The sequence below is a fragment of the Lithobates pipiens genome, unplaced genomic scaffold, assembly GCF_037356315.1.
Source record: "Lithobates pipiens isolate NorthernLeopardFrog02 unplaced genomic scaffold, aLitPip1_a1.2 Scaffold_138, whole genome shotgun sequence".
In the NCBI taxonomy this organism is placed as follows: domain Eukaryota; kingdom Metazoa; phylum Chordata; class Amphibia; order Anura; family Ranidae; genus Lithobates; species Lithobates pipiens.
In genome coordinates, this window is record NW_027507726.1 from 766,305 (window position 1) to 837,094 (window position 70,790).

Sequence of the window (70,790 nt, forward strand, 5' to 3'; positions counted from 1 at the left end):
GGTGATCCCGCCATTCACCTCCATGGCCGGCCATGTACAGACAGAGACGCTGAGAGAGATGGGCCGGTAAAGCCGCGGTTCTCAACCTCAGTCCTCAAGTACCCCCAGCAGGCCAGGTTTGCAGGTTTTCCTTCATCTCGCACAGGACTCAATGGTTTGGTATTTTTCAGAGAACATTTTTTTCTAAGAGAAATTCCCAAAACACGACCTGTTGGGGGTATTGAGGACTGAGGATGAGAACCTGTGATGTAAAGGACACGGGGGGTCCACATTGACTCCCCGAGGACTACAGGCTGGAGGAATCTGCTGGCACAGCTTTCTCCAGGTTTTGGTTTTCTCGGATGGGGCTCTGAGGTTTGGAGATTCCACAGAGCGTTGGGTGGGACAGAATCTCCAACCCAGAGTCCGGGTGTTGTGGAGGACCAGCCGGGCGTCTGGGTGTGCGTCCAGGTGTGCGTCTAGGTGTGCACAGTCCTTATAATGGAGGTTTATGAAGATCTCAGGGAGGTCACAAGGAGTCTCTGAAGAACCTGTGACCTGACCAGAGGTACTGCTAAACATAGTAGCCAGGTGGGCTAGCATTTTTATGTGTATTTTTACTGGCAAAAAACCTGTGTGCAGGGGGGGGGATGGGGGTGAGTGTGTGGGGGATGTGCATGGGGGTGTGTATGGGGGGGTGGGGGTGTGTGTGTGTGGGGGGAGGGGGATGTGGATGGCGGTGTGGGAGGGATGGGGGTGAAAGTGTGTGTGGGGGGGATGTGGATTGCGGTTTGTGAGGGGAATGTGGATGGCGGTGTGTATGTGGGGGGATGGGGGTGTGTATGGGAGGGTGGAAGTGTATGGACAGGGGAGGGGTTGTGGAATGGATGGGGGTGTGTGGAGGGGGTGTATGGATGGGGGAGGGGTTGTGGAATGGATGGGGGGGTTGTAGAGGGGGGTGTATGGATGGGGGAGGGGTTGTGGAATGGATGGGGGGATGTGGAGGGGGGTGTATGGATGGGGGAGGGGTTGTGGAATGGATGGGGGGTGTGGAGGGGGGTGTATGGACGGGGGAGGGGTTGTGGAATGGATGGGGGGATGTGGAGGGGGTGTATGGATGGGGGAGGGGTTGTGGAATGGATGGGGGGATGTGGAGGGGGTGTATGGATGGGGGAGGGGTTGTGGAATGGATGGGGGGATGTGGAGGGGGTATATGGACGGGGGAGGGGTTGTGGAATGGATGGGGGGAGTGTGGAGGGGGGTATATGGATGGGGGAGGGGTTGTGGAATGGATGGGGGGATGTGGAGGGGGGTGTATGGATGGGGAGGGGTTGTGGAATGGATGGGGGGATGTGGAGGGGGGGTGTATGGATGGGGGAGGGGTTGTGGAATGGATGGGGGGGTGTATGGACGGGGGAGGGGTTGTGGAATGGATGGGGGGATGTGGAGGGGGTATATGGACGGGGGAGGGGTTGTGGAATGGATGGGGGGGATGTGGAGGGGGGTATATGGATGGGGGAGGGGTTGTGGAATGGATGGGGGGGATGTGGAGGGGGGTATATGGATGGGGGAGGGGTTGTGGAATGGATGGGGGGATGTGGAGGGGGGTGTATGGATGGGGGAGGGGTTGTGGAATGGATGGGGGGATGTGGAGGGGGGTGTATGGATGGGGGAGGGGTTGTGGAATGGATGGGGGGGTGTGGAGGGGGGTGTATGGATGGGGGAGGGGTTGTGGAATGGATGGGGGGGTATATGGACGGGGGAGGGGTTGTGGAATGGATTGGGGGTGTGGAGGGGGTGTATGGATGGGGAGGGGTTGTGGAATGGATGGGGGGGTGTGAAGGGGGGTGTATGGATGGGGGAGGGGTTGTGGAATGGATGGGGGGATGTGGAGGGGGGTGTATGGACGGGGGAGGGGTTGTGGAATGGATGGGGGGATGTGGAGGGGGTGTATGGATGGGGGAGGGGTTGTGGAATGGATGGGGGGATGTGGAGGGGGTGTATGGATGGGGGAGGGGTTGTGGAATGGATGGGGGGATGTGGAGGGGGTATATGGACGGGGGAGGGGTTGTGGAATGGATGGGGGGAGTGTGGAGGGGGGTATATGGATGGGGGAGGGGTTGTGGAATGGATGGGGGGATGTGGAGGGGGGTGTATGGATGGGGAGGGGTTGTGGAATGGATGGGGGGATGTGGAGGGGGGGTGTATGGATGGGGGAGGGGTTGTGGAATGGATGGGGGGGTGTATGGACGGGGGAGGGGTTGTGGAATGGATGGGGGGATGTGGAGAGGGTATATGGACGGGGGAGGGGTTGTGGAATGGATGGGGGGGATGTGGAGGGGGGTATATGGATGGGGGAGGGGTTGTGGAATGGATGGGGGGGATGTGGAGGGGGGTATATGGATGGGGGAGGGGTTGTGGAATGGATGGGGGGATGTGGAGGGGGGTGTATGGATGGGGGAGGGGTTGTGGAATGGATGGGGGGATGTGGAGGGGGGTGTATGGATGGGGGAGGGGTTGTGGAATGGATGGGGGGGTGTGGAGGGGGGTGTATGGATGGGGGAGGGGTTGTGGAATGGATGGGGGGGTATATGGACGGGGGAGGGGTTGTGGAATGGATTGGGGGTGTGGAGGGGGTGTATGGATGGGGAGGGGTTGTGGAATGGATGGGGGGGTGTGAAGGGGGGTGTATGGATGGGGAGGGGTTGTGGAATGGATGGGGGGGTGTGAAGGGGGGTGTATGGATGGGGAGGGGTTGTGGAATGGATGGGGGGGTGTGGAGGGGGGTGTATGGATGGGGGAGGGGTTGTGGAATGGATGGGGGGATGTGGAGGGGGTGTATGGATGGGGGAGGGGTTGTGGAATGGATGGGCGGGTGTGAAGGGGGGTGTATGGATGGGGAGGGGTTGTGGAATGGATGGGGGGGTGTGAAGGGGGGTGTATGGATGGGGGAGGGGTTGTGGAATGGATGGGGGTGTATGGATGGGGGGGAGGTGGAGGGGGGTGTATGGATGGGGGGGAATGTGGAGGGGTGTGTATGGATGGGGAGTGGAATGGATGGGGGGGTTGTGGAGGGGGGTGTATGGATGGGGGAGGGGTTGTGGATAGGGGGTGTGGAGGGGGGTGTATGGATGGGGGAGTGGAATGGATGGGGGGCATGTGGAGGGGGTGTATGGATGGGGGAGGGGTTGTTGAATGGATGGGGGGGTGTATGGATGGGGGAGGGGAATGGATGGGGGGATGGGGGAAATCCCTCCTGCAGAACTCCTATATTCTGGCAGTGAGGAGGTCGGTGGAGTTGGTGAAGATTTTCCAGCATGCTGGTTGTACAGAAGTCGATGGATGTGGATGAAGTTGGTCGGTTGTTGCTGAGTTGTGATCCATGTATGGGGGAGGGGCTTCCATTATTTGTCACGTCTCTCATTCTCCTCCAATGTCGGCTTCATCCTCTTAGTATTTGATCCGGACTAACAATGGAGGTCGTATCTCCCCTCCCCCCATGTACAGATGGACTGAGCACTTTCTCTGCCCCCCCCACCCCCAGTCTCTCGGTGATCTCCGGCTGCTGGCAGTTGATGTAATATGTGCAGCGCAGGAACTACAACCCGATCATCCAATATAGAGGAGATGATTGTGTGTCCACAGGAGGGTCCGAAATCCCCCCCAACCTCCCAGAAGAGCCGATCTCCTCACTATGACCTTCATCCGCCACCTTCCCTAATAATCATTTCATTGTATACATTCATTTAAAATTTGAATTCATACTATTCGAAATTCACATTTATTCTATTCAAATTCGAATTTCAGAAGATGGTTGTATATTCTTTCTATTTTATTCTATTAAATTATATTTTTTTTCTATTCTGTTCTAATCTTTTCTATTTGAATTAGAAATTTTACAGGATCCTCATAATCCGTTCCAGGAGAATCCTTGTAAACCAAATCACTCACATTTTAGAGCCGGTTTCCCCATAAGAATCAATGAATACGAAGATAATTTATTCTGCATTGACTTCTATTGCATGCAATACCGCATGTGGCCAGAGGTGGGGGGAGGTGATGGAGAGCCTCGGAAATACTCGGACAGCTCGGCTGAACTCGGAAACGGAGTATTTCTGCCTGCTCTGGGGCCGCCTTTATCTATACTGTGTCTGCAGCGCTCCCCAATCTCCTTCTCACAGAGGAAGACCGCTGGGTCACGGAGCCCCTTCTTCCTTCTTACAGATGGAGACCGCTGGGTCACGGAGCCCCTCCCTCCTTCTCACAGATGGAGACCGCTGGGTCACGGAGCCCTTCCCTCCTTCTCACAGAGGGAGACCGCTGGGTCACGGAGCCCCTCCCTCCTTCCTTCTCACAGAGGAAGACCGCTGGGTCACGGAGCCCCTCCCTCCTCACAGAGGGAGACCACTGGGGCACAGAGCCCCTCCTTCCTTCTCACAGAGGGAGACCGCTGGGTCACAGAGCCCCTCCCTCCATCACACAGTTGGAGACCGCTGGGTCACAGAGCCCCTCCCTCCTTCTCACACAGGAAGACCGCTGGGTAACAGAGCCCCTCCCTCGTTCTCACAGAGGGAGACCACTGGGGCACGGAGCCCCTCCCTCCTTCTCACAGATGGAGACCGCTGGGTCACGGAGCCCCTCCCTCCTTCTCACAGAGGGAGACCACTGGGGCACGGAGCCCCTCCCTCCTTCTCACAGATGGAGACCGCTGGGTCATGGAGCCCCTCCCTCCTTCTCACACAGGAAGACCGCTGGGTCACGGAGCCCCTCCTTCCTTCTCACAGATGGAGACCGCTGGGGCACGGAGCCCCTCCCTCCTTCTCACACAGGAAGACTGCTGGGTCACGGAGCCCCTCCTTCCATCTCACAGAGGGAGACCGCTGGGTCACGGAGCCCCTTCCACCTTCTCACAGAGGGAGACCGCTGGGTCACGGAGCCCCTTCCACCTTCTCACAGAGGGAGACCGCTGGGTCACGGAGCCCCTCCCTCCTTCTCACAGATGGAGACCGCTGGTTCACGGAGCCCCTCCCTCCTTCTCACACAGGGAGATGGCTGGGTCACGGAGCCCCTTCCTCCTTCTCACAGAGGGAGAACGCTGGGTCACGGAGCCCCTCCCTCCTTCTCACAGATGGAGACCGCTGAGTCACGGAGCCCCTCCCTCCTTCTCATACAGGGGGACCGCTGGGTCATGGAGCCCCTCCCTCCTTCTCACAGATGGAGACCGCTGGGTCACGGAGCCCCTCCTTCCTTCTCACAGAGGGAGACCGCTGGGGCACGGAGCCCCTCCCTCCTTCTCACAGAGGGAGACCGTTGGGTCATGGAACCCCTCCCTCCTTCACACAGGGAGACCGCTGGGTCATGGAGCCCCTTCCTCCTTCTCACACAGGGAGACCACTGGGTCACAGAGCCCCTCCCTCCTTCACACAGATGGAGACCGCTGGGTCACGGAGCCCCTCCTTCTTTCTCACAGATGGAGACCGCTGGGTCACGGATCCCCTCCCTCCTTCTCACAGAGGGAGACAGCTGGGTCATGGAGCCCCTCCCTCCTTCTCACAGATGGAGACCGCTGGGTCAAGGAGCCCCTCCCTCCTTCTCACACAGGGAGACTGCTGGGTCACGAAACCCCTCCCTCCTTCACACAGTTAGAGACTGCTGGGTCATGGAGCCCCTCCCTCCTTCTCACAGAGGGAGACCACTGGGTCATGGAACCCCTCCCTCCTTCACACAGGGAGACTGCTGGGTCATGGAACCCCTCCCTCCTTCACACAGGGAGACCGCTGGGTCACGGAGCCCCTCCCTCCTTCTCACAGATGGAGACCGCTGGGTCACGGAGCCCCTCCCTCCTTCTCACAGAGGGAGACCGCTGGGTCACGGAGCCCCTCCCTCCTTCACACAGTTGGAGATCGCTGGGTCACGGAGCCCCTCCCTCCTTCTCACAGAGGGAGACCGCTGGGTCACGTAGCCCCTCCCTCCTTCTCACAGTGAGACCACTGGGTCATGGAGCCCCTCCCTCCTTCTCACACAGTTGGAGACCGCTGGGTCACGGAGCCCCTCATTCCTTATCACAGATGGAGACCGCTGGGTCACGGAGCCCCTCCCTCCTTCTCACAGAGGGAGACCGCTGGGGCACGGAGCCCCTCCCTCCTTCTCACAGAGGGAGACCGATTGGTCACGGAGCCCCTCCCTCTTTCTCACAGAGGGAGACCGCTGGGTCACGGAGCCCCTCCCTCCTTCACACAGTTGGAGATAGCTGGGTCATGGAGCCCCTCCCTCCTTCTCACAGATGGAGACCGCTGGGTCAAGGAGCCCCTCCCTCCTTCTCACACAGGGAGACTGCTGGGTCACGAAACCCCTCCCTCCTTCACACAGTTAGAGACTGCTGGGTCATGGAGCCCCTCCCTCCTTCTCACAGAGGGAGACCACTGGGTCATGGAACCCCTCCCTCCTTCACACAGGGAGACTGCTGGGTCATGGAACCCCTCCCTCCTTCACACAGGGAGACCGCTGGGTCACGGAGCCCCTCCCTCCTTCTCACAGATGGAGACCGCTGGGTCACGGAGCCCCTCCCTCCTTCTCACAGAGGGAGACCGCTGGGTCACGGAGCCCCTCCCTCCTTCACACAGTTGGAGATCGCTGGGTCACGGAGCCCCTCCCTCCTTCTCACAGAGGGAGACCGCTGGGTCACGTAGCCCCTCCCTCCTTCTCACAGTGAGACCACTGGGTCATGGAGCCCCTCCCTCCTTCTCACACAGTTGGAGACCGCTGGGTCACGGAGCCCCTCATTCCTTATCACAGATGGAGACCGCTGGGTCACGGAGCCCCTCCCTCCTTCTCACAGAGGGAGACCGCTGGGGCACGGAGCCCCTCCCTCCTTCTCACAGAGGGAGACCGATTGGTCACGGAGCCCCTCCCTCCTTCTCACAGAGGGAGACCGCTGGGTCACGGAGCCCCTCCCTCCTTCACACAGTTGGAGATCGCTGGGTCACGGAGCCCCTCCCTCCTTCTCACAGAGGGAGACCGCTGGGTCACGTAGCCCCTCCCTCCTTCTCACAGTGAGACCACTGGGTCATGGAGCCCCTCCCTCCTTCTCACACAGTTGGAGACCGCTGGGTCACGGAGCCCCTCATTCCTTCTCACAGATGGAGACCGCTGGGTCACGGAGCCCCTCCCTCCTTCTCACAGAGGGAGACCGCTGGGGCACGGAGCCCCTCCCTCCTTCTCACAGAGGGAGACCGATTGGTCACGGAGCCCCTCCCTCCTTCTCACACAGGGAGACAGCTGGGTCACGGAGCCCCTCTTTCCATTTCACAGATGAAGACCGCTGGGTCACGGAGCCCCTCTTTCCTTCTCACAGATGGAGACCGCTGGGTCACGGAGCCCCTTCCTCCTTCACACAGTTGGAGACCGCTAGGTCACGGAGCCCCTTCCTCCTTCTCACACAGGGAGACCGCTGGGTCACGGAGCCCCTCTCTCCTTCTCACACAGGGGGAACACTGGGTCACGGAGCCCCTCCTTCCTTCTCAGAGATGGAGAGCGCTGGGTCATGGAGCACCTCCTTCCTTCTCACAGATGGAGACCGCTGGGTCACGGAGCCCCTCCCTCCTTCTCACACAGGGAGACCGCTGGGTCACGGAGCCCCTCCCTCATCCTCACAGATGGAGACCGCTGGGGCACGGAGCCCCTCCCTCCTTCTCACACAGGGAGACTGCTGGGTCACGGAACCCCTCCCTCCTTCACACAGTTAGAGACTGCTGGGTCACGGAGCCCCTCCCTCCTTTTCACACAGGGAGACCACTGGGTCATGGAACCCCTCCCTCCTTCACACAGGGAGACTGCTGGGTCATGGAACCCCTCCCTCCTTCACACAGGGAGACCGCTGGGTCACGGAGCCCCTCCCTCCTTCTCACAGATGGAGACCGCTGGGTCACGGAGCCCCTCCCTCCTTCTCACAGAGGGAGACCGCTGGGTCACGGAGCCCCTCCCTCCTTCACACAGTTGGAGACCGCTGGGTCACGGAGCCACTCCCTCCTTCTCACACAGGAAGACCGCTGGGTCACGGAGCCCTTCCCTCCTTCTCACAGGGAGACCACTGGGTCATGGAGCCCCTCCCTCCTTCTCACACAGGGAGACCGCTGGGTCACGGAGCCCCTCCTTCCTTATCACAGATTGAGACCGCTGGGTCACGGAGCCCCTCCTTCCTTCTCACAGATGAAGACCGCTGGGTCACGGAGCCCCTCCCTCCTTCTCACAGAGGGAGACCGCTGGGGCATGGAGCCCCTCCCTCCTTCACACAGTTGGAGATCGCTGGGTCACGGAGCCCCTCCCTCCTTCTCACACAGGGAGACAGCTGGGTCACGGAGCCCCTCCTTCCATTTCACAGATGGATACCGCTGGGGCACAGAGCCCCTCCCTCCTTCTCAAAGAGGGAGACCGCTGGGGCACGGAGCCCCTCCCTCCTTCTCACAGAGGGAGACCGCTGGGTCACAGAGCCCCTTCCTCCTTCTCACAGATGGAGACTGCTGGGTCACGGAGCCCCTCCCTCCTTCTCACAGATAGAGACCGCTGGGTCACGGAGCCCCTCCCTCCTTCTCACACAGGGAGACCGCTGGGTCACGGAGCCCCTCCCTCCTTCACACAGTTGGAGACCGCTGGGTCACGGAGCCCCTTCCTCCTTCTCACAAAGGGAGACCAATGGGTCACGGAGCCCCTCCCTCCTTCACACAGTTGGAGATCGCTGGGTCACGGAGCCCCTCCCTCCTTCTCACACAGGGAGACCGCTGGGTCACGTAGCCCCTCCCTCCTTCTAACAGAGGGAGACCGCTGGGTCACGGAGCCCCTCCCTCCTTCACACAGTTGGAGACTGCTGGGTCACGGAGCCCCTCCCTCCTTCTCACACAGGAAGACCGCTGGGTCACGGAGCCCCTCCCTCCTTCTCACAGGGAGACCGCTGGGTCACGGAGCCCCTCCCTCCTTCTCACACAGGGAGACCGCTGGGTCACGGAGCCCCTCCTTCCTTATCACAGATGGAGACCGCTGGGTCACGGAGCCCCTCCTTCCTTCTCACAGATGAAGACCGCTGGGTCACGGAGCCCCTCCCTCCTTCTCACAGAGGGAGACCGCTGGGGCATGGAGCCCCTCCCTCCTTCACACAGTTGGAGATCGCTGGGTCACGGAGCCTCTCCCTCCTTCTCACACAGGGAGACAGCTGGGTCACGGAGCCCCTCCTTCCATTTCACAGATGGATACCGCTGGGGCACGGAGCCCCTCCCTCCTTCTCAAAGAGGGAGACCGCTGGGGCACGGAGCCCCTCCCTCCTTCTCACAGAGGGAGACAGCTGGGGCACGGAGCCCCTCCCTCCTTCTCACAGAGGGAGACCGCTGGGTCACAGAGCCCCTTCCTCCTTCTCACAGATGGAGACTGCTGGGTCACGGAGCCCCTCCCTCCTTCTCACAGATAGAGACCGCTGGGTCACGGAGCCCCTCCCTCCTTCTCACACAGGGAGACCGCTGGGTCACGGAGCCCCTCCCTCCTTCACACAGTTGGAGACCGCTGGGTCACGGAGCCCCTCCCTCCTTCTCACAAAGGGAGACCAATGGGTCACGGAGCCCCTCCCTCCTTCACACAGTTGGAGACTGCTGGGTCACGGAGCCCCTCCCTCCTTCTCACACAGGAAGACCGCTGGGTCACGGAGCCCCTCCCTCCTTCTCACAGGGAGACCGCTGGGTCACGGAGCCCCTCCCTCCTTCTCACACAGGGAGACCGCTGGGTCACGGAGCCCCTCCTTCCTTATCACAGATGGAGACCGCTGGGTCACGGAGCCCCTCCTTCCTTCTCACAGATGAAGACCGCTGGGTCACGGAGCCCCTCCCTCCTTCTCACAGAGGGAGACCGCTGGGGCATGGAGCCCCTCCCTCCTTCACACAGTTGGAGATCGCTGGGTCACGGAGCCTCTCCCTCCTTCTCACACAGGGAGACAGCTGGGTCACGGAGCCCCTCCTTCCATTTCACAGATGGATACCGCTGGGGCACGGAGCCCCTCCCTCCTTCTCAAAGAGGGAGACCGCTGGGGCACGGAGCCCCTCCCTCCTTCTCACAGAGGGAGACAGCTGGGGCACGGAGCCCCTCCCTCCTTCTCACAGAGGGAGACCGCTGGGTCACAGAGCCCCTTCCTCCTTCTCACAGATGGAGACTGCTGGGTCACGGAGCCCCTCCCTCCTTCTCACAGATAGAGACCGCTGGGTCACGGAGCCCCTCCCTCCTTCTCACACAGGGAGACCGCTGGGTCACGGAGCCCCTCCCTCCTTCACACAGTTGGAGACCGCTGGGTCACGGAGCCCCTCCCTCCTTCTCACAAAGGGAGACCAATGGGTCACGGAGCCCCTCCCTCCTTCACACAGTTGGAGATCGCTGGGTCACGGAGCCCCTCCCTCCTTCTCACACAGGGAGACCGCTGGGTCACGTAGCCCCTCCCTCCTTCTAACAGAGGGAGACCGCTGGGTCACGGAGCCCCTCCATCCTTCACACAGTTGGAGACCGCTGGGTCACGGAGCCCCTCCCTCCTTCTCACACAGGAAGACCGCTGGGTCATGGAGCCCCTCCCTCCTTCTCACAGGGAGACCGCTTGGTCACGGAGCCCCTCCCTCCTTCTCACACAGGGAGACCGCTGGGTCACGGAGCCCCTCCCTCCTTCTCACACTGGGAGACCGCTGGGTCACGGAGCCCCTCCTTCCTTATCACAGATGTAGACCGCTGGGTCACGGAGCCCCTCCTTCCTTCTCACAGAGGGAGACCGCTGGGGCACGGAGCCCCTCCCTCCTTCTCACAGAGGGAGACCGCTGGGGCACGGAGCCCCTCCCTCCTTCTCACAGAGGGAGACTGCTGGAGCACGGAGCCCCTCCTTCCTTCTCACAGATGGAGACCGCTGGGTCACGGAGCCCCTCCCTCCTTCTCACAGAGGGAGACCGCTGGGGCATGGAGCCCCTCCCTCCTTCACACAGTTGGAGATCGCTTGGTCACGGAGCCCCTCCCTCCTTCTCACACAGGGAGACCGCTGGGTCACGGAGCCCCTCCCTCCTTCTCACACTGGGAGACAGCTGGGTCACGGAGCCCCTCCTTCCATTTCACAGATGGAGACCGCTGGGGCACGGAGCCCCTCCCTCCTTCTCAAAGAGGGAGACCGCTGGGGCACGGAGCCCCTCCCTCCTTCTCACAGAGGGAGACCGCTGGGTCACGGAGCCCCTCCCTCCTCACAAAGGGACACCGCTGGGTCACGGAGCCCCTCCCTCCTTCACACAGTTGGAGACCGCTGGGGCACGGAGCCCCTCCCTCCTTCTCACAGAGGGAGACAGCTGGGGCACGGAGCCCCTCCCTCCTTCTCACAGAGGGAGACCGCTGGGTCACAGAGCCCCTTCCTCCTTCTCACAGATGGAGACTGCTGGGTCACGGAGCCCCTCCCTCCTTCTCACAGATAGAGACCGCTGGGTCACGGAGCCCCTCCCTCCTTCTCACACAGGGAGACCGCTGGGTCACGGAGCCCCTCCCTCCTTCACACAGTTGGAGACCGCTGGGTCACGGAGCCCCTCCCTCCTTCTCACAAAGGGAGACCAATGGGTCACGGAGCCCCTCCCTCCTTCACACAGTTGGAGATCGCTGGGTCACGGAGCCCCTCCCTCCTTCTCACACAGGGAGACCGCTGGGTCACGTAGCCCCTCCCTCCTTCTAACAGAGGGAGACCGCTGGGTCACGGAGCCCCTCCATCCTTCACACAGTTGGAGACCGCTGGGTCACGGAGCCCCTCCCTCCTTCTCACACAGGAAGACCGCTGGGTCATGGAGCCCCTCCCTCCTTCTCACAGGGAGACCGCTTGGTCACGGAGCCCCTCCCTCCTTCTCACACAGGGAGACCGCTGGGTCACGGAGCCCCTCCCTCCTTCTCACACTGGGAGACCGCTGGGTCACGGAGCCCCTCCTTCCTTATCACAGATGTAGACCGCTGGGTCACGGAGCCCCTCCTTCCTTCTCACAGAGGGAGACCGCTGGGGCACGGAGCCCCTCCCTCCTTCTCACAGAGGGAGACCGCTGGGGCACGGAGCCCCTCCCTCCTTCTCACAGAGGGAGACTGCTGGAGCACGGAGCCCCTCCTTCCTTCTCACAGATGGAGACCGCTGGGTCACGGAGCCCCTCCCTCCTTCTCACAGAGGGAGACCGCTGGGGCATGGAGCCCCTCCCTCCTTCACACAGTTGGAGATCGCTTGGTCACGGAGCCCCTCCCTCCTTCTCACACAGGGAGACCGCTGGGTCACGGAGCCCCTCCCTCCTTCTCACACTGGGAGACAGCTGGGTCACGGAGCCCCTCCTTCCATTTCACAGATGGAGACCGCTGGGGCACGGAGCCCCTCCCTCCTTCTCAAAGAGGGAGACCGCTGGGGCACGGAGCCCCTCCCTCCTTCTCACAGAGGGAGACCGCTGGGTCACGGAGCCCCTCCCTCCTCACAAAGGGACACCGCTGGGTCACGGAGCCCCTCCCTCCTTCACACAGTTGGAGACCGCTGGGTCACGGAGCCCCTCCCTCCTTCTCACACAGGAAGACCGCTGGGTCACGGAGCCCCTCCCTCCTTCTCACAGGGAGACTGCTGGGTCATGGAGCCCCTCCCTCCTTCTCACACCGGGAGACCGCTGGGTCACCACGTACGGGTTGGTTTTCTTAGTAAGAGCCTGGAAGGGCTGAAGTAACCGAGAGAATCCGGTCTTGTGGATATCGCCAAGCAGGCTGAAAGATCCAGGAATCCTACAAGTGTTCTACAGCTTAGTTTCCCTCCGTGTTCTGCAACAACGTCTGTGGCAGAGACTTGTTCCTGAGGAAGCACCAAGTTGGCTGCTAGGCCTTGTGAGAGGACTTTCCAACCTGAGTGATCATCCAGCTGTGATTGGCTGTTCTCTGGATGCAGTCAAAGTAAGCAAGTTCTTCAATGTGTTTTAAGTTTGATACTTAAGAGTACCTGAACTTCCTTCCCAACCCTCTGATCCCAAGTTGAAAGACTGTTCAATTGTTTGAGTTTTGCAAATAAAATACATTCAAGTGGATCTATTGTCAGTCTCGAGTTACTGGGCCACCTACCACGGGACATCCCCTAGACGTGCAACAAGGAGAACAAAAGGTAACGATAAGCCCAAAAATAACCAGCAGCTCCTTCGGGGGTTAGTGCTACATGTGGGGGCTCGTCCGGGATTTACCGTTACCCCACAAAGGAACTGTACACGTTCTAAAGTAAGGACAGAGGGTTGTGGTTGGAACTGCGCCATCAGCGCCATCTTTACTCGGACTTTCACTGGGGTGCGTAAGCGTGGGAGGAGCCCTTGCCGAAAAGCCCACGAAGTTGCGCAACCCAAGCATCCCAGTGGGAGGAGTCTCAGTTGTTCTTTCCTGCATGAGGCACCGCATGAGAGTGTGTTGAGGAAGGAGGAAAGACCAGTTGATATTTTTTTTGGGAGTGTTGGAGAAAAATTTCTTTGAGGATGTACCGTGCTCCGGGTATGCAGTCTGTGTCAGGACCCAGGATGCCTCTTGGAAGGGGTCCCGCAGGAATACAGCTGCCTGGCACCGTGCTCACAGACACGGGCATTCGCCTGCTGCCGCAGCGGCGGTTTATACTGTACACTACTGGAGACATCGAGGGCCTAGGCATGTTATGCGGAAAGCGCGAAAGCCTGGTCAGCAACCCTCGGCCATTCTCTAGATGTAAGAGGTGTGGAGAGTACACGTTTAAAGTTGAGCAGCCCACCGAATTGCCTCGGGCCTACAACATGGACTGGGCCACGGTATGGCAACTGAGGAGGCGATCGTCTACGCCCCAGCATCATCCATTGGAGCTCGTATTGCAAGAGAGGATGCTGCTCCCTTATTATGGATGGAGCTCCCCTCCCCCCAGTGTCTCCTATGTATTATTATTATGGATGGAGCCCCCTCCCCCCGATGTCTCCTATGTATTATTATTATGGATGGAGCCCCCCCTCCCCCCAGTGTCTCCTATGGTATTATTATTATGGATGGAGCCCCCCTCCCCCCAGTGTCTCCTATGTATTATTATTATGGATGGAGCCCCCTCCCCCCGGTGTCTCCTATGTTTTATTATTATGGATGGAGCCCCCCTCCCCCCAGTGTCTCCTATGTATTATTATTATTATTATGGACCTCCCCTCCCCCCAGTGTCTCCTATGTATTATTATTATTATGGATGGAGTTCCCCTCCCCCCGGTGTCTCCTATGTATTATTATTATGGATGGAGCTCCCTTCCCCCCAGTGTCTCCTATGTATTATTATTATGGATGGAGCTCCCTCTCCTCCCAGTGTCTCCTATGTATTATTATTATGGATGGAGCCCCCCCTCCCCTCCCCCCAGTGTCTCCTATGTATTATTATTATGGATGGAGCTCCCCTCCCCCCAGTGTCTCCTATGTATTATTATTATGGATGGAGTTCCCCTCCCCCCGGTGTCTCCTATGTATTATTATTATGGATGGAGCCCCCCCTCCCCTCCCCCCAGTGTCTCCTATGTATTATTATTATGGATGGAGCTCCCCTCCCCCCAGTGTCTCCTATGTATTATTATTATGGATGGAGCTCCCCTCCCCCCAGTGTCTCCTATGTATTATTATTATGGATGGAGCCCCCCCTCCCCTCCCCCCAGTGTCTCCTATGTATTATTATTATGGATGGAGCTCCCCTCCCCCCAGTGTCTCCTATGTATTATTATTATGGATGGAGCCCCCCCTCCCCCAGTGTCTCCTATGTATTATTATTATGGATGGAGCTCCCTCTCCTCCCAGTGTCTCCTATGTATTATTATTATCGATGGAGCCACCCCTCCCCCTGGTGTCTCCTATGTATTATTATTATGGATGGAGCTCCCCTCCCCCAGTGTCTCCTATGTATTATTATTATGGATGGAGCTCCCTTCCCCCCCAGTGTCTCCTATGTATTATTATTATGGATGGAGCTCCCTTCCCCCCAGTGTCTCCTATGTATTATTATTATGGATGGAGCTCCCCCTCCCCCCGGTGTCTCCTATGTATTATTATTATTATGGATGGAGCTCCCCCTCCCCCCGGTGTCTCCTATGTATTATTATTATTATGGATGGAGCTCCCCTCCCCAGGGTGTCTCCTATGTATTATTATTATGGATGGAGTTCCCCTCCCCCCAGTGTCTCCTATGTATTATTATTATGGATGGAGCTCCCCCTCCCCCGGTGTCTCCTATGTATTATTATTATTATGGATGGAGCTCCCCTCCCCCCGGTGTCTCCTATGTATTATTATTATGGATGGAGCTCCCCCTCCCCCCGGTGTCTCCTATGTATTATTATTATTATGGATGGAGCTCCCCCTCCCCCCGGTGTCTCCTATGTATTATTATTATTATGGATGGAGCTCCCCTCCCCCCGGTGTCTCCTATGTATTATTATTATGGATGGAGTTCCCCTCCCCCCAGTGTCTCCTATGTATTATTATTATGGATGGAGCTCCCCCTCCCCCGGTGTCTCCTATGTATTATTATTATTATGGATGGAGCTCCCCTCCCCCCGGTGTCTCCTATGTATTATTATTATGGATGGAGCTCCCCCTCCCCCCAGTGTCTCCTATGTATTATTATTATTATTATTATTATTATGGATGGAGCTCCCCCTCCCCCCGTGTCTCCTATGTATTATTATTATGGGTGGAGCTCCCCCTCCCCCCAGTGTCTCCTATGTATTATTATTATGGATGGAGCTCCCCTCCCCCCAGTGTCTCCTATGTATTATTATTATGGATGGAGCTCCCCCCGGTGTCTCCTATGTATTATTATTATTATTATGGATGGAGCCCCCCTCCCCCCGTGTCTCCTATGTATTATTATTATGGATGGAGCTCCCCTCCCCCCAGTGTCTCCTATGTATTATTATTATGGATGGAGCTCCCCCCGTTGTCTCCTATGTATTATTATTATGGATGGAGCTCCCCCTCCCCCCGTGTCTCCTATGTATTATTATTATGGGTGGAGCTCCCCCTCCCCCCAGTGTCTCCTATGTATTATTATTATGGATGGAGCCCCCTCCCCCGTGTCTCCTATGTATTATTATTATGGATGGAGCTCCCCCTCCCCCCAGTGTCTCCTATGTATTATTATTATGGATGGAGCCCCCCCTCCCCCCAGTGTCTCCTATGTATTATTATTATGGATGGAGCTCCCCCTCCCCCCAGTGTCTCCTATGTATTATTATTATGGATGGAGCTCCCCTCCCCGGTGTCTCCTATGTATTATTATTATTATGGATGGAGCTCCCCCTCCCCCCGGTGTCTCCTATGTATTATTATTATGGATGGAGCCCCCCTCCCCCCGGTGTCTCCTATGTATTATTATTATTATGCATGGAGCTCCCCCTCCCCCCAGTGTCTCCTATGTATTATTATTATGGATGGAGCCCCCCCTCCCCCCGGTGTCTCCTATGTATTATTATTATGGATGGAGCCCCCCCTCCCCCCGGTGTCTCCTATGTATTATTATTATGGATGGAGCCCCCCTCCCCCCAGTGTCTCCTATGTATTATTATTATGGATGGAGCCCCCCTCCCCCCAGTGTCTCCTATGTATTATTATTATGGATGGAGCCCCCCTCCCCCCAGTGTCTCCTATGTATTATTATTATGGATGGAGCCCCCCTCCCCCCAGTGTCTCCTATGTATTATTATTATGGATGGAGCTCCCCCGCCCCCCAGTGTCTCCTATGTATTATTATTATGGATGGAGCCCCCTCCCCCCGGTGTCTCCTATGTATTATTATTATGGATGGAGCCCCCTCCCCCGGTGTCTCCTATGTATTATTATTATGGATGGAGCCCCCCTCCCCCCAGTGTCTCCTATGTATTATTATTATGGATGGAGCCCCCCCTCCCCCCAGTGTCTCCTATGTGTTATTATTATGGATGGAGCCCCCCCCTCCCCTCGGTGTCTCCTATGTATTATTATTATTATGGATGGAGCTCCCCCTCCCCCAGTGTCTCCTATGTATTATTATTATGGATGGAGCCCCCCTCCCCCCAGTGTCTCCTATGTATTATTATTATGGATGGAGCCCCCCCCTCCCCCCGGTGTCTCCTATGTATTATTATTATGGATGGAGCCCCCCTCCCCCCGGTGTCTCCTATGTATTATTATTATGGATGGAGCCCCCCCTCCCCCCGGTGTCTCCTATGTATTATTATTATGGATGGAGCCCCCTCCCCCGGTGTCTCCTATGTATTATATTATGGATGGAGCTCCCCCTCCCCCGGTGTCTCCTATGTATTATTATTATTATTATGGAGCTCCCCCTCCCCCCGGTGTCTCCTATGTATTATTATTATGGATGGAGCCCCCTCCCCCGGTGTCTCCTATGTATTATTATTATGGATGGAGCCCCCCCTCCCCCCAGTGTCTCCTATGTGTTATTATTATGGATGGAGCCCCCCCCTCCCCTCGGTGTCTCCTATGTATTATTATTATTATGGATGGAGCTCCCCCTCCCCCAGTGTCTCCTATGTATTATTATTATGGATGGAGCCCCCCTCCCCCCAGTGTCTCCTATGTATTATTATTATGGATGGAGCCCCCCCCTCCCCCCGGTGTCTCCTATGTATTATTATTATGGATGGAGCCCCCCTCCCCCCGGTGTCTCCTATGTATTATTATTATGGATGGAGCCCCCCCTCCCCCCGGTGTCTCCTATGTATTATTATTATGGATGGAGCCCCCTCCCCCGGTGTCTCCTATGTATTATATTATGGATGGAGCTCCCCCTCCCCCGGTGTCTCCTATGTATTATTATTATTATTATGGAGCTCCCCCTCCCCCGGTGTCTCCTATGTATTATTATTATTATGGATGGAGCTCCCCCTCCCCCCGGTGTCTCCTATGTATTATATTATGGATGGAGCTCCCCTCCCCCCGGTGTCTCCTATGTATTATTATTATTATGGATGGAGCCCCCCTCCCCCAGTGTCTCCTATGTATTATATTATGGATGGAGCTCCCCTCCCCCCGGTGTCTCCTATGTATTATTATTATTATGGATGGAGCTCCCCCTCCCCCCGGTGTCTCCTATGTATTATTATTATTATGGATGGAGCTCCCCTCCCCCCAGTGTCTCCTATGTATTATTATTATTACTATGAATGGAGCTCCACCCACAGAGGAGGAGTCTGTGTGTCGGGGGGCGTGTCTCGGGAATGTGTGGGGGGCGGGTCCCGCGCGGTGTGTAGGGGGCGGGTCCCGGGGGGTGTTGTCCCGTTCTCCTCCTCTGATTGGATGCGGCGCTCCTCCCATAGAAGGATTTCTACACCTTGTTGGGGATCCAGGAATAGAAGATAAAAAACAGTACGTCACGCCGCCCCGCCCACTCCCAGCACCGCCCCCCACTCCGCCCCGCCCCCAGACCCTCCCACCACCGCGACTGGGGCCCCAATCATCACTCCTATCCCGGGGCCACCGCGACCCGAACCGATCCGATCTGATCCGATCCCGGACACGGCGATGGATTTCCTGGCTGGATGTGTCGGAGGTGAGAGACCAATAGAGACCCCGACATCCCATAATATATATAGAGACCCCGACATCTCATAATATATATAGAGACCAATAGAGACCCCGACATCCCATAATATATATAGAGACCCCGACATCCCATAATATATATAGAGACCAATAGAGACCCCGACATCCCATAATATATATAGAGACCAATAGAGACCCCGACATCCCATAATATATATATATATATATATATATATAGAGAGAGATAGAGACCCCGACATCCCATAATATATATATAGAGAGAGAGAGAGATAGAGACCCCGACATCCCATAATATATAAAGAGATCGATAGAGACCCCGACATCCCATAATATATATAGAGATCAATGGAGACCCGACATCCCATAATATATATAGAGATCAATAGAGACCCCAACATCCCATAATATATATATATATAGAGATCAATGGAGACCCGACATCCCATAATATAAATATATATATAGAGAGAGAGATCAATAGAGACCCCGACATCCCATAATATATATATATATATATAGAGATCAATAGAGACCCCGACATCCCATAATATATATATATATATAGAGATCAATAGAGACCCCGACATCCCATAATATATATATATATATAGAGAGAGATCAATAGAGACCCCGACATCCCATAATATATATAGAGATCATCCATAGTGTGTGATACAATGTAATCTTCTATAGAGGGACGATGATCAATAATCTATACAATCCAATGATTTATACAGTGATAATCCTCATCAGCCAATCAGGAATCACCTTCATTCCTCTCACTTCTGATGGAAGTTTTGGGGTTCCTGACGGTTTACACTTCAGGGTGTTCTGCACATCATGGCCTCCCGGGCTGTATCCGAGCCGCCTCCCCCGGGCTGTATCCGAGCCGCCTCCCCCGGGCTGTATCCGAGCCGCCTCCCCGGGCTGTATCCGAGCCACTTCTCCCGGGCTGTATCCGAGCCGCCTCCCCGGGCTGTATCCGAGATGCCGCCTCCCCGGGCTGTATCCGAGCCGCCTCCCCCGGGCTGTATCCGAGCCGCCTCCCCGGGCTGTATCCGAGCCGTCTCCCCGGGCTGTATCCGAGCCGCCTCCCCCAGGCTGTATCCGAGCCGTCTCCCCGGGCTGTATCCGAGCCGCCTCCCCCGGGCTGTATCCGAGCCGCCTCCCCCGGGCTGTATCCGAGCCGCCTCCCCGGGCTGTATCCGAGCCACTTCTCCCGGGCTGTATCCGAGCCGCCTCCCCGGGCTGTATCCGAGATGCCGCCTCCCCGGGCTGTATCCGAGCCGCCTCCCCCGGGCTGTATCCGAGCCGCCTCCCCGGGCTGTATCCGAGCCGTCTCCCCGGGCTGTATCCGAGCCGCCTCCCCCAGGCTGTATCCGAGCCGTCTCCCCGGGCTGTATCCGAGCCGCCTCCCCCGGGCTGTATCCGAGCCGCCTCCCCGGGCTGTATCCGAGCCGTCTCCCCGGGCTGTATCCGAGCCGCCTCCCCCGGGCTGTATCCGAGCCGTCTCCCCGGGCTGTATCCGAGCCGCCTCCCCCGGGCTGTATCCGAACCGCCTCCCCGGGCTGTATCCGAGCCGCCTCCCCGGGCTGTATCCGAGCCGCCTCCCCCGGGCTGTATCCGAGCCGCCTCCCCGGGCTGTATCCGAGCCGTCTCCCCGGGCTGTATCCGAGCCGCCTCCCCCGGGCTGTATCCGAGCCGTCTCCCCGGGCTGTATCCGAGCCGCCTCCCCCGGGCTGTATCTGAACCGCCTCCCCGGGCTGTATCCGAGCCGCCTCCCCGGGCTGTATCCGAGCCGTCTCCCCGGGCTGTATCCGAGCCGCCTCCCCCGGGCTGTATCCGAGCCGTCTCCCCGGGCTGTATCCGAGCCGCCTCCCCCGGGCTGTATCCGAGCCGCTTCCCCGGGCTGTACCCGAGCCACTTCTCCCGGGCTGTATCCGAGCCGCCTCTCCCGGGCTGTATCCGAGCCGCTTCCCCGGGCTGTATCCGAGCCGCTTCCCCGGGCTGTATCCGAGCCGCCTCTTCCGGCTGTATCCGAGCCGCCTCTCCCGGGCTGTATCCGAGCCGCTTCCCCGGGCTGTATCTGAGCCGCCTCCCCTGGGCTGTATCCGAGCCACTTCCCCGGGCTGTATCTGAGCCGCCTCTCCCAGGCTGTATCCGAGCCGCCTCTCCCGGGCTGTATCCGAGCCGCCTCTCCCGGGCTGTATCCGAGCCGCCTCTCCCGGGCTGTATCCGAGCCGCCTCTCCCGGGTTGTATCCGAGCCACTTCCCCGGGCTGTATCCGAGCCGCCTCCCCCGGGCTGTATCCGAGCCACTTCCCCGGGCTGTATCCGAGCCGCCTCTCCCGGGCTGTATCCGAGCCGCTTCCCCGGGCTGTATCCGAGCCGCCTCTCCCGGGCTGTATCCGAGCCGCTTCCCCGGGCTGTATCCGAGCCGTCTCCCCGGGCTGTATCCGAGCCACTTCCCCGGGCTGTATCCGAGCCGCCTGCCCCGGGCTGTATCCGAGCCGCCTCTCCCGGGCTGTATCCGAGCCGCTTCCCCGGGCTGTATCCGAGCCGCCTCCCCCGGGCTGTATCCGAACCGCCTCCCCGGGCTGTATCCGAGCCGCTTCCCCGGGCTGTATCCGAGCCGCCTCCCCGGGCTGTATCCGAGCCGCCTCCCCCGGGCTGTATCCGAGCCGCCTCCCCCGGGCTGTATCCGAGCCGCTTCCCCGGGGTGTATCCGAGCCGCCTCCCCGGGCTGTATCCGAGCCGTCTCCCCGGGCTGTATCCGAGCCGTCTCCCCGGGCTGTATCCGAGCCGTCTCCCCGGGCTGTATCCGAGCCGTCTCCCCGGGCTGTATCCGAGCCGCCTCCCCGGGCTGTATCCGAGCCGCCTCCCCCGGGCTGTATCCGAGCCGCCTCCCCCGGGCTGTATCCGAGCCGCCTCCCCCGGGCTGTATCCGAGCCGCCTCCCCCGGGCTGTATCCGAGCCGCTTCCCCGGGCTGTATCCGAGCCGCCTCCCCGGGCTGTATCCGAGCCGCCTCCCCGGGCTGTATCCGAGCCGCCTCCCCCGGGCTGTATCCGAGCCGCCTCCCCCGGGCTGTATCCGAGCCGCCTCCCCCGGGCTGTATCCGAGCCGCCTCCCCCGGGCTGTATCCGAGCCGCTTCCCCGGGGTGTATCCGAGCCGCCTCCCCGGGCTGTATCCGAGCCGTCTCCCCGGGCTGTATCCGAGCCGTCTCCCCGGGCTGTATCCGAGCCGTCTCCCCGGGCTGTATCCGAGCCGTCTCCCCGGGCTGTATCCGAGCCGCCTCCCCGGGCTGTATCCGAGCCGCCTCCCCGGGCTGTATCCGAGCCGCCTCCCCGGGCTGTATCCGAGCCGCCTCCCCGGGCTGTATCCGAGCCGCCTCCCCGGGCTGTATCCGAGCCGCCTCCCCGGGCTGTATCCGAGCGCCTCCCCGGGCTGTATCCGAGCGCCTCCCCGGGCTGTATCCGAGCCGTCTCCCCGGGCTGTATCCGAGACGCCGCCTGGGCTGTATCCGAGCCGCCTCTCCCGGGCTGTATCCGAGCCGTCTCCCCGGGCTGTATCCCAGCCGTCTCCCCGAGCTGTATCCGAGACGCCGCCTGGGCTGTATCCGAGCCGCCTCTCCCGGGCTGTATCCGAGCCGCTTCCCCGGGCTGTATCCGAGCCGCCTCCCCCGGGCTGTATCCGAGCCGCCTCCCCCGGGCTGTATCCGAGCCGCCTCCCCGGGCTGTATCCGAACCGCCTCCTCGGGCTGTATCCCAGCCGCCTCCGCCGTCTCCCCGGGCTGTATCCGAGCCGTCTCCCCGGGCTGTATCCCAGCCGTCTCCCCGAGCTGTATCCGAGACGCCGCCTGGGCTGTATCCGAGCCGCCTCTCCCGGGCTGTATCCGAGCCGCTTCCCCGGGCTGTATCCGAGCCGCCTCCCCCGGGCTGTATCCGAGCCGCCTCCCCCGGGCTGTATCCGAGCCGCCTCCCCGGGCTGTATCCGAACCGCCTCCCCGGGCTGTATCCGAGCCGCTTCCCCGGGCTGTATCCGAGCCGCCTCCCCTGGGCTGTATCCGAGCCGCTTCCCCTGGGTGTATCCGAGCCGCCTCCCCGGGCTGTATCCGAGCCGTCTCCCCGGGCTGTATCCGAGCCGTCTCCCCGGGCTGTATCCGAGCCGTCTCCCCGGGCTGTATCCGAGCCGTCTCCCTGGGCTGTATCCGAGCCGTCTCCCCGGGCTGTATCCGAGCCGCCTCCCCGGGCTGTATCCGAGCCGCCTCCCCGGGCTGTATCCGAGCCGTCTCCCCGGGCTGTATCCGAGCCGCTTCCCCGGGCTGTATCCGAGCCGTCTCCCCGGGCTGTATCCGAGCCGTCTCCCCGGGCTGTATCCCAGCCGCCTCCGCTGTCTCCCCGGGCTGTATCCGAGCCATCTCCCCGGGCTGTATCCGAGCCGTCTCCCCGAGCTGTATCCGAGACGCCGCCTGGGCTGTATCCGAGCCGTCTCCCCGGGCTGTATCCGAGCCGTCTCCCCGGGCTGTATCCGAGCCGTCTCCCCGGGCTGTATCCGAGCCGTCTCCCCGGGCTGTATCCGAGCCGCCTCCCCGGGCTGTATCCGAGCCGCCTCCCCGGGCTGTATCCGAGCCGCCTCCCCGGGCTGTATCCGAGCCGCCTCCCCGGGCTGTATCCGAGCCGTCTCCCCGGGCTGTATCCGAGCCGTCTCCCCGGGCTGTATCCGAGCCGTCTCCCCGGGCTGTATCCGAGCCGTCTCCCCGGGCTGTATCCGAGCCGTCTCCCCGGGCTGTATCCGAGCGCCTCCCCGGGCTGTATCCGAGCCGTCTCCCCGGGCTGTATCCGAGCCGCCTCCGCCGTCTCCCCGGGCTGTATCCGAGCCGTCTCCCCGGGCTGTATCCCAGCCGTCTCCCCGAGCTGTATCCGAGACGCCGCCTGGGCTGTATCCGAGCCGCCTCTCCCGGGCTGTATCCGAGCCGCTTCCCCGGGCTGTATCCGAGCCGCCTCCCCCGGGCTGTATCCGAGCCGCCTCCCCCGGGCTGTATCCGAGCCGCCTCCCCGGGCTGTATCCGAACCGCCTCCTCGGGCTGTATCCGAGCCGCTTCCCCGGGCTGTATCCGAGCCGCCTCCCCCGGGCTGTATCCGAGCCGCTTCCCCGGGGTGTATCCGAGCCGCCTCCCCGGGCTGTATCCGAGCCGCCTCCCCGGGCTGTATCCGAGCCGCCTCCCCGGGCTGTATCCGAGCCGCCTCCCCGGGCTGTATCCGAGCCGTCTCCCCGGGCTGTATCCGAGCGCCTCCCCGGGCTGTATCCGAGCCGTCTCCCCGGGCTGTATCCGAGCGCCTCCCCGGGCTGTATCCGAGCCGTCTCCCCGGGCTGTATCCCAGCCGCCTCCGCCGTCTCCCCGGGCTGTATCCGAGCCGTCTCCCCGGGCTGTATCCCAGCCGTCTCCCCGAGCTGTATCCGAGCCGCCGCCTGGGCTGTATCCGAGCCGCCTCTCCCGGGCTGTATCCGAGCCGCTTCCCCGGGCTGTATCCGAGCCGCCTCCCCCGGGCTGTATCTGAGCCGCCTCCCCCGGGCTGTATCCGAGCCGCCTCCCCGGGCTGTATCCGAACCGCCTCCCCGGGCTGTATCCGAGCCGCTTCCCCGGGCTGTATCCGAGCCGCCTCCCCTGGGCTGTATCCGAGCCGCTTCCCCTGGGTGTATCCGAGCCGCCTCCCCGGGCTGTATCCGAGCCGTCTCCCCGGGCTGTATCCGAGCCGTCTCCCCGGGCTGTATCCAAACGCCTCCCCGGGCTGTATCCGAGCCGTCTCCCCAGGCTGTATCCCAGCCGTCTCCCCGGGCTGTATCCGAGCCGTCTCCCCGGGCTGTATCCGAGCCGTCTCCCCGGGCTGTATCCGAGCCGTCTCCCCGGGCTGTATCCGAGCCGTCTCCCCGGGCTGTATCCGAGCCGTCTCCCCGGGCTGTATCCGAGCCGTCTCCCCGGGCTGTATCCGAGCCGTCTCCCCGGGCTGTATCCGAGCCGTCTCCCCGGGCTGTATCCGAGCCGTCTCCCCGGGCTGTATCCGAGCCGCCTCCGCCGTCTCCCCGGGCTGTATCCGAGCCGTCTCCCCGGGCTGTATCCCAGCCGTCTCCCCGAGCTGTATCCGAGACGCCACCTGGGCTGTATCCGAGTTTTTGCATCAATTTGTGTTTTGTGTTTTTAAATCATCCCAACAACAAAGTGGCCATAAAAAAGTAAAAAAAAAAAAAAAAAGCAAACGCAAATCGCAGCCAAATCATGTGCACAAAAATCAACATGCACAGCAAAAAGCAAACTGCATAGCTGTACCGAGCCAAATGCCGGCCACACAGATACATTTTCAGACAAGAATATTCATGTGAAAAATCTTTGTACATTCGATGAATGAAAGAATTTATTAACCGACACCCGGGCTGTATCCGAACCGCCTCCCCGGGCTGTATCCGAGCCGCCATACGGTTGTACTGCACTCTGGTATAAGGCGTGCTACGTCTGTACGCAGTGGTATAAGGCGCGCCATGTCTGTACGGTCTGGTATAAGGCGTGCTACGTCTGTGCAGTTTGGTATAAGGCGTGCTACGTCTGTGCAGTTTGGTATAAGGCGTGCTACGTCTGTGCAGTTTGGTATAAGGCGTGCTACGTCTGTACGGTCTGGTATAAGGCGTGCTACGTCTGTACGGTCTGGTATGAGGCGCGCTACGTCTGTACGGTCTGGTATAAGGCACGCTACGTCTGTGGTTTGGTATAACGCCCGCTACGTCTGTACGGTCTGGTATAAGACGTGCTACGTCTTTACGGTCTGGTATAAGGCGTGCTACGTCTGTACGGACTGGTATAAGGCGCGCTATGTCTGTACAGACTGGTATAAGGCGTGCTATGTCTGTACGGTCTGGTATAAGGCGTGCTACGTCTGTACGGTCTGGTATAAGGCGTGCTACGTCTGTACGGTCTGGTATAAGGCGTGCTACGTCTGTACGGTCTGGTATAAGGCGTGCTACGTCTGTACGGTCTGGTATAAGGCGTGCTACGTCTGTACGGTCTGGTATAAGGCGTGCTACGTCTGTACGGTCTGGTATAAGGCGTGCTACGTCTGTACGGTCTGGTATAAGGCGTGCTACGTCTGTACGGTCTGGTATAAGGCGTGCTACGTCTGTACAGTCTGGTATAAGGCGTGCTACGTCTGTACGGTCTGGTATAAGGCGTGCTACGTCTGTACGGTCTGGTATAAGGCGTGCTACGTCTGTACGGTCTGGTATAAGGCGTGCTACGTCTGTACGGACTGGTATAAGGCGCGCTATGTCTGTACGGACTGGTATAAGGCGCGCTATGTCTGTACAGACTGGTATAAGGCGTGCTATGTCTGTACGGTCTGGTATAAGGCGTGCTACGTCTGTACGGTCTGGTATAAGGCGTGCTACGTCTGTACGGTCTGGTATAAGGCGTGCTACGTCTGTACGGTCTGGTATAAGGCGTGCTACGTCTGTACGGTCTGGTATAAGGCGTGCTACGTCTGTACAGTTTGGTATAAGGCGTGCTACGTCTGTACGGTCTGGTATAAGGCGTGCTACGTCTGTACGGTCTGGTATAAGGCGTGCTACGTCTGTACGGACTGGTATAAGGCGCGCTATGTCTGTACAGACTGGTATAAGGCGTGCTATGTCTGTACGGTCTGGTATAAGGCGTGCTACGTCTGTACGGTCTGGTATAAGGCGTGCTATGTCTGTACGGTCTGGTATAAGGCGTGCTACATCTGTACGGTTTGGGGCTCTTGCTGACATTTCAGTAGGTCGTTGTTCTGTGACGATCAGATGAGGTCGCTGAGTGCGAGGAAGGAGATGATCCTCAGACGATTAGGCAGTTTAATGCGGATTATGTAGGCGGCACGCAGGTTCTGCCAGTCTCTGACGTTGGCACCGGCGGGGTGACTCACGCTGTTTGCTCTGCCAGTTTCTGTTACCTGCATGGCTGCTGCAGTGTGCGCTCTGCCATGACAGATGGGGAACGAGGGAGGGCGTGAGGGGGTCACACGGGGGGAGATGAGGGGGGCACACAGGTAAGGGGCACATGGGGGAAGATGAGGGGGGCACACAGGGGGAAGATGAGGGGGGGCACACGGGGGAAGATGAGGGGGCACACGGGAGGGGTGAGGGGGTCACACGGGGGGAGATGAGGGGGGCACACGGGGGGAGATGAGGGGGGCACACGGGGGGTATATGTTGGAGTTTGTAGGAGAACTGATAACTACAGACAATCCTATGAAGTGCCCTTCAGTTTACTTTTGGCATTCCTGTTGTGTCATTTATAAAGTTGAACCCAAAACTCTGCTGACATGCCGTGTGTATATATAATGTATAGTGTATGTATGTATATATATTTTATAGATGTTTTGCCTGCCATAGGATTTGTAATCCATCCAGTCCTGAGGTTTGCACAGCTCTGTCACACAGTTCAGCTCCATCTGGCAGGAGCTGATTTTCATTTGCAGCAATTTTTATTTTTTATAAACACTTATAGGTCTTGTCCCACCCCCAGTCTGTAATTGGACAGTGAAGAGAGAAGCGGCACACCTGAGGAGTACAAGGGCCAATAAGGAAGCTTGGATTTGGGGGGGTGGGATTTGTGGCGGTGGGATTGGCAGTGGGGTGGGATTTGCGGGGGTGTGATTTGCAGGGGTGAGATTGGCAGTGGGGTGTGATTTGCAGGGGTGAGATTGGCAGAGGGGTGGGGTTTGAGGCGGTGGGATTTGCGGCAGTGGGATTTGCGGCGGTGTGATTTGCAGGGGTGAGATTGGCAGTGGGGTGGGGTTTGAGGCGGTGGGATTTGCGGCAGTGGGATTTGCGGCGGTGTGATTTGCAGGGGTGAGATTGGCAGTGGGGTGGGGTTTGAGGCGGTGGGATTTGCGGCAGTGGGATTTGCAGGGGTGAGATTGGCAGCGGGGTGGGGTTTGAGGCGGTGGGATTTGCGGGGGTGTGATTTGCAGGGGTGAGATTGGCAGCGGGGTGGGGTTTGAGGCGGTGGGATTTGCGGCAGTTGGATTTGCGGCGGTGTGATTTGCAGGGGTGAGATTGGCAGCGGGGTGTGATTTGCAGGGGTGAGATTGGCAGTGGGGTGGGGTTTGAGGCGGTGGGATTTGCGGCAGTGGGATTTGCGGCGGTGTGATTTGCAGGGGTGAGATTGGCAGTGGGGTGGGGTTTGAGACGGTGGGATTTGCAGAGGTGTGATTTGCAGGGGTGAGATTGGCAGCGGTGTGGGGTTTGAGGCGGTGGGATTTGAGGCGGTGTGATTTGCAGGGGTGAGATTGGCAGCGGGGTGGGGTTTGAGGCGGTGGGATTTGCGGCAGTGGGATTTGCGGCGGTGTGATTTGCAGAGGTGAGATTGGCAGTGGGGTGGGGTTTGAGGCGGTGGGATTTGCGGCAGTGGGATTTGCAGGGGTGAGATTGGCAGCGGGGTGGGGTTTGAGGCGGTGTGATTTGCGGGGGTGTGATTTGCAGGGGTGAGATTGGCAGCGGGGTGGGGTTTGAGGCGGTGGGATTTGCGGCGGTGTGATTTGCAGGGGTGAGATTGGCAGTGGGGTGGGGTTTGAGGCGGTGGGATTTGCGGCAGTGGGATTTGCGGCGGTGTGATTTGCAGGGGTGAGATTGGCAGCGGGGTGGGGTTTGAGGCGGTGGGATTTGCAGAGGTGGGATTTGCAGAGGTGGGATTTGCAGAGGTGGGATTTGCAGAGGTGTGATTTGCAGGGGTGAGATTGGCAGCGGGGTGGGGTTTGAGGCGGTGGGATTTGAGGCGGTGTGATTTGCAGGGGTGAGATTGGCAGCGGGGTGGGGTTTGAGGCGGTGGGATTTGCAGAGGTGGGATTTGCAGAGGTGGGATTTGCAGAGGTGGGATTTGCAGAGGTGTGATTTGCAGGGGTGAGATTGGCAGCGGGGTGGGGTTTGAGGCGGTGGGATTTGAGGCGGTGTGATTTGCAGGGGTGAGATTGGCAGCGGGGTGGGGTTTGAGGCGGTGGGATTTGCAGAGGTGTGATTTGCAGGGGTGAGATTGGCAGTGGGGTGGGGTTTGAGGCGGTGGGATTTGCGGCAGTGGGATTTGCGGCGGTGTGATTTGCAGGGGTGAGATTGGCAGCGGGGTGGGGTTTGAGGCGGTGGGATTTGCGGCGGTGTGATTTGCAGGGGTGAGATTGGCAGCGGGGTGGGGTTTGAGGCGGTGGGATTTGCGGCAGTGGGATTTGCGGCGGTGTGATTTGCAGGGGTGAGATTGGCAGCGGGGTGGGGTTTGAGGCGGTGGGATTTGCGGCGGTGGGATTTGCGGCGGTGTGATTTGCAGGGGTGAGATTGGCAGCGGGGTGGGGTTTGAGGCGGTGGGATTTGCGGCAGTGGGATTTGCGGCGGTGTGATTTGCAGGGGTGAGATTGGCAGCGGGGTGGGGTTTGAGGCGGTGGGATTTGCGGCAGTGGGATTTGCGGCGGTGTGATTTGCAGGGGTGAGATTGGCAGCGGGGTGGGGTTTGAGGCGGTGGGATTTGCGGCGGTGTGATTTGCAGGGGTGAGATTGGCAGCGGGGTGGGGTTTGAGGCGGTGGGATTTGCGGCGGTGTGATTTGCGGCGGTGGAATGGTGAACACATGAAATGGAAGATGTTGCACTTGGTGGAAGGGAATTGTAGGGACATCGGGGGGGATTTTTGTATCATTTATTAGATTGTGGAAGAGTTGCACCGCGGCGCTCTATAAACTCGCTGATGGTGGGGGAGGGGGTTCTGTACAGGTATTGTGTCACAGCAGCTCACAAGGTACAGCCCAGTGATGAGGTCACATGGTGGTGGTGATGAGGTCACGTGGCGGTGGTGGTGATGAGGTCACGTGGTGGGGATAAGGTCACATGGTGGTGGTGAGGTCACGTGGCGGTGGTGGTGATGAGGTCACATGGTGGTGGTGATGAGGTCACGTGGTGGTGGCGGTGGTGGTGATGAGGTCATGTGGTGGTGCTGAGGTCACATGATGGTGGTGAGGTCACGTGGTGGTGGTGGTGAGGTCACGTGGCAGTGGTGGTGATGATGAGGTCACGTGGTGGTGGCGGTGGTGGTGATGAGGTCATGTGGTGGTGGTGATGAGGTCACGTGGAGGTGGTTGTGATGAGGTCACATGGTGGTGGTGAGGTCACGTGGTGGTGGTGAGGTCACGTGGCGGTGGTGGTGATGAGGTCACATGGTGGTGGTGAGGTCACGTGGTGGTGATAAGATCACATGATGGGGGTGGTGAGGTCACGTGGTGGTGGTGAGGTCACGTGGCGGTGGCGGTGGTGGTGATGATGTCACATGGTAGTGATGAGGTCACGTGGTGGCGGTGGTGATGAGGTCACGTGGTGGCGGTGGTGATGAGGTCACATGGCGGTGGTGATGAGGTCACATGGCGGTGGTGGTGACGAGGTCTCGGCTACTTTTATGTGGACATATCTGGGTTTGCACAGCAAGTGGATTTCTATTGGTCAGAAAAATCAGTAGAATGAAGTGTTGGTGGGCGGAGCTCTCCATAAAATGACATCACAGTGATGAGATGTACAGCACATTGTCCTCCTCCATATCTAGGATGAATGGGGATCAAAGAGCTCCGACCTTCCCCCACCTGAGGGAAGACCCAGAGATGGGGGAGGGGCGGCATTTCAAGCATAACTGAAAGCAAGACTTTCTTTAGTGTTGGATGAAGGGGAAGACCCCCTGGCAGATGTTGGATGGATGGGGGAAGACCCCCTGGCAGGTGTTGGATGGATGGGGGAAGACCCCCTGGCAGGTGTTGGCGGGAGACCCCCCTGGCAGGTGTTGGTGGGAGACCCCCTTGCAGGTGTTGGTGGGAGACCCCCTGGCAGGTGTTGGATGGATGGGGGAAGACCCCCTGGCAGGCGTTGGTGGTAGACCCCCTGGCAGGTGTTGGATGGATGGGGGAAGACCCCCTGGCAGGCGTTGGTGGTAGACCCCCTGGCAGGCATTGGCGGTAGACCCCCTGGCAGGTGTTGGCGGTAGACCCCTGGCAGGTGTTGGATGGATGGGGAAGACCCCCTGGCAGGTGTTGGCGGGAGACACCCCCTGGCAGGTGTTGGCGGAAACACCCCGGGCAGGTGTTGGCGGGAGACACCCCCTTGCAGGTGTTGGATGGATGGGGGTAGACCCCCTGGCAGGTGTTGGGGTAGACCCCCTGGCAGGTGTTGGATGGATGGGGGAAGACCCCCTGGCAAGTGTTGGCGGTAGACCCCCTGGCAGGTGTTGGATGGATGGGGGAAGACCCCCTGGCAGGTGTTGGTGGTAGACCCCCTGGCAGGTGTTGGTGGTAGACCTCCTGGCAGGTGTTGGGGGGAGACCCCCTGGCAGGTGTTGGATGGATGGGGAAGACCCCCTGGCAGGTGTTGGCGGGAGACACCCCCTGGCAGGTGTTGGCGGGAGACACCCCCTGGCAGGTGTTGGCGGGATGGGGGAAGACCCCCTGGCAGGTGTTGGCGGTAGACCCCCTGAAAGGTGTTGGGGGAGGGGGGGAGACCCCCTGGCAGGTGTTGGATGGATGGGGAAAGACCCCCCTGGCAGGTGTTGGCGGAAGACCCCCCTGGCAGGTGTTTGCGGGAGACCCCCCTGGCAGGTGTTGGGGGAGGGGGGAGACCCCCCTGGCAGGTGTTGGGGGAGGGGGGAGACCCCCTGGCAGGTGTTGGCGGGAGACCCCCTGGCAGATGTTGGGGGAAGACCCCCTGGCAGATGGCGGTAGACCCCCTGGCAGGTGTTGGGGTGAGACCCCCTGGCAGGTGTTGGATGGATGGGGGAAGACCCTCTGGCAGGTGTTGGGGAGGGGGGAGACCCCTGGCAGGTGTTGGATGGATGGGGGAAGACCCCCCTGGCAGGTGTTGGCGGTAGACCCCCTGGAAGGTGTTGGGGGAGGGGGGAGACCTCCTGGCAGGTGTTGGATGGATGGGGGAAGACCCCCTGGCAGGTGTTGGGGGAAGACCCCCTGGCAGGTGTTGGGGGGAGACACCCTGACAGGTGTTGGCAGGAAACCCCCGGCAGGTGTTGGGGGGAGACCCCTGACAGATGTTGGGGGAGGGGGAAGACCCCTGGCAGATGTTGGGGGAGACCCCCTGGCAGGTGTTGGGGGAGGGGAAGACCCTTGGCAGGCATTGGATGGATGGGGGAAGACCCCCTGGCAGGTGTTGGCGGGTGTTGGGGGAAGACCCCCTGGCAGGTGTTGGTGGGAGACCCCCTGGTTGGTGTTGGGGGGAGACCCCCTGACAGGTGTTGGGGAGACCCCGCTGGCAGGTGTTGGATGGATGGGGAAGACCCCCTGGCAGGTGTTGGCGGGAGACCCCCTGGCAGGTGTTGGATGGATGGGGGAAGACCCTCTGGCAGTTGGTGGTAGACCCCCTGGCAGGTGTTGGGGGAGGGGGGAGACCCCCTGGCAGGTATTGGGGGAAACCCCCTGGCAGGCGTTGGATGGATGGGGAAGACCCCCTGGCAGGTGTTGGCGGGAGACCCCCTGGCAGGTGTTGGATGTAGAGGGAGACCCTCTGGCAGGTGTTGGAAGGGGGGAAACCCCCTGGCAGGTGTTGGAAGGGGGGAAACCCCCTGGCAGGTGTTGGGAGGGGGGAGACCCCCTGGCAGGTGTTATCGCTGTCCGTGTCCCCTCTCGGGTTTTCTCGGTTTCTGCTCTCTTTGTGAAGTGAAAGAAAATCTGACATTTGGGGTGTCATCAGGACAGGAATGGAGGAGAAATCTTCCAATGGGGACACGAGGTCTGGTGAATTATGCTCCTCCCACAATGTCCAGGCTTTGTGTGATTTGCTGATAAGGGAGTATTTGACTTTCATTCATTTCGCCCTCGGGGGAGGGGGAGGGGGAGACGCTCCCTATGAATAATGGATGATTGGTGGACTCTCGTAGGACCGGTTTCTTGATGTTGAATTAGGAGTAAGGAGGCGTTCCCTGCGACAACCTCCGACTCACACCCCCAAATCCACCAATCACAGCCAGCCTGCTATACACGGCTCCGAGTATTCCAGAGATCCCTATCATTCCCGGGAGATCACATTACACAGACTGCTGGAATTCTACACCGATGGGGGAGGGGCTTCCCACAAGATGACCGAAAAATCGGACTCCAAAAAAGACATTCCTGAGACCCTCCCCATCCCCCGACAGGAGAGACACAAATCATCATTATCCACCAATCACAATCCATTCTCAGTGATGTCATCGCTCTCTAGTGATTGGATAGGCTGCATTCTCACTCCCTCCCCACTTCCTCCGCACTCTCTCTTCCGCGCTCTCTGCACTTCCTCCGCACTCTCTCTTCCGCGCTCTCTGCACTTCCTCCGCACTCTCTCTTCCGCGCTCTCTGCGCTCCCTCTGCTCCCTCCGCACTTCCTCCACGCTCTCTGTGCACTCTCTCCCGCACTCTCTCTCCCACACTCTCTGCACTTCCTCCGCGCTCTCTGTGCACTTCCTCCGCACTCTCTCCCGCACTCTCTGCACTTCCTCCGCGCTCTCTTCCGCACTCTCTTCCGCACTTCCTCCGCACTCTCTTCCACACTCTCTTCCGCGCTCTCTGCACTTCCTCCGCGCTCTCTGTGCACTTCCTCCGCGCTCTCTGTGCACTTCCTCCGTGCTCTCTGTGCACTTCCTCCTCGCTCTCTGTGCACTTCCTCCTCGCTCTCTGTGCACTTCCTCCTCACTCTCTGTGCACTTCCTCCTCACTCTCTGTGCACTTCCTCCTCACTCTCTTCCGCACTCTCTGCACTTCCTCCGCACTCCCTCCGCTCTCCCTCCGCACTCTCTTCCTCCCTTGCGCACTCCCTTTGCACTCCCTTCCGCACTCTCTTCCGCGCTCTCTGCACTTCCTCCGCGCTCTCTGCACTTCCTCCGCACTCTCTGTGCACTTCCTCCGCACTCTCTGTGCACTTCCTCCGCACTCTCTGTGCACTTCCTCCGCACTCTCTGTGCACTTCCTCCGCACTCTCTGTGCACTTCCTCCTCACTCTCTTCCGCACTCTCTGCACTTCCTCCGCACTCTCTGCGCTCCCTCCACTCTCCCTCCGCACTCTCTTCCTCCCTTGCGCACTCCCTTTGCACTCCCTTCCGCACTTTCTTTGCACTCCCTCCCACACGCTCTGCACTCCCTCCCCACTCTCTGCACTCTCCGCACTCCCTTCTGCACTCCCTCCGCACTCCCCTCCGCACTCCCTTCCACATTCTCTGCACTCCATTCACACTCCCTTCCACACTCCCTTACGCACTCCCCTCTGCACTCCCTTCCACATTCTCCGCACTCCATTCGCACTCCCTTCCGCACTCCCCTCTGCACTCTCTCCACACTCCCCTCCGCATTCTCCGCACTCCATTCACACTCCCTTCTGCACTCTCTGTGCACTTCCTCCACGCTCTCTGCGCACTCCCCTCTGCACTCTCTCCGCACTCCCCTCTGCACTCTCTCCGCACTCCCCGTCTGCACTCCCTTCCACATTCTCCGCACTCCATTCACACTCCCCTCCGCATTCTCCGTACTCCCTCCGCGCACTCTCTGCGCACTTCCTCCACGCTCTCTGCGCTCTCTTCCGCACTCCTTCCGCACTCTCTTTGCACTCCCTTCCGCACTCTTTGCACTCCCTTCCGCACTCCCTTCCGCACTCCCCTCCGCACTTCTCCTATATATATGACTACATCCATGACTTTCCATACAGAGGAGTCACTGCCTGTAACTGAATCTTCAGAGACAGCTATACAGAGGGAGGGACATTAAAGGGGAGGAGTCACTGCTGGTTACCGGTATGTGTTTAAATTATAGTTTGAGCTATTGAGCTCTCTAAACCTGGTAAGGAAAGCCTGGAAAACATGAAAAGCTGCAGAGAGCAATACTCGTATAGCACTTCATATTCCAATAGCCCAGAACATCGCCGCACATTATTATCATTATTACTATTAGGCTGCATTCACACCTGAGCGTAGCGTTTTCAAGCAGAAAATCGCACGAATTTACCGCAATTTTGCTGCGTTTTTTACCGTGATTTTGTGCATGGCAAAAGGTCACCAATGTTAAAAGAAGAAAAACGCCCAAATCTGCTCAATTTTGAGCGACAAAAAAGGGTCCGGGACTTGTTTGAGCTTCAGGCGTTCAGCTTCAGGCGACTTGGAGTGGAGATGTGAACCGTCGCCATTGAGAATAATAGATTTTTCCCCTCCAGCGTTTTGTAGCTTCAGGCTTCAATCTACAAAACGCTCCGGTGTGACTGGGGCCTTATATTATTATTATTATTATTATTAGGCCTCTTGCACGCTGAGATCCCATTCATTGTAATGTGCATGTGCGCAAACAAGCGATGTGTATTAATAAGTAAAAAAAATAGAAAAATCGTTATTTTTGGTCAGTAATTTACGCCTCCATTACAATCTTGTGAATGCGAATCGGTTGCAGGTTTGCGTGAAAATACAAAAAAAATGGAACGGCTGGAAAAAATATATATTCAAACGGGAGCATTGTGTGCAAGACGCCTTATTATCCAGGATTTCTATAGACAATATAAAGGGGGAGAGGACAGATACAATACAAGAGGGTCCTGTGCAGGAGAGCTTACAATCTAATGCGAGGGGGAGGTGTTAGGAAAGGTAGTAGGTGTGGGGGATGGGAATCCTTGGGAAGGAGATAAGCTCAGATCTCTGTACATAGGTGAAGTGAATACACTGTGTGCCGCGCTCATGGCTGCATCCATGGTCAGAAAGTGGCGCCGGCGTTCCAGATAAGGTGTTGGGGGATGGGGGGACACAGCTGAATGGTAAGAGAGGGAAAATATAACGCATTCTGGACAATTTTATTGTTTTCTTATATTTGAAGTCTATAAACTGTTTTGTATCAAGTGGGTGTAAAATAATATTCTTTACTGTAAAGTATAGCAATATGTGAGTGTCCCCCTGCCAGGTGTTTATTATCACCCACAATGCCTTCATCTGATCTCCTCTCCAGAAGGATGGCACCTTCTTTGTTCAGGCATCATCCTGGACACTCCTATGAGGATCTCTCTGATCCCGGATCGGCCAACCAGCTGCTGAGTTGTATTTTCAGAAGACGCAGCGTGTCTGTCCTGGGAGTAAATCTGTCCCAAGAACCGAACCCGACAACCCATTCCACTCCTCAGATCTGATGGCTGCATTGAGAACATAGACAGCCAGACCTGTTGATCTGCCAAAAATCCAATGTCCTTGCCACTTCCAGGAGCTAAAAGCACAAACAAAAATGATCTTCACCCTGTGAACACTGTGTGGTGAGGAGTCTGTGATGAGGAGTGGTGAGGAGTCGGTGGTGGGGAGTCGATGATGATGAATGGTGAGGAGTCGCTGATGGGAAGTCGGTGGTGAGGAGTCGGTGATGGAAAGTCGATGATGCGGAGGAGTTGATGATGTGAAGTTGGTAGTGGGGAGTCGGTGATGGAAACTTGATGATGCAGAGTGGTGGGGAGTCGGTGGTGGGAAGTCAATGATGAGTCGGTGGTGAGGAGTTGATGATGTGAAGTTGGTAGTGGGGAGTCGGTGATGGGAAGTCAATGGCGGGGAGTCGATGATGATGAATGGTGAGGAGTCGCTGATGGGAAGTTGGTGGTGAGGAGCCGATAGTGGGGAGACGGTGGAAAGTCAATGATGCGGAATGCTGGGGAGTGGATGATGAGTAAGTAATGGAAAGTCAGTGGTGGGGTGTCGGTGGTGAGGTGGTGAGCAGTTGGTGATGATGCGGAGTGGTGGGGAGGAGTTGATGATGTGAAGTTGGTAGTGGGGAGTCGGTGATGGGAAGTCGATGGTAGGGAGTCCATGAGGAGTCGATGATGAGGAGTGTTGGAGAGTCAGTGAGTGGTGAGGAGTTGATAGTGGGGAGTCGGTGATGGGAAGTCGATGATGCGGAATGGTGGGGAGTCGGTGGTGGAAAGTCGATGAGTCGTGGTGGGCAGTCGGTGATTGAAAGTTGATGATGCGGAGTGATGGGGAGGAGTTGATGATGTGAAGTTGGTAGTGGGGAGTCGGTGATGGTAAGTCGATGGTAGGGGGTCCATGAGGAGTGGTGGGGAGTCGGTAAGGAGGATTTGACATCTAAGGATCGGAAGGTATGGGGGGGATGGGGAGCATCTCCATTATGTGACATTAATGATCTTGGGTCTGTATATAGTGACATGATCTATCTGTATACTGAACACAGTGAGATATATATATATATATATATATATATATATATATATATATATATATTGTAGGTGGGGAGTATTCATGCTGACCCTCCAATCTCTGTCTTTCCAGGTGCAGCTGGTGTTTTGGTTGGACATCCGTTTGACACGGTGAAGGTGAGTTTTTTCGATGAACATTTTTTATTCGTTGTCATGGGGGAGGGAACTTCTGATTCTGATAATATGATTGCTCAATCTGTGGCATTATTGGTAAACAAAAGAGTGGAGTTTTGTGGATAAAGGCGGAGATTTACCCCACCATTGCTGAGTATGTAGGGGAATATATACCCCAAGTGCCACCCATGAGGAACGGATTGCTGGAGAGGTAAAAGCCAAACACCCGCCTGGTTCTGGTGTCTCCTCTTTGCTGGTTTTGGGCAGTGAAAACGGATGACCCTTCACTTCCTGTTCTGTAGACTCAACAGGAAGTGACAGGAAATTGTCACTAGAACTAGTGTCCCTCATTGGAAGATCATGTGTGGGGGTGGGGTGAGCGTGGAACACCATTACTCCTACAGAGGCACCATCCCAGAAGATATATGTAAATATATATAAAAAAAAAGAGAGAGCACAAAGTGGGGCTATAATTGTGCCTCAGAGGAGTACAAAAAATGAAAGACAATATAATTATACAAAAATAAACACATTTTTATTTTCTAAAAAACAAAATTTAAGATACATTACAGTTTTAATGATTCAATTTGAGTTCAGGAATGTGCTAGTTCTCAGCATGTTATACAGAAAATGGCCTACGCGTTTCGCGGGTGATTCCGCTTCGTCAGGGCCTTTAGGATAGCACAGATGTAAACGTTGTGTGAATTAATAAAAGACCGCAAATGGAGAACGCCGGCTCAGCGGGACAGGTGAGGCCTGGGAGCCGTGGAAATACTTCTCCCCACCTGGGCAGACAAGAATGGAGGGGCTCCAAGGGAGAGCGAGGAAATTAGGACAAACCGAATTGTGGAGTTGAAGCGCCATTGGGGGCGTAGAAGTATTTGTTTCCAAAGAAATATGAATCATTGGTTTCATCTGGGAAGAAAGGTAATTTGTGTATAAACTTTTAAAACCCGTCCCAAGATGGAAAGAGGGGTATGATTTGCAGCCAAGAGTAGTCTGCGATGTTACCCACCGTCTCTGCACAGCGTTCCTCACATGTGGAGGGATGAGCCGCTCATTGGAAGAGTTCTCCTCGATTCCTCTTTTGGTGGCAACAAAACATTTTGGATTTCCCCTTGGTGCTGCGCTAATTCAGTGCATGTTATCTGTGTTCATTCGTTGTGGTGACGTTCATATTGAATGGGCTCACTAAGACGATGCAGCTTGTACGCATGTGTAGTACAATACATGGTACGGCGCTACTGTGTGCTGCGCCTGTCATCCATTCCTGTGTGCTGCGCCTGTCGTCATCCATTCCTGTGCGCTGCGCCCGTCGTCATCCATTCCTGTGCGCTGCGCCCGTCGTCATCCATTCCTGTGCGCTGCGCCTGTCGTCATCCATTCCTGTGCGCTGCGCCTGTCGTCATCCATTCCTGTGCGCTGCGCCTGTCGTCATCCATTCCTGTGCGCTGCGCCTGTCGTCATCCATTCCTGTGCGCTGCGCCTGTCGTCATCCATTCCTGTGGGCTGTGTCTGTCGTCATCCAGTCCTGTGCGCTGCGTCTGTCGTCATCCAGTCCTGTGCCCTGCGTCTGTCGTCATCAGTCCTGTGCGCTGCGCCTGTCGTCATCCATTCCTGTGCGCTGCGCCTGTCGTCATCCATTCCTGTGCGCTGCGCCTGTCGTCATCCATTCCTGTGCGCTGCGCCTGTCGTCATCCATTCCTGTGCGCTGCGCCTGTCGTCATCCATTCCTGTGCCCTGCGCCTGTGGTCATCAGTCCTGTGCCCTGCGTCTGTCGTCATCAGTCCTGTGCCCTGCGTCTGTCGTCATCAGTCCTGTGCGCTGCGTCTGTCGTCATCCATTCCTGTGCCCTGCGTCTGTCGTCATCCATTCCTGTGCCCTGCGTCTGTCGTCATCAGTCCTGTGCACTGCGCCTGTCGTCATCCATTCCTGTGCGCTGCGTCTGTCGTCATCCATTCCTGTGCGCTGCGTCTGTCGTCATTCATTCCTGTGCGCTGCGTCTGTCGTCATCCATTCCTGTGCGCTGCGTCTGTCGTCATCCATTCCTGTGCGCTGCGTCTGTCGTCATCCATTCCTGTGCGCTGCGTCTGTCGTCATCCATTCCTGTGCGCTGCGTCTGTTGTCATCTATTCCTGTGCGCTGCGTCTGTTGTCATCCATTCCTGTGCGCTGCGTCTGTCGTCATCCATTCCTGTGCGCTGCGCCTGTCGTCATCCATTCCTGTGCGCTGCGCCTGTCGTCATCCATTCCTGTGCGCTACGCCTGTCGTCATCCATTCCTGTGCCCTGCGTCTGTCGTCATCAGTCCTGTGCACTGCGCCTGTCGTCATCCATTCCTGTGCGCTGCGCCTGTCATCCATTCCTGTGCGCTGCGCCTGTCATCCATTCCTGTGCACTGCGCCTGTCGTCATCCATTCCTGTGCGCTGCGCCTGTCGTCATCCATTCCTGTGCGCTGCGCCTGTCTTCATCCATTCCTGTGCGCTGCGCCTGTCTTCATCCATTCCTGTGGGCTGTGTCTGTCGTCATCCATTCCTGTGCGCTGCGTCTGTCGTCATCCAGTCCTGTGCCCTGCGTCTGTCGTCATCCATTCCTGTGCGCTGCGCCTGTCGTCATCCATTCCTGTGCGCTGCGCCTGTCGTCATCCATTCCTGTGCGCTGCGCCTGTCGTCATCCATTCCTGTGCGCTGCGCCTGTCGTCATCCATTCCTGTGCGCTGCGCCTGTCGTCATCCATTCCTGTGCGCTGCGCCTGTCGTCATCCATTCCTGTGCGCTGCGCCTGTCGTCATCCATTCCTGTGCGCTGCGCCTGTCGTCATCCATTCCTGTGCGCTGCGCCTGTCGTCATCCATTCCTGTGCGCTGCGCCTGTCTTCATCCATTCCTGTGCGCTGCGCCTGTCTTCATCCATTCCTGTGCGCTGCGCCTGTCGTCATCCATTCCTGTGCGCTGCGCCTGTCGTCATCCATTCCTGTGCGCTGCGCCTGTCGTCATCCATTCCTGTGGGCTGTGTCTGTCGTCATCCATTCCTGTGCGCTGCGTCTGTCGTCATCCAGTCCTGTGCCCTGCGTCTGTCGTCATCCATTCCTGTGCGCTGCGCCTGTCGTCATCCATTCCTGTGCGCTGCGCCTGTCGTCATCCATTCCTGTGCGCTGCGCCTGTCGTCATCCATTCCTGTGCGCTGCGCCTGTCGTCATCCATTCCTGTGCGCTGCGCCTGTCGTCATCCATTCCTGTGCCCTGCGTCTGTGGTCATCAGTCCTGTGCCCTGCGTCTGTCGTCATCAGTCCTGTGCCCTGCGTCTGTCGTCATCAGTCCTGTGCGCTGCGTCTGTCGTCATCCATTCCTGTGCCCTGCGTCTGTCGTCATCCATTCCTGTGCCCTGCGTCTGTCGTCATCCAGTCCTGTGCCCTGCGTCTGTCGTCATCCAGTCCTGTGCACTGCGCCTGTCGTCATCCATTCCTGTGCGCTGCGCCTGTCATCCATTCCTGTGCACTGCGCCTGTCGTCATCCATTCCTGTGCGCTGCGCCTGTCTTCATCCATTCCTGTGCGCTGCGCCTGTCTTCATCCATTCCTGTGCGCTGCGTCTGTCGTCATCCATTCCTGTGCGCTGCGTCTGTCGTCATCCATTCCTGTGCGCTGCGCCTGTCGTCATCCATTCCTGTGCCCTGCGCCTGTCGTCATCCATTCCTGTGCGCTGCGCCTGTCGTCATCCATTCCTGTGCCCTGCGCCTGTCGTCATCCATTCCTGTGCCCTGCGCCTGTCGTCATCCATTCCTGTGCGCTGCGTCTGTCGTCATCCATTCCTGTGCGCTGCGCCTGTCGTCATCCATTCCTGTGCGCTTCGCCTGTCATCCATTCCTGTGCGCTACGTCTGTCGTCATCCATTCCTGTGCGCTGCGTCTGTCATCCATTCCTGTGTGCTGCGTCTGTTGTCATCCATTCCTGTGCGCTGCGTCTGTTGTCATCCATTCCTGTGCGCTGCGTCTGTTGTCATCCATTCCTGTGCGCTGCGTCTGTTGTCATCCATTCCTGTGCGCTGCGCCTGTCGTCATTCATTCCTGTGCGCTGCGTCTGTCATCCATTCCTGTGCGCTGCGCCTGTCGTCATCCATTCCTGTGCGCTGCGCCTGTCGTCATCCATTCCTGTGCGCTTCGCCTGTCATCCATTCCTGTGCGCTGCGTCTGTCATCCATTCCTGTGTGCTGCGTCTGTTGTCATCTATTCCTGTGCGCTGCGTCTGTTGTCATCCATTCCTGTGCGCTGCGTCTGTTGTCATCCATTCCTGTGCGCTGCGCCTGTCGTCATTCATTCCTGTGCGCTGCGTCTGTCATCCATTCCTGTGCGCTGCGCCTGTCGTCATCCATTCCTGTGCGCTGCGTCTGTTGTCATCCATTCCTGTGCGCTGCGTCTGCCGTCATCTGTTCCTGTGCGCTGCGTCTGTCGTTATCCATTCCTGTGCGTTGGCAGCCAATTCAAAATATCTATAAACAAGTTTGTGGAGTGTCTGTCATACTTCCCATCATGCTCTGGGGTACAGGGAAGCTCTGGAAAGGAGGATTACCCTACATGATGTACTCACCTCGCCTGCTTAATGCATAGGAGATATGTTCTATCAGTGGTCATCAGCCCTGTCCTCAGCGCCCACTAACAGGCCAGGCTTGCAGGATAACTGAAATCTATCTCAGGTGATCTCATTGGCTGCTCAGTGATTGCCGTATTCTAGTCTGCACCTCCCCCAAGGTAATACAGAAAACCTGGCCTGTTGGTGGGTCCTGAGGATGGGGGTGATGACCAATGTGTTATAGGACAGTGAAATCCTGCCCTTCTACCCCATTATCTAATTGCAGTGACCTGGTGTCGGGTTTTTGAGGTATCTGTACATCCAGGGTGGAGAGTGAGAGGGAGAAGCAGCAAAAAGAACCAATCAGTTAATGCCTTCTGTCCGCTGACACCACTTCCTGCCAGATTTCACATCCCATTCATTCTCCATGTTCTATGATGACCACACAATACTATGTACCCCCCTCCATCCAATCACTTCACTTCTCTCTTCTTGTAGGTCCGGCTCCAGGTTCAGAACATCTCCAAACCCCTCTACAGAGGAACCTTCCACTGCTTCCAATCCATCATCAAACAGGAATCTGTAAGTAATACCGATCAATAATGGCCCTGATCAATCACTAGAAAGCGGTGACATCACTGAGAATGCAGCCTATCCAATCACTAGAGAGCGATGACATCACTGAGAATGCAGCCTATCCAATCACTAGAGAGCGGTGACATCACTCAGAATGCAGCCTATCCAATCACTAGAGTGGTGACATCACTGAGAATGCAGCCTATCCATTCACTAGAGAGCGGTGACATCACTGAGAATGCAGCCTATCCAATCACTAGAGAGTGGTGACATCACTGAGAATGCCGCCTATCCAATCACCAGAGAGCGGTGACATCACTGAGAATGCAGCCTATCCAATCACTAGAGAGCGGTGACATCACTGAGAATGCCGCCTATCCAATCACTAGAGAGCAGTGACATCACTGAGAATGCAGCCTATCCAATCACTAGAGAGCGGTGACATCACTGAGATTGCAGCCTATCCAATCACCAGAGAGCGACAGACAAACTGAACAGACATTCCCCATTCACGACACAACCCAAGGACAATATAATATATTGCACCTTATCAGTCTTTTGATGTGGTAGCTGCATTTGTTTTCCTTTTTCTGGCTTTTACGCATTATTTGCACCTGGTGATCCTGCCAGTACATACGTCCTGTCCTGTGGTGACATCGCTGATTATAGTCCAGCTTTAGGGTTTAACGTTAATATAAAACTAAAGTGAAGTTTTTGTTCGTGTTTTTTTTTTTTTTTTTTTTTTTAGGCTTTAATGTTTTTTTTTTTTCTTTTTCTTTAGGCATGGGGGCTGTACAAAGGGATTGGCTCCCCCATGATGGGGCTGACGTTCATCAATGCCCTGGTGTTTGGCGTTCAGGGGAACACAATCCGATACCTTGGCAATGACACGCCATTGAACCAGTTCCTGGCCGGTGCGGCAGCCGGGTCCATTCAGTGCGTCATCTGCTGTCCCATGGAGCTGGCCAAAACCCGAATGCAGATGCAAGGCACCGGGGAGTACAAATCCAGATCTAAAACCTACAAGAACTCTCTGGACTGCCTGGTGAAGGTCTACCGGAAAGAGGGCCTGAGGGGCATCAACAGAGGAATGGTGACCACCTTCCTCCGGGAGACCCCCAGCTTTGGCTTTTACTTCCTGACATATGACTATCTCACCAGATACCTTGGCTGTGAGATCAACGATAACCTCATCATCCCCAAGCTGCTGTTTGCTGGTGGCATGTCGGGCATCGTGTCTTGGCTGTCCACCTACCCGATCGATGTCATCAAATCTCGCCTTCAAGCTGATGGCTTTGGTGGTGTCAACCAATATAATGGCATCATGGACTGCGTCAGGAAGAGCTACAATAGTGAAGGCCTTAGGGTCTTCAGCAGGGGTCTGACCTCCACCTTGCTGAGGGCGTTCCCCGTCAATGCTGCTACATTTGCCACTGTCACTCTCTTCCTCATGTACATGCGATCCGAGAACCCCATTGGCGACTGCGACGCCGGACCAGCGTTACAACAGCCATCCAGCATGTAGACTTCCCAGCCGACCCATATGAACAAATATCCCTGTAGACTTATTTTTCTATGTGAGTTGTATAAATTTTATGTACAGAAATGAGATGTATAACTGGGTTTTTACGTGTTTTAGGCTTTTATCTGAAGTGTATAATAGTCTGGCCTTATCTCGTGTCAGTGAGGCGGAGATCCTGGAAATGAATGTGAAGTATGGAGATCTCTTTTTGGAGATTATAAACATTTGGGAAAGTCGCCACAGCTGGAGGCTCCGAGTGTTTTTTTTTTTTACGGCTCCGAGGGTTTGGCCATGGCTGGTGGCTCCGAGGGTTTGGCCATGGCTGGTGGCTCCGAGGGTTTGGCCATGGCTGGTGGCTCCGAGGGTTTGGCCATGGCTGGTGGCTCCGAGGGTTTGGCCATGGCTGGTGGCTCCGAGGGTTTGGCCATGGCTGGTGGCTCCGAGGGTTTGGTTGTCGGGGGATGGGGATGACTTGTAGGCCAGAGGTTTAAAGCTGAACTTCAGCAGACATAAAAGTCACGCATTAATGTAACTTCGTATTCATCATTAAACTGAATTTATACCGGCCTCTTGCAGTCCCTGTACAGCAGAGCCCAGAATAGGAGGAGGAAACAGTACAAAAAGACAGTCTATTTTGCTCAAGAGCAAACAAGAAACATGCTAGTAGGAGAGAGCAGAGAGATGACCTCATCGGTCTTCTGCTTCTTCTTTCACTGTCCAGTCACAGGCTGGACACATATTTGTATTCTTTTGGCGTATTTAGCTGTCTGCCTGGAGTTCAGCTTTAAACCTCCCAACTTCTAAGGCCAGGGTCACACAATCTTCGCATGCGGCTCCCAGGGGGGGTCCGGTGCGTCTTTGTTCACTGTTTCAGGTCTGATTTCAGTCCGAACTTTTGGCTGAATTCGGACCTGAAACGGACCAAAAGACACACAGGAGCCGCAGCAGAGATGTGTGAACCGGTTCCATAGAGAGCTGGGCAAAATCTCCGGCTCTTGCGAATTGGATGCAGGAAACCCTAATCCATTTCACAATAGTGTGAACCCGGCCTTAAGGATGTGCAAACCAGATGAGATGATGAGAGGCAAACCCATAACCTGGTGTCTGGTCTTCCTGTTCAGAATAAATGAGTAGAGATCATGGATGGGGGGGGATCATGGATGGAATACTACTTCATGGGGGGGGGGGATCCTGGTTGGGATACTCCTTCTATACTGAATGGAGTTTATGGGTAATATGGGAGGAGTGATCCCAAGGAAATTAATGAAGGGTAGTATGGGAGGAGCATTCCCGAGGGAAGGAAAGGCATGATGGGTAATTTGGGAGGAGTGTTGCAGAGGGAAGGAAAGGAATGATGGGTAATATGGGAGAAGCATTCCCGAGAGAAGTAAATCAAGGATGGGTAATATTGGAGGAGCGTTCCCGAGGGAAGGAAATGAATGATGGGTAATGTGGGAGGAGCGTTCTCGGGTGAAGGAAATGAATGATGGGTAAAAGGGGAGGAGCATTACAGAAGGAAGGAAGGAAAGGAATGATGGGTAATATAAGAGGAGTGTTACCGGGGGAAGGAAAGGAATGATGGGTAATATGGGAGGAGCGCTCCCAGGGAAAAGAAAGGCATGATGGGTAATACGGGAAGAGCGTTCCCGAGGGAAGGAAAGGAATGATGGGTAATATGCGAGGAGCATTCCCGGGGGGGAAGGAAAGGCATGATGGGTAATATGGGAGGAGCGTTCCAGAGGGAAGGAAAGGAATGATGGGTAATATCGGAGCAGCGTTCCAGAGGAAAGGAAAGGAATGATGGTTAATATGGGAGGAGTGTTCCCGAGGTTAGAAAAGGAATGATGGGTAATATGGGAGGAGTGTTCCCAAGGTTAGAAAAGGAATGATGGGTAATATGGGAGGAGTGTTCCCGAGGGAAGTAAAGGCATAATGGGTACTATGGGATGAGCATTCCCAGGGGAAGGAAAGGAATGATGGGTACTATGGGAGGAGTGTTCCCGAGGGAAGGAAAAGAATGATGGGTACTATGGGAGGAGTGTTCCCGAGGGAAGGAAAAGAATGATGGGTAATGTGGGAGGAGTGTTCCAGAGGGAAGGAAAAGAATGATGGGTACTATGGGAGGAGTGTTCCCGAGGGAAGGAAAAGAATGATGGGTAATGTGGGAGGAGTGTTCTCGAGGGAAGGAAAGGCATGATGGGTAATGTGGGAAGAGTGTTCCCGAGGGAAGGAAAGGCATGATGGGTAATGTGGGAGGAGCGTTCCCGAGGGAAGGAAAGGAATGATGGGTAATATGGGTGGAGTGTTACAGGGGGAAGGAAATGAATGATGGGTAATATGGGCAGAGCATTCCCGAGGGAAGGAAAAGAATGATGGGTAATATGGGAGGAGAGTTCCCGAGGGAAGGAAAGGCACAATGGGTAATGTGGGAGGAGTGTTCCCGAGGGAAGGAATGATGGGTAATGTGGGAGGAGTGTTCCTGAGGGAAGGAAAGGCACAATGGGTAATGTGGGAGGAGTGTTCCCGAGGGAAGGAATGATGGGTAATGTGGGAGGAGCGTTCCAGAGGGAAGGAAAGGAATGATGGGTAATATGGGAGGAGCGTTCCAGAGGGAAGGAAAGGAATGATGGGTAATATGGGAGGAGCGTTCCAGAGGGAAGGAAAAGAATGATGGGTAATATGGGAGGAGTGTTCCCGAGGGAAGGAAATTAATGATAGGTAATATGAGGAGCATTCCCGGGAGAAGGAAAGATGGCTAAAGTGGGAGGAGCATTCCAGAGGGAAGGAAAGGAATGATGGGTAATGTGGGAGGACTGTTCCCAAGGAAAGGAAAGGAATGATGGGTAATATGGGAGGAGCGTTCCCGAGGGAAGGAAATGAATGATGGGTAACGTGGAAGGAGTGTTCCCGAGGGAAGGAAATGAATGATGGGTGATATGGAAGGAAATGAATGATGGGTTATATGGGAGGAGCGTTCCCGGGGGAAGGAAAGGAATGGGTAATATGGGAGGAGCATTCCTGAGGGAAGGAAATGAATGATGGGTAATATGGAAGGAAATTAATGATGGGTAATATGGGAGGAGCGTTCCCAGTGGAAGGAAAGGCATGATGGGTAATACTGGAAGAGCATTCCCGAGGGAAGGAAAAGAATGATGGGTTATATGGGAGGAGTGTTCCCGGGGGAAGGAAAGGAATGAAGGGTAATATGGGAAGAGCGTTCCTGGGGGAAGGAAAGGAATGATGGTTAATACGGGATGAGCATTCACGGGGGAAGGAAAAGAATGATGGGTAATGCGGGATGAGCGTTCCCGGGGGAAGGAAAGGAATTATGGGTAACGTGGGAGGAGCGTTCCCAGGGGAAGGAAAGGCATGATGGTTGTAATGACACCCAGAGTATGAAAGGGGATAAAGCTGTTTAGGACATTCCATTTCCGAACACAAAGGCAGCTACCGAACAATCCAATCAGCCGAAAAATAAACCCATACGAATAATTCTTCCCCCCCAAGTACTAGACGAGGCTCTGTATGGAGGGTCAAACAGAAACCAGACTCTTTGTTAGAACCCAAAATGACAAGTCTTTATATACAGTTAAAGAGGAGGTTCCTACCTCCTGCTCATATTACTCTAATACACCTGTAGCCAGAAACCAAATTAACATGAGCTAATTGACTAAATCATTTACCCAGAATAGGTAAGTTAGAGACATGACCCTTAGGACAAACTTGCCATCTTTTAGTTCAGAAGACACAATTACCATTATCATAAAACACAGGACACCTTCACACAATAGCAGAAACTAATTACAATTAACAATACAAACAGTGATCTCCTCCCCTCCTCAGCCTAGTAGGTAACAAACTATAGTAGGAGTAGACTGTCCGGCTCCTACCCAGTTCTAGAGGCTAATGTGATCAGCTCTCTCAACTAACATGTTGAGTTCAGAATCAAACAACCCAAGAATAGTCTTTACATATATTCTTGAGAGATATTGTTAATGAATATTACTCCCATTTGAAGTAATCCAATCATATTCTCAGGGTTTATTCTTTTCTTGGTCACCCTGCGCCCAACAGTGACTCCAGTCACAATGGGTAATGTGGGAGGAGCGTTCCCGGGGGAAGGAAAGGAATGATGGTTAATGTGGGAGTTTTCCCGAGGAAAGGCATGATGGGTAATATGGGAGGAGTTTTTCCGGGGGAATGAAAGGAACGATGGGTAATATGGGAGGAGCATTCCCGGGGGAAGGAAATGAATGAAAGATGGGAGGAGCATTCCCGGGGGAAGGAAATAAATGATGGGTAAGGTGGGAGGAGCGTTCCAGAGGGAAGGAAAGGAATGATGGGTAATGTGGGAGGAGCGTTCCCAAGGAAAGGAATGATGGGTAATGTGGGAGGAGTGTTCCAGAGGGAAGGAAAGGCATGATGGGTAATATGGGAGGAGCTTTCCCGGGTGAAGGAAAGATGGGTAATATGGGAGGAGCGTTCCAGAGGGAAGGAAAGGCATGATGGGTAATATGGGAGGAGTGTTCCAGAGGGAAAGGAATGATGGGTAATATGGGAGGAGCGTTCCCGGGGGAAGGAAATGAATGAAAGATGGGAGGAGCATTCCCGGGGGAAGGAAATAAATGATGGGTAAGGTGGGAGGAGCGTTCCAGAGGGAAGGAAAGGAATGATGGGTAATGTGGGAGGAGCGTTCCCAAGGAAAGGAAAGGAATGATGGGTAATGTGGGAGGAGTGTTCCAGAGGGAAGGAAAGGCATGATGGGTAATATGGGAGGAGCGTTCCCGGGTGAAGGAAAGATGGGTAATATGGGAGGAGCGTTCCAGAGGGAAGGAATTTCGAGATATAAAGTGAAAGTCTGCCTGGACGCGGCAGATCACCCTTTTCAGCGCTACGTTCCCATTGGCTGGATTTCCTCTCACTTCCTGTCTTGGGGACTATCCAATAATGAATCTCCATACACAGGGCAGAGAAGCGCGCATGCGCAGAGATATCGGGACATGGAGACGCAATGAGAGGGTCGCTCTCCAGAATCTGAACACTATAAAGCGTAAGCTCTTGTGCACAGAATGTTAGAAAATACTTCGGAAGTTCTCATCGGTGGATTCAGATGAATAAAAGTGTAATACTCCTTTCATTGGATGTGAGATGATTGTTGGTGTGCAGTGCCACCTAGAGTCTGAATTGAGGTACTACAAGAGATACACATTACAGGATTTCACTCCATACATTTATAGTGTGTATTGGGTTGGGGGAGGGGGATTGGTTTGTAAAATTGTCTCTTTTCTGTCTCCCTTTCCCCAGAGCTGATGGTGGGAAATGTTGGCAGTCAGAAGATTGGAAGCCCTCAGAATGAGATGATTGGATAGTGAAGTGGATTCAATAAAGATTGTTTCTCTTTTTCAAATACGATGACATGTGGTTTTCTGAGAGGGGAGCACATGGGGGGGGGGGAATTGGGGGGACACCAGTGATATTACAACGTTCACCCTGAACTCTGAGAAGGCGGGGGCCGGGGAATATTCCTAGAGGGGGCTCTTTAACACCCTCAGTACCGGCAGTGGAAGGGGCTAATGTTTGGGTATGGGTCATATATAGTAGTGGTGGTGAAGGGGTTAATGTTCGCCATATGGAGAGGAAGGGGTTAATGTTTGGGTCATATATGGAGTGGGGTCCCTTTTCTTGGAGGCCATTTAGAGACATGGTGGTCAGAAGGCATTCCATTGTGGAACGTCCTGGTCGCCACAGTCCAAATGGGTGAAAACTGGGAACCAAGTGCAGCTCAGAGGCCGGCCTGGAGGACCAAAGCTGACATGAGGTGAGGACAAACATCCATCTCTGATCGGAGGAGCAAGTGGCAGCCGTACCAATCTGGCGATCAGGTGTGATCCTAAAAAAGGCAAGAGGCAAAAAGAAACAAATGCTCCTGCGCTCAAAATATTGCTGTTGGGTGAATTGGAGGAGAGAAAGGAACCTTCAGAACTCACGCCACTGCATCGGCCGTGCTTCCACTCTCAACAGGTTGGCTAAAACCCAGGAAAAATTCTAAAAGAAAACAAGAACAGAGGGCGCACCAGCCTTCTGTATTACCTTTGCAACACTGAAAGTTATTAAAAATAAAATAACAAATCAAACATTTGATAACATCAAGCAGATAGTACAAAGTCCATCATAGACCTCATCCAGGAGGATCTGCTAGCTAGTAGACATAAGTGGGATGAAAAACGTCCGGCCAGCAGATCCTCCTGGATGAGGTCTATGCTGGACTTTGTACTATCTGCTTGATTTTATCACTTGAGTAAATTATTTTATTTTTAATAAATTTCAGTGTTGCAAAAGGTAATGCGCAAGTCTGGTGAGCCCTCTGTCCTTGTTTTCTTTTAGAAAGGGTGAGAGGCACCTGTTGGTTTGGAATGGACTTGTCAGAAGACGGTAGAACCAAACCGATAGTCTGGAACTCTGAACTACCCAAGCTACCTAGAAATGGTGCAATAGGCAGGTTATTCCTTATGGGGACCTTCAGGAACGATGAAGAGTCAGTCTAAAGGAAGATGTAGCGGAGAGAGAACCTCAAAGAGCTCAGTTCCCTATCTAAACAAGGGATAGAAACCTCTGGATACTTCAGAGCAGAACAAATTACATCATCCTTATTAAATTATAAATAAAGTTCTGGATGGAGTGGAGAGGGATTAGACCCCCTCTCAGGTTTAAGGAGATTTACCCTCTCTTGTCCTGTTTACTGATGATATTGAACGTGAAAGTAAAAGACAATTCCAGATTTCTGGTTGTCCCCAGAAAAGTAAGAGGGGAAATCTTCCAATGGGAACACTAGTTCTGGTAGCCTGGGGGTCCCTACGGAATTTCCTCTCACTTCCTGTTTGGCTATGGGACAGAAAGTGAAGGGAAATCTCTGCGAGGGAACACAGATGGCAAGAAAGAAAATCTATCAGGAGTTATAACCCTCTCTAAAGCCCCATACATACATGAGATTTTCTGCGGATTTTTGTCTTCAGATTTACCAAAACTATGTAGTGCAAGGGCCTGCCTAATTGCATACAAATTGAAACTCCTAAGGTTTGACCACAAATTATATGGTTTTGGTAAATCTGAAGGAAAAAAAATAAAGCAGAAAATCTGATAGTGTGGGGCTTTTCTCTATCCAAAATGAAAAAAAATAAAAATAAAATAAAAGTTTGCCTCTAGTTCTACTTTAAGGTGAAAAAAGGGAAACACCCGAGGAGAAAGGAAGATCTAGGCCTCAAGAGAACCTGATCTTTGGATAATACACAGAAAGGTTCTTTACAAGATAAGACTTCCAAATCAGATACTCACCTCCAGGAGGTGAGGGCATGAGGAAACCACCTTCCAGTAGACAGAGAATGCCCCGGTGGCTTCAAAGAGCAGAGAACTGAGAGAACCCACAGACCCAAATCAAGGTTGTCAAGGTGAAACTCCCTCATCCAAAGGCCTTCACCACTGAATGAAAAGCAAGCGGTCTTCGACTCATCACAAGAGCTGATCTTTGTTCTTTCATGGCTCTCAAAAACAAAACAAATATTAGTCCAGAATATTTCCTGAGAATAATTTCGCTTCGTCCCAAGAAAAATATACTTTCCTTCAGTGAATATAGACTTTGCGTGTATGTGTATTTCCTATTGTAGGCATGGCCAGACCAGGAATACCCTGATATAAGGACCTGGGCTTCACCAACTGTGCCATCTCAGCCAGCAACCATACAGAAGGATGGTAAGATCTGGACAATTGGCCCCACAGGAACCAGGAGACTGATGAGGTCAGAGTACCATATCTGCTTTCTGTTCTTTCTTATCACAGAATGTTGAGTTGCACCAGACTAAAGAACAATTGAGCAAATGGAACTCCGTTAAAAGGAGGCCACCATCAAGCTCAAGAACTCTTATGCAAAAACAAAGTTGGATGGCTTCTGGATTGCAGAGTCTGAATTTTTCTTGAGAAAGAAACACTCTAAACTGAGTATCATCAGGGAGAAGACTTAGATATGCGGCTTTGGCTTGTGAGTTTGCCCCTCAACTGCTTATTTAGGGCTTGTAACATAAGTTCCTTACATAAGAGGAGTTGGCCCTCCTCCATTTTGCAGGCTGCCATGTAGGCATAGTCCTCTTCATTATTGGGGGGGTTCTGAGGGCCACAGTAGCCTTCAGAAATATGCCTAGTGCCTCCTCCAGGTTACTCCTCTTCCTGGGACATTTTTTGGAAGCTAGAGGTGAGGGACCTGGGATTCAGGCAAGCTACTGGGCCTGGCCACTTCCTGGCTGAGACTTTCCTGTGTATGAAAAAGGGACATCGTTTTAGTTTTTGGTTCCTCAATCACACACAATTTTCAGCTCATGACTGTTGCAAATTGAATGTTAAAGAAATAGAAAAGACTATCATTCTGACCCCAGCATTTTTCATTCTTGATCCAATCATTTGTGGCCACTACGTAAAAACAGAAATTAATGATCAAGAACGTCTAGTTAACATCATTAATTATTTGACTAGAAATATGTTGAACAATACCTCGCTCAATCTGGGCTCCTCCACTTCTTCCTGGCTGGAAGGCCCAGGTTGGACGTCAGAAGCCTCAGCTGAGGTGGAAGGAAGCCTTGAAGGAAGATTGGAGAGTGCTGGCCTGGGTTCAGTCTGGTCTGCCATAAAATGCAGTCTCTCAGTACCACAGCCTGGGTACATAAATGTCATCTGCTCCAGCTCCTGATCTGTGAGAATCCTGGACCTTCTTGCACTCCCTTTATAAGTGCTCCTCATACCACCAATTAGAGCCCTAAAATAGGGGATGGCTGCTGTGGGGATCATCAGCTTCAGAAATTCCAGCAATTGATCCAGCGCTGCCTTCCTCTTTGGTTTATGGTTATAAAACGGGTGGTTTACCTGCCACAGACAGTGCAGCTCCCTGTACATATCAATAAATATAAAGTCCTCATCGTTGAATAGATCCATTTTCTCTGCAAGACACAGCACAAGACAAACCCTAATGTCAGGCTAAACTCTCCTAATCTTGTCCCAATATAGGCCTCAATCTAGAAGCAGCAGGGCCGGTGCTACCACTAGGCGTACTAGGCAGGCACCTAGGGCGCCCGGCCACTGTTCTTCCTACTCCCTCTCTCCCTCAGCAACTGCCGCTCTGCTCTCGAGTCCCTTCATACAGTATCAGAGGCACTAGTGCAGCGGCGGCGGGGTACTGTATCCATTAAGGAAAGGAAACATCCCCTGTGCCGCTGCACGCCCCTGATGAGCATAGTGCTAGTGAGAGTGACCTCGGTCACATCGTCACCGTCTCTGATGTTCCCTAGCGGCGGCAGTGAGAAGAGGAGGGGAGAGAGCCCGGGGAAAGAGCAGCGTCAGCCAGCCTTGAAGTGCTTGCCTGCAGGATACATAGAACCGGCCGGGGCAGATGAGATGGAAGCCCGGCTGCATATAGCTTCGGGATTGGTGCCATTTCACCGCCCTCCTCCCCCTGGACCTTTGGGATCGTTTGTGAGAACAGACAGCAGCGCCGCTCTGCTCAGTGAGGTTACCAGAGCCTCAGACAGGTAGTGGAAAAACAGCACAGAGTAACCTGAATTAAAAACATATGTGCTTGGGGGGGACAGAGGAAAACATATGTGGGGGCAGAGGGGAACATATGTGTGGGGGGGTGGACAGAGGGGAACATACGTGGGGACAGAGGGGAACATATGTGTGGGAGGGGGACAGAGGGGAACATGTGTGGGGGCAGAGGGGAACATATATGTGTGGGAGGGGGACAGAGGGGAACATATGTGTGTGGGGGGGGGACAGAGGGGAACATGTGTGTGGGGGGGGACAGAGGGGAACATGTGTGTGGGGGGGGACAGAGGGGAACATATGTGTGGGGGGGAGGTTACAGAGGGGAACAGATGTGTGGGGGAGGAGTTTACAGAGGGGAACACAGGTGGGGGGTACAAAAGATAAACAGAAGTGTGGGGAGACTACAGAGGTGCAGGGAGGGTACAGAGATAAACAGAGTTGTGAGGGGGGGGGGGGTGCCGCGGGGAACAGGCGTTCAGGGGATTGATGAAGCAATTGGGGTTATCTGAGGTGCTGAAAATACAGGAATTGGGGTGATTTGAGGTGTGCAGGTTCAAACTAGGCAGCCGCCTAGGCCGCCCGTCCGCTGGTATTCCTACTCCCTCTCTCCCTCAGCAACTAACAAGCATCTACTCTGCTCCCAAGTCCCTCCATACAGTATCAAAGGCGCCAGTGCAGTTCAAGTTCACCTTTGTGAAAAAATAATAAATGCAGATCTTTTTGCAAAAAGGTAAAAAAAATTGCATTTATTATTATTTTAGTCATTGTCAGTGTATCTGTCTGCTCGTACGGACAGACAGTTACACAATTAGCCTGTCCATATACCTGTGTACCATGGCTGGCGCAAGGAAGCGAGCTGGTGCCGCCACTATTTGTCTTCAGGCCGGGTCCAGAGGCACAGGTGTGGGCCTGTGCTTCACAGCTGAAGAAAAGGTGGAGAGCTACCGCAAAAATCTCCCCCCACCATCTACATGGGCAGGGAAAAGGGGTGGAGTCAGGGGTGGAGCTAATGGGGTGTGCCAAAAATCCTTGCACCAGCCCTGAGAAGCAGTATAGGCCACTGATGCACCAAGTTCAAACTGTACATTCGTTGTAACGATCGGAGCTTCCGATACTCCTTCCTCCACTCACAGTTTACGTACAACACACGTGTTACGCTTTATATACTGTGCTTGCGTGAAACTCCGCCTGCCCCTGACCTTCTTTCTAGTATATTCCCCGCCCCTTGTCTTTCTGCGCAGTGAGAGAGCACATGGCGGAGAGAAAACAGTTGCATGCAGCAGACAGCAGCAACGACAAAAGGCCAGAGCCACAAACATCCCAATCTCAGAGGAGACTTAAGGCCTCTAATATGGCCTTTATAGAGATGGTGGAGACAGTGGACATCTTCAAGAGGGCCGACTATGATGGGAAGCATGGACCGTAACCAAACCAAAGCGTGAGAAAGGCCAAGATCATGAGTAAAGTTGTGAAAAGTCTGAAGAAGTTTGGGGTACAGCTATCTAAGGATCAACTCAGGAAATGATGGTCAGACCTCAAATTGAGGGAGCATGATCAGCAGGAAAGAATCAAGAGAGTGCTACAAAAAAGTAAGTGTTTTGTTGTGTTCCTATTATTATTACGTTCGTGCTGCTCCATGCGTTTCTCTTTACTGTTGTACAGTATAAAATGGCAAGTTTCAGATTTATGGGCATAGTAATTATTCGTAGTAAACATCGTTCGTTCGCCCACTAAGACGATGTTTTGTGCAGATGCAGGTTAACTACATTTGGTCATGCCTATTTGCCGTAAAAGTTTAGTACATTGTTGTCTAGATGTGTCGGTAACTAGAATGAAATGCAAACTTGATTCGGTGTAGGGAGAAGACACAGCAGCTGTTTACACACCTGGACACAGGAACACTAGTGTGGGACACCAGAACAAACTTTTTAGGGTGTCCCACACAGGTGCTCCAGTGGATACTAGGTGTGCCTACATGTGTGATTCCTTTTTTGTTAAAGTATTACAGCTTTGTAAAGGGAAAAAATCATGGCTTCAGCTTGGAACTCTGCCAAAACAGACAATTGAACGAAACTTCCAAGCAATGTTTCATATTCCTTATATCCCTATATCTTCCTATATCTGTGTGCTAAGTACCTTTCTTTTATTCCCATAGGGGAGAAAAGACTCAGTACATCTGAGGACACCAGGGACCCTCCTAAAGAAGGGGGAAATCTCAAAACAACAACCAGAGGATGTGGAGGAAGGAGAGGTTTAGGAAGTAGGCCAAATAGTGACCACAACAGGCGAGTGCCTGAGACCACAGCTTCAGGTAGTAGATATATGCATGCATAATTATAATAGTGTTTTTATTTTAGGTGATGTGGATGTTATGGAAGAAGAATCTCATTTCACAAGTGCACACATCCTTAGCGGGGAGATCATGGTGTGCAATCGGGATTTACAGAAGATCAAGGAAGACATCAACGATGCTGAAAACAATATTCAAAAACATCAGTGATGTTTTCGGCAGAATCGAAAACACACCAATGTTTCTACAATTATTTCTATTTTTCTAGAAGTGGTTGCAGCCCCGAAACACATCCATTGATCCCCCATGATGGGAGCTAGCACATGTTGACATCAGGCATGGGATCAGGAGGGAACGCCCCATTTTGACTGTCAATTTGTGTGCATCTTCAAAATTTGGCTTTCACAGGGCTGACATCACCCCATCTGATGAAGGCAAGATTAAACAGTTTGGACATACTAATGACTGATATTGCCTTCACTTTGTCAAAGTTGAACTTTGGAAGTTGCCGAGTGTATGGTTTTAAACATGCCTGTCTTAACACAAAAAGGGCCATTTGTACTGTCAAAAACAAAAATGTTCTTACTAAAATATGTTGGGTTGTTTCAAAAAAACCTTTTCTAACGCACATGTGAATGTGCACAGTGTAAAAAGTTTTCTGCTCAACAATGTGTGGCTTCTTCTTTCAAGGCTCAATATAATTTTTTTGACTAAGTTGGTGTTTACACTGAAATGGGGGTTATTCACTAAAGGCAAATCCACTGCAAAGTGAATTTTCCTTTAGTACATAATTCCCACAGTGCTTTATAATTTGCCACAATCATGCCCTTTTAGTGACTCACCAAAATTCATTCCTGGTGCTGAAAATTATGAATATTTTTGTCAATAATGCATTACATACATTAACAACAAATACAAGGTGTGTGTGTAGCAGGCCCACAACATAATAATAGTTCGCTGAAGAAGAGATTATCACCTTATGTATCAAATAAATTACGTTTGCACTATTGGGAAAATGGCCAAAAAGAAAAGCCCACTGGAGAACCTAGGAGACAGCTAAAAGAAAACGCAAGCATAGATCAAATCTTATTTCAGGTTAAGTAAAGTAAAGAGTAAAAATTTGGAGGAAATGTTTCTTAAACAGTTTCTAGCATATCAATGGCCCCCCCAACCGCAAACTACTTGACATACTTCTGTCTTAGTTCACAGGTGATTTCGGGGGGGGGGGGCCAAGCTAGGACAGCCAGCTTCAAGCGCCGTCAGGGTTTCTTTTTGAAGTCCGGCCTCAGGCCCAACTGTGGCCACATAGTTCATTGAATTTCTCCTTAAACAGTTGTGTAGAATGCAGCGTGCAAGGATTATATGGTTAGGTTTATATTCTGCCATGTTGTCTAGTGCAAGGAATAGGCGGAACCGGCTGGCCATTATCCCGAAAGCGTTCTCCACCACTCTTCTGGCTCTGGCCAAACCGTAGTTATAAACCCTCTGGTCCGGGGTGAGGGTCCTCATGGCTTCAAAACGGTTGGCTGGTCAGAACAAACAGAAAGCACTGAAAAACAGAAAGGCCGGAGCTGAAAATCAAAAACTGGCAGACAAAAACACACTAGAAATCAAATATGTAATATAAATACAAACCCACAAGAACAAACTGAAGAGCAGTAACAATGTGAAAAGCAGGAGGCGGAAAAGCACGAATCGTCTCTCAAACTTCTACTAACTCGAGATTAGCAGAAGGAGCCCAGAGGGTGGCGCACTTGGTATTGAACTTCCTCTTTATAGTCCCATCGTACGTGTTGTATATCACCACGTTCTTAACGTTCGGAATTTCCAACAACATTGTGTGACCGCGTGTATGCAAGACAAGTTTGAGCCAACATCAGTCTGAAAAAAATCCATGGATTTTGTTGTCGGAATGTGCGATCGCGTTTACACGGCATTACTTTTTTTTTTGTTTATATCACAAAAAATAAAGAACTCAGAGGTGATCAAGTACAAAAAAAACCCACAATAACATTTTTATGTACATCATCGCACGACCATGCAATTGTCAGTTATAATAACGCAGTGCCATATCACAAACAATGGCCTGGTCATAAAGGGGGGAGGGGTAAACTTTCCAGAGGGTACGGGGGTTAAAAAACCCCAAAAAATAAAATAAAACTTGTGTGGGGGAGGGTTATAGGTTAGACACCCAAGGAGCTTGCTGGTGTCCAATCACCTGGAGGTACCCGCCTAGAACTCGGGGTCTTTGAATATTCATTTTGTGGCCTGTATGATTCAGAGAACACAATTCAATGCACTCCGTATGGAGTGTAAAATACAAACTTTCCGACATTGACACTTCCGCCATCTCAGACACCCACCTTTCCAACATAGTCCTTTCCAACACCGCCATCCACCTTTCCGACATCGACATCTCCGCCATCCACCTTTCCGACATCGACATCTCCGCCATCCACCTTTCCGACATCGACATCTCCGCCATCCACCTTTCCGACATCGACATCTCCGCCATCCACCTTTCCGACATCGACATCTCCGCCATCCACCTTTCCAACATCGACATCTCCGCCATCCACCTTTCCAACATTATCCTTTCCAACATCGACATCTCCGCCATCCACCTTTCCGACATTAACCTTTCCAACATCGACATCTCCGCCATCCACCTTTCCGACATCTTCCTTTCCAACATCGACATCTCCGCCATCTACCTTTCCGACATCTCCACCATTCACCTTTCTGACATCGTCCTTTCCAACATCGACATCTCCGACGTCCACCTTTCCAACATCGACATCTCCGCCGTCCACCTTTCCGACATCTCCACCATCCACCTTTCCGACATCGTCCTTTCCAACATCGACATCTCCAAACATCCATCTTTCCGACATTTACATTTCCAACAATCGACATTTCCGACACCTACCTTTCTGACATTGACCTTTCCGACATCCACTTTCCCAACATCTGACATTGACCTTTCCGACATCTCTGAAATCCACCTTTCCGATATTGGTGCCTATACAAAGCATTGTGCAAATTCTCCAATACCTGAAACTGATACTTTCAGGCTCAGTTCAACGGTCCCCCATTATCAGCCATCAGCGGGGTTCCCGTTATCAGCTGAAGTGTAAACAAAATCCCAGCAATTGGAGCTGTAAAAAAAAATAAAAATAAAAGGAAAATGGAGTCACTGCTGGGAGGGGGATCTGAATGAATGGGTAAGAGGGCAGCGGAATCACTGCTGGGAGGGGGATCTGAATTCCCGCATGTAGAGAGCTCAGCTATGAATGTCCTCCCCAGCCGGGCCATGGTCAGTTACCATAGGAGGCAATGTGTCATCATCTCTGAGGATCCCACAACATAAATATACGTAATAAGAACAGAGAAATGGTGCTGCTAAGAAGTGGTCTGATCCCACCTCTGATCCAACGGGAAAAACAAACGGGAATATATATTAATACAACCCTGGTGGAAATAACATCTAAATTCTAACCAAATGTGAAATGTAATGCATTAAGCAGTGTATAAAAAGGACTTCTTATGGCTGAAAGAGCCTTTCTCATCAGAGAATAGGACATTAAAAATAATGACATCAAACGATAAGCGAATCCTTAATTGCAATATAAAAAGTGTCCAAAGTAGATTAGTAAAAAATTGCGAATAATGAAAACATTATTTTGAAATATATAGGACACTATAAAGAAAAAAGTCCATATAGCAATATATAAATCCTTTCTGTGTCTCATACGTTTCCATGTGCAGTGCTTGTGCTAGTATAAAAAAAAATGGCAACTTTCTATCCTCTTCTGTGCAGTAAGTGACTTCTTGTGCTCCCCCTTAAGTATGTGCCCCACCCCTGCAGGGGTAAAGAGCGTATAATCACATGTTCCACCAATACGGAAGTTCCCAGGGATCGATGATCCCCAGCGTCCGGGGATTAGCACCCGGTGGGTCTCTCGTGTTACCCCCGTTGGATCGTGCACCCAGGGGTCTCTCAAGTTACCCCAGTTGGATCGTGCACCCGGTGGGTCTCTCGTGTTACCCCCGTTGGATCAGACCACCTCTTTGCAGCGCCATTTCTGTTCTTTTTACGCACATTACTTGGGATAAGACTTTGTGGGATCCTTTTCGGGAGAGGCTGTAGCTATACATTTATATCTAAGCACGGATTTTTCTTTTATATATCTTTTTACACAACATAAATATACCTAAAAACACAGCAGTCTGTCTATTGGATCCAACAACTGGGGGCGGAGTCCATCCGCAGGCTGTGATTGGATGAGCTGGGGAGAGAACAAATGTTATCTAGACAAGGATGTCCACCACCCCCCCCCCAACAAACATCTGAAAGCCCAATATGAAGGTGATCGTTCTCACTATGAAACACCAACTTCTCATCAACGCGCGAGTCAAAAAATAGAAGCAGAGATTGTTTTTGGGAAATAAATGTATTTACAGTATTAAAATACAAAAAGTACGCCGGGTGTCTGAGAGGAACACAGGAAAGAAACTTTCTTGACCGACAGTCCAGACCAATCCGAGGGATTCAATCTGCAGATTTCATTCTGGATAAAATGCTCAGCGAGGTGGAGAAATGTAATTGGTACATTTGGCGGGGGATGGGAGGAGAGGAACAACCTCATGCAGAGTCTCCATGCAGTTACTTTCTGAATTAGGACCGGATAGGGGAGGCCATACACCCCCTCCTCCAACGGCCGCACACCCTCATCATATATCTGTACATTAGTTCCATGTCATTATACAGCTACAATAATGTGATAGAAGCAGTGCCTGGGACAGGGACCCGCCAAGGGGAGACCGGGACCACCGCGGCCCAAGGGGGGGGGGGGAGATAGGGACCCGCCCCAGCAGAGGAGGGGATAGAGACCCAATGAGGAGGGTGACAGGGACCCAACGGGGGGACAGCGACCCGCCACGGCCCAAGGGCTGGGGGGGGGCAGGGACCCGCCCCAGCCGAGTGAGAGGACAGAGACCTGCCACAGCCCAGTGGGGACAAGGACCCGCCGAAGCAAGAATATCTAGGAGGACGCGTGACTTCTGGAAGGGGCCAGGGCGGATGGTCAATCATTTACAGGGTCTTGCGTGCCGATATGGTAGAGGTGGGTTTACCAGCACAGCCCATTCATCTGTGTAGTACAGCCTTCATACCAGAGAAAGTACAATGCTAAAGCTGAATGGCACTCTGAAAAGCCTTCTACGGGAGCCGCCATTCAGAGGGACTACACAGGAGGTTCGGCGGGTACAATCCCAGGAACAAATGCACAGCACGCACTGAGGTCTCTCAGAACTGAGCGATCGCTGTGGAAGCTGAATAAGACTGTAGTAGTCGGTGATACTACAAGTATAGCAGCTTCCCCTCTGCACACCAACCGCAGGGAGGGGAGGAGAGGCAGTGACACACACAGTCTCCACCTCATCCAATCAGGAATCTCTTGTATTCCCACACAAGACATTCTGTGAATGACTGACTAGTCCAGTGATTTGCAGCATGCACAGCGATCGTTCAGAGAGGACATACATCATTATGGTGGCCCCAGTGCCCAGTCCTCATATGAAGGAAGCTCATGCAGCTACCATACGTTTTTACTTGGGGGTTCCGGCCAGTACCAGACTTCCTGTCTGAGGGTGACAACGCATGCTCATCATACATGTAAGAAGCCGTGTGGTCACCTAGGGCAGGGCTACAAACACCACCCCCCCACCCATACCAGAGAGGGAGATGCTGCTGTAGTTGGGCACAAAGTGAAAGCACAGGAAAGATGGCGGTCACAAAATTTCTGGCAGGATCAACAGGCACTGAAAAGAAAGTTGGTAGTTACGGGTCACTTTGTACTCCTCCTGGGATGGAAATAAAGGCACTACAGGGACCACAGGGGCAGGGAGACCTGGTAAAGAGTGACCCCCTGAGGCTGATCACAGACCTTCAGAAGAGGAGCGGCTATGCAATGAATGGAGAAAAACGAACAAAAATAAAAAAACAAACTCCTAAAATCAGATCTACACAACTCTGCAACTCTCCTCCGCAAATAACCCCTCCCTCCCACCCCGGGCTTACCATCCCCCACCCCCAGAAATGGACTAAAATGGATTTAATTAACACGACCTTAAATCACATCTACTACGGGGTGTTACATGATTCATACAGCGATATACGGTACAATTATACAAAAAGGTGGAACATCTAAAAATACAACCAAATGAAGAGCAAACAAAACCTATTAGAAACTTTTTTTGTTCTTTTTTTTCAATTTTTTTTTCGTTATTTTCTTGCAGGAAAAAAATACTTTTGAAGTATTGAAGTATGCATCGAGTACGGTAAGTGTCCGCGTCTACTGCAAGCAAAGTCCTCAATCACGTCCGTCCCCAAGAAGTGTACAATATGCACACCGGGAAAATATACAATAAAATAAAAAAATAATTCAAGAGGCGAGCGTCCAGGTGTGGGGGAGGGGAGGGGTACTTACTCTTCTGCAGGGTCAGACCAGGAGGACTTTACAAAACAAAAACACTCTGAAGTGGGGGGAGGGGAGGAAAGAGAACCTGATAAGCACAGGATTGTAAAGTCCGCGTCCATCGAAGAATCCACTACAGAACTTTATCAAAACTGCCTCTGAGACGAAGAACCTCTTAAAATGTATCCTGGGAATTCATATACAAAGGGGGGAGGGGCGTATTCTGATTATACACCGGTCACAACGCTGCACTGGGTGACACGTCTCTCCAAAAAGTCTTACTGGTTGTTTTTGGCTTTGGCGTGTGTTAAAATGTGAGATTTCAGATTCGTGGATTGGGCAAATTTCTTGTTGCAGCCGTCAAAGGGACATACATAGGGCCGGTCCCCGGTGTGAATCCGCACGTGCGTGCGCAAATTGAAGTCCAATGAGAATCGCTTTCCACAGCCTTCAAATGTGCACTGCAAGAGAAAGGGGGGCAGGGAGAGTTAGACACCATAATCTATCCGTCAGACAAATGCCGCAACACCCCCCAAACCAAACCAGACAGCGCCGCATATTGGGAGAGAGGGAGGGGCACGACCACGAGAGAGGGAAGGGAAAGAGAAAAGGAGGCGGAGGGCGAGGAGAGCGGAAAAGAGAAAAAGGAGGCGGAGGGCGAGGAGAGCGGAAAAGAGAAAAAGGAGGCGGAGGGCGAGGAGAGCGCAAAAGAGAAAAAGGAGGCGGAGGGCGAGGAGAGCGCAAAAGAGAAAAAGGAGGCGGAGGGCGAGGAGAGCGGAAAAGAGAAAAAGGAGGCGGAGGGCGAGGAGAGCGCAAAAGAGAAAAAGGAGGCGGAGGGCGAGGAGAGCGCAAAAGAGAAAAAGGAGGCGGAGGGCGAGGAGAGCGGAAAAGAGAAAAAGGAGGCGGAGGGCGAGGAGAGCGGAAAAGAGAAAAAGGAGGCGGAGGGCGAGGAGAGCGGAAAAGAGAAAAAGGAGGCGGAGGGCGAGGAGAGCGGAAAAGAGAAAAAGGAGGCGGAGGGCGAGGAGAGCGGAAAAGAGAAAAAGGAGGCGGAGGGCGAGGAGAGCGGAAAAGAGAAAAAGGAGGCGGAGGGCGAGGAGAGCGGAAAAGAGAAAAAGGAGGCGGAGGGCGAGGAGAGCGGAAAAGAGAAAAAGGAGGCGGAGGGCGAGGAGAGCGGAAAAGAGAAAAGGAGGCGGAGGGCGAGGAGAGAGGAAAAGAGAAAAGGAGGCGGAGGGCGAGGAGAGCGGAAAAGAGAAAAGGAGGCGGAGGGCGAGGAGAGCGGAAAAGAGAAAAGGAGGCGGAGGGCGAGGAGAGCGGAAAAGAGAAAAGGAGGCGGAGGGCGAGGAGAGCGGAAAAGAGAAAAGGAGGCAGAGAGAGAGGAAAAGAGAAAAGGAGGCAGAGAGAGAGGAAAAGAGAAAAGGAGGCAGAGAGAGAGGAAAAGAGAAAAGGAGGCAGAGAGAGAGGAAAAGAGAAAAGGAGGCAGAGAGAGAGGAAAAGAGAAAAGGAGGCAGAGAGAGAGGAAAAGAGAAAAGGAGGCAGAGAGAGAGGAAAAGAGAAAAGGAGGCAGAGAGAGAGGAAAAGAGAAAAAGGGAGGGAGAGAGAGAGGAAAAGAGAAAAAGGGAGGGAGAGGAAAAGAGGGAGAGGGAAGGCGGGGGGGTGAGGGAAGGGAATGAGAAAAGGAGGCGGGGGGGAGGGAATAGAAAAAAAAAAAAAAAAAAAAAAAAAGAAGGTGGAGGAGAGGGAAGAGAAAAGGAGACGAGGGGCGGGCAAATAAGGGGAATATAGGAGAGGTTGGATAGCTTAGCATCACTGCTGTTCTTAGAATGACTTGTATTGCTCTTTCATTGGACAATGTGGAGAGCGGGGGAGGTGATATGATCTTCACTTCATCCAATCAAAGAACATCTTGTATTCAAAGAGTTCTATGAATGGCAGCTGTGCCAAGTGACCCCACCCCTGTGATCATTGAGGGGGAGGGACCCTGTAGATGGTGGCCATCATTGTATGGACCCCCCCGACTTCCATATGAAACAGACGCTGAATTATAAAGCACAGAAATCCCACCCCATAAAAGATGGATGGATGGATGGGGTATACAGGATCATTACCTGAAATGGTTTCTCTCCAGTATGAACCAGTTGATGTCGCTTTAGCTTTGAACTTTCCACAAAGGCTTTCCCGCATTCGGCACAGACGTGGACCCGCGGCCCGTGGGTGTGTAGATGTTTCCTCATGGCGGAGTTATCCCTGAACATCTTGGTGCAGCCCTGCAAAAAAACAGACCAACACGCTGCAATCACTGCATTCACAGGACAACCCCCCTCCCCCGCTGCAATCGCAGGACAAACCCCCCACCCCCCTCATCATCATCACTTGAACATGGAGCTCAATGAATGAACGATCAATCAGAGCAGAATGGAAGGAAGTATACAGGTTCTCATATACACCCCAAATCTTCATTCTGTGTCATCACATAGACAAGTAAATAAAAACTGATATATGTGTTGCGCTTGAAAATAAAAAACTAAATCAATGAAAAATGCAGATCTGCCCGTGTCTTCATAGCGGCACCAATAGTGAAACGTGTGAATCTGTAGAAGTTCTCATTCACTCGGCTCCTCCACCAACAGAAGTTTGGATGTATTCATACCAGAGAGTGTTCTCCATTTATTATGGGGGAACAAAGGGGCTGGTCGATCTCATATGATCCCTCCATATGGGGGGGGGGGGAATGGAGATCGATTCTCCTCTGGTCTCACATCGCGGTATTCACCACAATGTATCAGCAAAGAGATCACCACCTGGTGTAAATCCTTACAATTCGGGTTTATTCAAGTGAAGTTGTCATTACATTGAAAGAAAGAAAGAAAGAAAAAAAAAAAAAAAAAAAAGCTCCACCAACCAAAACATCAGGCTCAAGCCAAAACATGAAGACAGGGAAAGATGCCCTTACCCCACTGGTTTCGTCCGTCCAGGGCAGACGTTGTCCTATAGTGACGAAACCTGTGGGGTAAGGGCATTTCCCATCTTCATGTTTGTGTTGAGCCCGATGGTTTTTTCTTTCAATGTAAATGACATCTCACGGAATCAATTGAATAAAACCTAATTTCTTTATCGTACATCATAGGACACAGAGCTTTCAGTAATAACTTAAAAGAGGGGGTCCACCTATAAAAAAATAAATAAAATAAAGTTTAAAAGCCAGCAGCTACAAATACTGCAGCTGCTGACTTAATAAATGAACACTTACCTGTCCCAGGGTCCAGCGATTTCAGCAGCCGAAGCCGCCATCCTCAGTGAAGGAATTAAGAAGCGAACCGTTGCGGCTTCAGTTCTACTGCGCATGCGCGAGTCACGCTGCGTGCCCCAATTGGTCCCCACTAATTCCAAAGCCCTCCTTGCTTAGGATATAGCAACCAAGAACACCAACTTCCTAGTCATAAGGACAAAGGGAATATGTGGTATTGGTTCAAATAGTTTTGTCAGTGTTACAAAAACCGCCAAGTTCAAGTCCCACAGGTTCAAAAGGCGATTTAACCGGCAGATGAATCCACATCACCCCTTGTATAAAACCCCGGACTAAAAGAATGAGTAGCAAGAAATAAGACCGATAAAGCTGAGACTTGGCCTTTAATAGTACTCGGGCCAGCTTCATCTTTACCCTTAATTGAAGAATGGCAACAATTCTGCCTCCGATATACCTCCGAGGGTGTCAACCCTTGGATTCACACCAGGAAACAAACCCTCCGGATTCTAATATCTAGTTCTGGAAGCTGGCTTCCTTCCATTAATTAAGGTGGAGACAACTCACCTGGAAAGCCAACGTTTCTTCAGAATGTGGGCTTCAATAGCCAAGCCGTTAAATTTAGCTTTCGGAAAGTAGGATGGAATATCAGCCCCTGTGAGAGCGGATCTAGCTGTAGTGGAAGGGACCATGATCTTCTGGGCCACGCGGGTGCTACCAGAATTACCGGCTTTCTTTCCAGCTTGATCCTGCAAAGATGTCGTGGCAGCAACTGACTAGGGGGAAATGCATAGATCAGCGAGAACTGATCCCATGGGGTCACCAACGCCATCCGTTCCACATGCGAGTGGATCCCTTGTCCTGGACACAAAGTTGACTAACTTCACATTCAGTCTGGAAGCTAGAAGATCTACATCCGGAGTCCCCCATCTTTGGCAAACAGCCCGCAAAACGTCAGGGTGAAGAGACCATTCCACCGCTAATAACTGTTGGCAACTCAAGTAGGCCGCCTGCCAATTGTCTACTCCCAGAATGAAGACTGCTGATGGGAAGAAAGGAATGTTCCATGCCCAAGTTATAATATGGTTCACATCTCTCTACTCTGAGAGACTCTTGGTGCCCCCTTGGTGATTGATATAGGCCACAGCTGTGGCATCTGTCAGGATCTAATCTGACAGGACAGTCCCTTAACCTGGAAATCCAGGCCTTCAGAGCCAGACGCACTGCCCGAATCTCTAGGATGTTGATGAGCAAGGCTCTTTCGGGTTGACTACTGTCCCTGGACAGTAGTCTTCTCTAGTACCGCTCCCCAGCTTGAAAGGCTGGCATCTGTCGTTACCACTTTCCAGATAACTGGTCTGAAGGATTTTCCTTTGAGCAGATTCTGGGTTAGTAACCAACTGAGGCTTTGGGACACCCTTGGGGACAGCCGCATTGGCAAGTCCATAGCTTGGATCGTTTTGTTCCAAGCAGACAGGATTGCAATAGCCTTGAATGGAACTAGGCATAGGGACTGCTTCAAATTAAGCCACCATCTTTCCTAGCAAACTCAAAAGCGAATGGAGGGATCTCCTTTCGACCTGATCATCCACATCAGCTCTCGTATGAGTTGATTTTTGCAAGAACACCTTTTTTTGGGCTGCGATTATGATCAGGCGCAAACAATACTGCTTTTTTAGTGGTTTTAAAGGAAGATTTCTCTAGATCTAGAATCCAACCCAGACTTTCCATCATACCCGGGGTGCAGTAGCTAGAGCGAAGGGCAAGGATACAAACTGGAAATGCTGCTGTTCTACTTCGATTTGCAGAACCTTTGGTAAACTGGAAATATAGGGACATGCAGATGATGTCGATAGAGCCAGAAGTTCTCTTCTTGTAGGATAGAAACTACTGAGCTGATCAACTCCATGCAAAAGGAGATCTTCAGGAACGGATTTAGATTCTTTAGTTCTAGAATGGGTCTGATATCTCCATTTGGTCTTGGTACCGTAAAAAGGTTTGACCAAAAACCCCAAACCTTGCTCTTCTGTGGGGGGGGGGGGGAATTTGTACGATCACCCCCCTGAGCCAGTAAACGGTCTAATGCTTGAAACAGAGATTGCCTTTTCCATGGATCTTTGGGAACGTTTGTGGAGATGACCCACCTGAACTTTCTTTTACCAGATTTCTGAGTATTTGAGAAGTCTGCCCTCCCCCCCTCCTCTGGTGGGGGGGGGGGGGGGGGGGTGTACCTCTTCATAATGAGGCTTTAGTATTCTGCTTTGCAGCTTTTCGGCCCCATGTCTTCTTCTGTGTCTGGGCCTGACCCTGTGGCTTTCCTCTAGAGTTTGGCGGCAGAGGCAGATGCCCCTGGTGAAGGAGAAAAAGTCAGTTTAAATGAAGGACGTTTATACTTTCTTTTAACTGGCAAAGGAGTACCCTCCCCACTAAAAATCGTTTGGATGCGTTTATCCAAATCATCCCCAAATTGTCAACCCTCACGAAAAGGGAAACTAGTCAGAAGCCTTTTGCAAGGTGCTTCAGCTGACCAATTTTTTTTAACCAAAGGATCCTACGCATGTGTACTAGTGCAAGACTTGTGACCAACACCTTAGACACTGGCGGAAAAACAGGAGGTACTGCTAGGAGGAGGAGGGGGGGGGGGGGGTATATAAAGTGACCTTCCTGTATTGGGTATACTAGTGTCCATCACCTGAAGGTGGCTATATACACATTAAATTATTAGGCTCTGTGTCCCATGATGTACGAAATTGCTATGTGGGTTATACGCCACCTACTGGTGGATAGACACTGGCAGATAGTCAAACCGGAAGTCCCCCTATATAACCCCTCCTACACAGGAAGGATCTCCGTTTTGGTTTCTTTGCCAATGTCTGTTAGGTGGAGTGGTCACCGATGCTATACATGCGCTCTTGGAGCATACTTGGAGGTCTGGACGGTTCTATTAAGAATCATGGACTTAATTCGGATCCATTTGAGAAAGCCATCAGCCAAAATGGATGGTACCTGAGCCTCAGTGGAAGGAGAGAAGATTCCTTGAAGGTTTTCCTGTAATGCAGCCTTATGGCACTGGACCCACTCACTCAGTATGGCCTTCTTTTTATATAGACAGGAAGTGGAGGGGCGGCCATGTGCCATGAGGTCGACAGCTTCAGCAGGGCCTCGAGACTTAGCAGCCTATGGAAACTAGTGAAGTGTGAGTACTTACTATGAGAGAACTGATCAGGATTATATACTTACTGCTTAATCCGAGGGGGAAGTCCATACACCCCGAGCAGTGCACGGTGTTGGGTCTCCAGAATAATGTGCGTTTGGTCTGCAGGAGCAGGTTGCATGACATGCGTGCTAAACTAGTAAAAACTAGTCTGGGGCCTGGGGGTTGGGCAAGGATTTACACCAGGTGGTGATGATCTCTTTGCTGATACATTGTGGTGAATACCGCAATGTGAGACCAGAGGAGAATCGATCTCCATCCCCCCCACGGAGGGAATCACATGAGAGCGATGAGCCCCTTTGTACCCCCCATAATAGATGAGAACACTCTCTGGTAGGAATCCAAACTTCTGGTGGTGGAGGAGCCGAGTGAATGAGAACTTCTACAGATTCACACATTTCATTATTGTGCCGGTATGAAGACACGGGCGGATCTGCATTTTTCATTGATTTCGTTTTATTTCTCAGCACAACACATATATCAGTTTTTGTTTTTTTTATTTACTTGTCTATGTGATGACATCTCATGTCAGTGGTGCTATTTACACGTCTAGTTATTCAACCAGGAGCTCAGGATTTCTCCTTCTTTGTATACAAATCGAACTCCATTTCCATGGAATTCAGCCATCGCTTTCCTGGTTGATCCTGCCACTCTTTCCTCCCTCTATACCATGTGTATCAAACACAGGGGCCGAATCTGGCCGACCAGGCCATTTCATGTGACCCTCACACCTCTCCTGAAGCTATGGTACCCTCATCTCCACCCCCCCCCCCCCGTCTTAGCAGCAGAGAGGATGACAGAACTTCACCAGATCCTGTGCAGCCGCAGCACCCACTCCTCTCAATCTCCCCCGGTCTCAGCATTCAGTAGATTTTGGTGGTCCTCCTCCAGACACTGCACTTTCTGCTTCTCAGCTCAGCTCACCCCCCCCCCCCCATTATCAGCATCAGCACAAGGAAAGACACTGGAGACCTCAACACATTGCAGACCCCAGGATACCCCAGACTCCCCCCTCCACACACACACACAGAGCCCAATACACCACCCAAACACTTACTTTGTGAGGACAGGCGATCGTTCTTGGCGCATCGTCTTCTTTGATTTTTCTAGGCTTCATTCTTCAGGGGAAAAAAAAAAAAAAAAGTGCATTGTATGCGATCTGTGATTGGAATAAACGCCAAGAAATATCTTCACACCAGCAGAAAACCTTCTAGTATATATTATATATACTGGACACTCCCGTCCCCCTTCCTGCCCACACCAAATTCTCACCTTTCAGCGCTCTCACACCTTGAATGACAGTTTATAATTTTCTGCACACAAATAAAGATTTCTTCTGGTGGGATTTGATCACCCCTGGGGGGAGGGGGTTATATATATATATATATATATATATATATATATATATATATATATATATAAAAAAAATAAAATAAGTTTGTTATAAAAGTTTTGTTGTTTTCTCCTTTTGACATAAAAAAAAAAAAAAAAAAAAAATTAAGTATCGGGCACAAAAAACGTACCCAGTATTACTTCAAGGGGTTTTACTGGGGTGATGCCGGCAGCTGCAGGCTCTCTCGTTTTAGCGGCACTTTCCAGTCACTAGCACCGAAGGGGTTAATACCACCCGTGTAGCGGCACGGCTGATGCACTTTGCGTGCCCATCCATTTTAATGGGCAGCGATGTATTCTGCGTTCCTCCACTGCCCCAAAGAGGAGTCTTGAAGAACTTTTCTAACATCCTGCAAGTGCATCGCCCCCTAGTGACAGGAGAGGAGCTTTACAGGCGACGCAAAAATGCCTTTAAAGCACCTCAGTGTGAAAGGGGTCTTATGGTGGAAAATGTTCGTGTGTAATATATATATATATATATATATATATATATATATATATTTTACATACACAGTTGTGCTCATATGAATATAAAATGAAAACAAAATCTTTCCTCACTCATGGTCAGTGATTGGCTGAAGCCCTTTTTTTTTTTTTTTTTTTTTAAATCAATCATCTGTATTTACTCTCTTTATATCACAACAGAAACTCACCAAAATGCCCCTGATCAAAAGTTTACACACCCCAGTTCCTAATACCCTGTGTTTCCCTCTTGGAGTCTTCTGTGGTATTTGTGGACGAGGCTCTTTATCTTCTCAGATGTTCCTCTTGGTAAAAGTCCTCCAGTTCCTGGAAATTCTCGGTCTGTCTTCCATGAACGGCACGTCTGAGATCTCCCAGAGGGGCCCAATGATATCGAGGTCAGGAGACAGATGACCAATCCAGAACCTTCACTTTATTCTGCTGTAGACAATGACGGGAGGACTTGGTCTTGTGTTTTGGGTCAGTCATGTTGGAAGGACCAAGTACCTCCCATGCACAGCTTCCTGGCTGAGGAATGA

At 53.5% G+C, this 70,790-nt stretch overlaps 2 protein-coding genes across 4 annotated transcripts in view; one reads left to right on the forward strand and one right to left on the reverse strand.

The window, feature by feature from the left end:
- Positions 1-18,417: 18,417 nt before the first annotated feature.
- LOC143981313 (mitochondrial basic amino acids transporter-like) lies at positions 18,418-48,995 on the forward strand. 3 transcript variants are annotated; one of them, XR_013274294.1, is made up of 5 exons: positions 18,418-18,556; positions 36,889-36,932; positions 41,989-42,072; positions 42,848-43,643; positions 48,893-48,995. XR_013274294.1 is itself a non-coding variant. In XM_077479109.1 (4 exons), exons 1-4 carry the CDS (start codon positions 18,529-18,531, stop codon positions 43,589-43,591), a joined length of 900 nt encoding a protein of 299 aa, XP_077335235.1. In that variant the 5' UTR covers positions 18,418-18,528; the 3' UTR covers positions 43,592-43,830. The 3 variants fall into 3 exon arrangements, 1 of the variants encoding a protein (XP_077335235.1); XM_077479109.1 differs by lacking the exon at positions 48,893-48,995 and having other exon boundaries at positions 42,848-43,830; XR_013274293.1 differs by lacking the exons at positions 18,418-18,556; positions 42,848-43,643; positions 48,893-48,995 and adding an exon at positions 31,703-34,377.
- A 10,903-nt stretch (positions 48,996-59,898) lies between these two features.
- Positions 59,899-70,790, reverse strand: part of LOC143981314 (transcriptional repressor protein YY1) — a 15,675-nt gene continuing 4,783 nt past the window's right edge. Inside the window, exons 2-4 of the mRNA XM_077479110.1 lie at positions 69,455-69,515; positions 64,048-64,206; positions 59,899-62,403 (exon numbers count right to left, since the gene is read on the reverse strand). Of these exons, the coding sequence (XP_077335236.1) occupies positions 62,221-62,403; positions 64,048-64,206; positions 69,455-69,515 (403 nt within the window). The 3' untranslated portion in view covers positions 59,899-62,220. The remainder of the gene's footprint in view (positions 62,404-64,047; positions 64,207-69,454; positions 69,516-70,790) is intronic.

Coding starts and splice junctions, on each gene's coding strand:
- LOC143981313 (XM_077479109.1), top strand. CDS start 18,529: ATGGATTTCCTGGCTGGATGTGTCGGAG. Junction 36,933..41,988: donor ATCCGTTTGACACGGTGAAG/GTGAGTTTTTTC, acceptor CTCTTCTTGTAG/GTCCGGCTCCAGGTTCAGAA. Junction 42,073..42,847: donor CCATCATCAAACAGGAATCT/GTAAGTAATACC, acceptor CTTTTTCTTTAG/GCATGGGGGCTGTACAAAGG.